This window comes from Physcomitrium patens, chromosome 4, assembly GCF_059467195.1.
Source record: "Physcomitrium patens ecotype Gransden chromosome 4, ASM5946719v1, whole genome shotgun sequence".
Classification (NCBI taxonomy): Eukaryota; Viridiplantae; Streptophyta; class Bryopsida; order Funariales; family Funariaceae; genus Physcomitrium; species Physcomitrium patens.
In genome coordinates this window covers 17,243,924-17,314,059 of record NC_143413.1, presented here as the reverse complement: position 1 = coordinate 17,314,059, position 70,136 = coordinate 17,243,924, and the positions used below count along the sequence as shown (strand labels likewise).

At 38.5% G+C, this 70,136-nt stretch overlaps 5 protein-coding genes and 3 long non-coding RNA genes across 25 annotated transcripts in view; 6 read left to right on the top strand and 2 right to left on the bottom strand.

Moving 5' to 3' along the window:
• Positions 1-1,362, top strand: part of LOC112281507 (putative E3 ubiquitin-protein ligase XBOS34) — a 3,826-nt gene extending 2,464 nt beyond the window's left edge. For all 3 annotated transcript variants that reach the window (XM_024518108.3, XM_024518109.3, XM_090250026.1), the window contains exons 8-9: positions 41-143; positions 341-1,362. In XM_024518108.3, coding sequence (XP_024373876.1) covers positions 41-143; positions 341-1,101 — 864 coding nt within the window. In that variant the 3' untranslated portion in view covers positions 1,102-1,362. The remainder of the gene's footprint in view (positions 1-40; positions 144-340) is intronic.
• Positions 1,363-11,900: 10,538 nt separating this feature from the next.
• Positions 11,901-17,046, top strand: LOC112281218 (uncharacterized). Of its 4 annotated transcripts, XM_090250023.1 has the most exons (3): positions 11,901-12,758; positions 13,840-14,038; positions 14,271-17,046. In XM_090250023.1, the coding sequence occupies exon 3, from the start codon at positions 14,425-14,427 to the stop codon at positions 16,009-16,011; it is 1,587 nt and encodes a 528-aa protein (XP_090106149.1). In that variant the 5' UTR covers positions 11,901-12,758; positions 13,840-14,038; positions 14,271-14,424; the 3' UTR covers positions 16,012-17,046. The 4 variants fall into 4 exon arrangements, with proteins under 4 accessions (XP_090106149.1, XP_090106150.1, XP_073389540.1 ...); XM_090250024.1 differs by lacking the exon at positions 13,840-14,038 and having other exon boundaries at positions 11,901-12,644; XM_073533439.2 differs by lacking the exon at positions 13,840-14,038.
• A 1,022-nt stretch (positions 17,047-18,068) lies between these two features.
• Positions 18,069-24,209, top strand: LOC149989428 (uncharacterized). Of its 3 annotated transcripts, none has more exons than XR_016502702.1 (3): positions 18,069-21,604; positions 21,844-22,150; positions 22,952-24,209. It is a non-coding gene; the product is annotated as an uncharacterized LOC149989428 (long non-coding RNA). The 3 variants fall into 3 exon arrangements; XR_016502700.1 differs by having other exon boundaries at positions 21,844-22,717; XR_016502701.1 differs by having other exon boundaries at positions 21,849-24,209.
• Positions 24,210-26,900: 2,691 nt separating this feature from the next.
• On the top strand, positions 26,901-31,671 carry LOC112281767 (uncharacterized). Of its 7 annotated transcripts, none has more exons than XM_073533723.2 (7): positions 26,901-27,383; positions 27,906-28,381; positions 28,779-28,843; positions 29,248-29,357; positions 29,649-30,399; positions 30,676-30,871; positions 31,257-31,671. In XM_073533723.2, exons 2-7 carry the CDS (start codon positions 28,028-28,030, stop codon positions 31,296-31,298), a joined length of 1,518 nt encoding a protein of 505 aa, XP_073389824.1. In that variant the 5' UTR covers positions 26,901-27,383; positions 27,906-28,027; the 3' UTR covers positions 31,299-31,671. The 7 variants fall into 7 exon arrangements, with proteins under 7 accessions (XP_073389824.1, XP_090106155.1, XP_090106157.1 ...); XM_090250029.1 differs by having other exon boundaries at positions 27,806-28,381; XM_090250031.1 differs by having other exon boundaries at positions 27,806-28,381; positions 31,155-31,671.
• Positions 31,672-33,577: 1,906 nt separating this feature from the next.
• On the bottom strand, positions 33,578-35,638 carry LOC112281504 (NPL4-like protein A). 3 transcript variants are annotated; one of them, XM_073533650.2, is made up of 3 exons: positions 35,521-35,638; positions 34,438-35,334; positions 33,578-33,943 (listed from the first exon to the last, which is right to left on the bottom strand). In XM_073533650.2, the coding sequence occupies exons 2-3, from the start codon at positions 35,224-35,226 to the stop codon at positions 33,689-33,691; spliced, it is 1,044 nt and encodes a 347-aa protein (XP_073389751.1). In that variant the 5' UTR covers positions 35,227-35,334; positions 35,521-35,638; the 3' UTR covers positions 33,578-33,688. The 3 variants fall into 3 exon arrangements, with proteins under 3 accessions (XP_073389751.1, XP_090106158.1, XP_024373871.1); XM_090250032.1 differs by having other exon boundaries at positions 35,557-35,638; XM_024518103.3 differs by having other exon boundaries at positions 34,438-35,638.
• A 495-nt stretch (positions 35,639-36,133) lies between these two features.
• On the top strand, positions 36,134-37,384 carry LOC112281505 (uncharacterized). Its single transcript, XR_002969619.3, has 2 exons — positions 36,134-36,526; positions 36,750-37,384. It is a non-coding gene; the product is annotated as an uncharacterized LOC112281505 (long non-coding RNA).
• Positions 37,385-37,454: 70 nt separating this feature from the next.
• Positions 37,455-38,758, bottom strand: LOC149989427 (uncharacterized). The gene is made up of 3 exons (XR_016502704.1): positions 38,352-38,758; positions 37,946-38,171; positions 37,455-37,705 (listed from the first exon to the last, which is right to left on the bottom strand). It is a non-coding gene; the product is annotated as an uncharacterized LOC149989427 (long non-coding RNA).
• A 5,818-nt stretch (positions 38,759-44,576) lies between these two features.
• LOC112281128 (guanine nucleotide exchange factor SPIKE 1) lies at positions 44,577-60,543 on the top strand. 3 transcript variants are annotated; one of them, XM_024517331.3, is made up of 33 exons: positions 44,577-44,869; positions 46,079-46,622; positions 46,764-46,853; positions 47,089-47,251; positions 47,473-47,636; positions 48,017-48,129; positions 48,336-48,394; positions 48,516-48,613; positions 48,744-48,881; positions 49,313-49,627; positions 49,842-50,129; positions 50,390-50,557; positions 50,683-50,874; positions 51,112-51,155; positions 51,492-51,564; positions 51,703-51,861; positions 52,143-52,250; positions 52,558-52,595; positions 52,699-52,843; positions 52,991-53,117; positions 53,316-53,509; positions 53,883-54,013; positions 54,237-54,312; positions 54,553-54,663; positions 54,949-55,131; positions 55,452-55,589; positions 55,863-56,078; positions 56,215-56,562; positions 56,924-57,256; positions 57,499-57,687; positions 58,186-58,402; positions 58,582-59,342; positions 59,565-60,543. In XM_024517331.3, exons 3-33 carry the CDS (start codon positions 46,770-46,772, stop codon positions 59,817-59,819), a joined length of 5,628 nt encoding a protein of 1,875 aa, XP_024373099.1. In that variant the 5' UTR covers positions 44,577-44,869; positions 46,079-46,622; positions 46,764-46,769; the 3' UTR covers positions 59,820-60,543. The 3 variants fall into 3 exon arrangements, with proteins under 3 accessions (XP_024373099.1, XP_024373097.1, XP_024373098.1); XM_024517329.3 differs by having other exon boundaries at positions 44,578-44,869; positions 53,883-54,040; XM_024517330.3 differs by having other exon boundaries at positions 44,582-44,869; positions 46,767-46,853; positions 53,883-54,040.
• The last annotated feature ends 9,593 nt before the right edge of the window (positions 60,544-70,136 follow it).

The following is a 70,136-nucleotide window of genomic DNA, read 5'->3' as shown; positions in this document are numbered from 1 at the left end:
GAATTTGAGGGTGACTAATTGCTAATTTTCTGTTTCCTAGGATCCTTTACCACGTACTCTTATTCCACTCGTTAGGGCTGAGGTGGAGGAACCCAAGTTCAGCTTACCTGACCCAGTTCTAATATTAACAGACAAGGGCACAAGTAAGTTCTTTAAAGCTTTCATTCTGTTGATTTGGAACAATCTTGTGTTTTCTTTATTTTCTTTTCTGTTTATGCCGTGACCAGAAAAGTGATGGAGTGAATCTGTTGAGGAATTGTTTTTACTAGAGCTGGGTAAGGGGCTCCTAGTTCTGCATTGCTGCATTCTGAAGGTTCTGTTAAACTTGGGGATGGTATAGGAACGAAGTATAAGTTCATGGCTGAGGTTCCAGGTGATAAGGCAAACTTGGAACGTTTTTATAAGGCTTGTATAGGACCGGCTCTGCCACACCAGTTACCACTTGCCAACAATCAACAAACTTCAACACCAAGTTTTCTTAAGCAACCTTCAGAGAGTGACATAGCTCTGCAGATGGCTATGGATGCATCTTTGCGCACGGCTGCTGATGAAGGAGTTATTCTGGGTGGTTGGAGGGACAATGACAAAGAATTGGGTTCAGGCTTCAATGGGTGGGACGTTGCCTCTGAAGCCGGACCTAGCAGTAGCGTGCCACTTGCAGAAGAAGTTGCTGAGCCCGAACATGAGAAAGCACTCATTCCAGCATCCAAACCCATTGAAACGCACAACACTACGTCAATCCCTTCGACTCCGACATCATCAACACCATCAGCTCCACCATCAGCCCCGCCTCTACCCCCAGTACTTCTAAGCGAAGATGGTGATCCAATTCACTACCCATCGGTTGATACATCACCAGTTGAGACTGATTACGCAGCTGACGCACAGCCTGTACAATCTTCAGCTCCCGCATCCACGGTGACTGGAGAGAAAAGTGGTCAGTGTGTTGTTTGTTGGGATGCTCCAGCTCAGGTTGTGTGCATCCCCTGCGGTCATTTGGCGGGTTGCATGGATTGCCTGTCTGAGATCAAAGAGAAAGGTTGGGGTTGTCCCGTGTGCCGGACTGCTATTCAGCAGCTTATCAAGGTGTACGCTGTATAAAATTAGCTCTTTCTTAAGTCTGTAGATAGATGCAATATTTGCGCACAATTCCTGCATTGCTATTCAACTTTGCAGTGCAGGTTGGGTAGCATAGGCTATTTTGTATAGTAGTTTTTTTCTTTTTCTTTTTTTGACACGACTGGGATACACTAGTTGCAAAAATCGAGAGTGTAAACAAAACAAGATAGTCTTGGCTCTAATATCTTTGTTTTTTTAGGCAATGCTACGAGTGTAATCCAAATCTTACTTGCTTAATTCTTATTTGTGGTGTGTGTAATAAGTGTAATAAGAGAAATTTTGGTCTTCTAATAGTTTTGCATTTCCTTACTTTTTTTTGCTAATCAATTCATATTTTATCTTTTTTTAATAGAGGTTATGTTTGAATAGGTAGCTTAAGAATGCTTTGGTATGTAATTTTGCACATCATATTTTCATATTTTTGAGATTGAACCAAATAATGTATTTTATTTTGTAATTACACCATATCTTGTTCTTAAAAGTTAAGATATTTCTTTGGGTTTAAATAATATGTATGCAAATTCTTCAAAGGAGTTTCCAAATAATTTGAAAATTTTAGGTTTAGAAAGATATCTAAAAGTTGAGATTGCTTGTTTCTAAATAGATGACTCCAAAGGTCTATTTGCATAGGTAGGAGGATATTTTATGTAAAAGAAATTTTGCCCAATTTTATATCTCGTGTACTTGGCACCAATCCAAAAATTTGTGAAGAATTATCTTGTTTGTTTTAGGAATGCTAATTATGCAATAGCCAAGTATTCATGTCCTTGATTAAATTCTTTATGCATTGATTGTCACTCTTTTATGCCATTTAAACCATATTGACATAGCTCTTTTTTTGGTTCTAAGTATGAACTATCTTTTAAACAAATTAAATTAGTAAAAACTAAAGATGAATCTTAATGTACAAGTTAACACTTGTTCATAAGACTATTTGTATTTTTGAGGTTGTGAATGGAATTTGATAAAGAATAGAATGTATTTTTTATTTATTTCTATTATACATTTTTTAAAATTATCATATTAAATAATATTAAAATAAACTCCTCATAATTTTCCTAATATAACAACATGAACAAGGTCCTTTGGTATATATCAAATGCAGTCTATTGAATATTAATTTTTACTACTTCTATTCTAAAGACAATGAAAATAATACAAGTAATTGTCAAATTTATTATATATTGGAGTATTGATGGAAATAAAATAAATTTTTATAATTAAATTTGGATAAAGTTTCATAAATTATAATGGATCAAACAAGTAACTATCAATTAAAGACTTGTAATTGATTGAACAATGACATATTTGATTTAATAATTTGTAAGCTAATTTGTTAATAACTAATACTATCTACTATAAAAGCATAGTTTATTTTATTCATAAATATATATATATATATATATATATATATATATATATTAAAAATGCAGTATTATAATTGATAAAAAAAACATTCAAGTATCTCTAAACCAAAATAAATTGAGTTGGTTACCTTATTTTTAAAATATTAGAACCAGCTAGTTGTTAAAATCAGTAAAGTAATCATGAATATATTGAAATACAATTGGAACATATTTCTTAGTAAGCATAATTATCTAAATTGACATTGTTACTTTAATTTGACCAAGAATTTATGTAACAGGTAATGAGGTCTAATATAATAACTGCTCTTAAGTGAACTCATTATTTCCTCTCAATTACCAAAATACATTCTTTTTTAAAAAAAAAAATAGAAAATATGAAATTTTTAGTAAATTATCAAAAAACAATTATAAAAAAAAATTAGAAGTACAAGGCTACAACAACATAAATCATTGAATGTGAAATTAAAAAATAGAAGATTGCATTAAACCTAATAATACACAAAATTAATAAATTACAATAAAATAATTTTCTATTTTTAATTCTTGATTATTTATAGAAATTAATTTAAAAATAAAATTTTAAAATAGTAAAAATAAATAAATAAAGTATAATTTTAAAAATTATGTATAACTACAAAAAAAATGCAGAGTATTTGTGTCATAAACAAGATTGTCAAAAAATATTTTTTATTTATTTAGAAAAATAATATTAATAATAATAAAATATATTAGAATATGTTGATATATCTTTTAATATTGTCTATGGTTTTAAGTGATCATTTTTTAAATAAGACAAAGATTATGAAAATTCTCCATAACTGAAATTTAAATAGTTATGATGTTTTTACTAAGGTGTTCGTTCAAAAAATATCAAATGTATTAAAATAAATAATGAAGCAATGACTATTATCTATCTATTTACTTGAATAGATTAAAATAAATATTTTAAGTATATATATATATATATATATACAAGAAATATTTGATTTGAAATGCTAACTAGATAAGTATATGGTATTTCTAGATTATTATTAAATAGTTAAAACACATGGTTAATAATAATTGCATTATATATATAATCTAAATTTAAAATATGAATTATTTTATTTTATTTTTTTCTTATTTTATGTAAATAAAAATCATCTCAAAAATCAATTAAAAGTGTACTTTGCATACTCCACACTAGTGTTAAGACCTTAATAATTTAAACAAGGAGTATAGATTAACCATTACTTCTTGTAGCAAATGAAGTTGTTATAATATATCAATTAATGCACAAGTCTTGTCTTTTTTAAAAAACATGAAATCTCAAAGCTTATAATAAAATTAATAAGTCACCTAACTGTGTTTTTTTGGTAATATCAAGAATTTTTAGATTATTTGTGGCAGTGACAAAAATAAATGTTTGCATCCTGAGTACAAATTGCTTTATATTAAGTGGTTTTGCCATGGATGTTCAAATGATACATGTATTTTAGTTGCAATAAATTTAAAAACATTATCATATATATTCAATCAAAAAATAAAGATAAAAATTCAGCAACTAAAATGAATTTTTTAGATATAATTTTATCTTAGATTTGAGCCAGTTTGGCATTTATTTTATCTTATTCAACAATTATTTTGGCAACTAGGTCATTTGTTGATGTATAGATACACTTTGTGCATATATTGTATGATTTTTTTGTTTGCATCAATTACAATGCTTCATATTTATTTATATACTTCAACTACCAGCATTTGAAATGCATATAATAAAATTTGTTTGTTTGTTTGTTTGTTTTTATTTTATTTTTTTTTTCTTCTTCTTAAGAATAAAAATTGACTAATTCAAATATAAGCAATTCCACTATTTAATTGAAAAAATGATTAAATATTCATCTATTACAAAAAATAGTCTTTGGATAAATTATCCACCTTATTTTGGAAAAATCAATAATAATTATAGAAAAATGTTAAATAGACCTAGATTTTTACTAGACAATCCATCTGTCTAATCCATCATTGCACTTTCCCATCCTACATCTTCATTCCTTTCATTTTCACACACTTGTTAGGGTTAATATTCATCTATTACAAAAAATAATACTTCAAAACAAACTAGTTTTCACACACTTATTAGGATTAATTAGAATAGAGAGAATTGGTTTTGTTTTTTTTACTACATATCAATTCTTTAACAAAAAAGTTAACTATGTTCCATTGCCACAAAACTCCTTGTAATTTTAAAACTAACCTTCAATCACATAACATGTACATCTGAACAATCATAGTAAAAACTATAACTTACTCAACATTACAAAATTATTTTGAAAATTAATAAGCAAATAGCTAGCAAGAGAAGCACATGGCATTGCCATGTACAATCCAATTTTAATAAACCGTGAAAAGATGATAAAAAAACCAAAAATCTGAAGAAAAAATACATATATATATATATATATATACATACACACACACACACAAGTATGTTACAATCAACTGCTTTTTAGTTTTTAAAAACCTTAACCTCTTCGCAATTGCTATGCAAAAATAGGTAATAAGACAAAAAAGAACATGCTCCAACATGTGATTAATTAGCTCAACTCTCGAGACTTTACTAATGACTTCACACAACACCAAAAACTAAAAACACTACAACCAAAAACCTAGGCAATATAAAAAAATAAAGAGAACTTCTATGAATTCAATTTATCCTTTGGTGATTGATTATTTCACTTGGAACATTGCCAATCATGCCAACCATGATGTGGATATCACCTTCAACAAGAAAGAATGTGGGGGCCATTTCCAAAGCTTAAATTTGTATCTCTCATGGAAATTCAACTCTCGTATCAAGTGCATGGAGGAGGATACTAGTGGCCTACTTACAAGCTTTTACATCTCCTCGGAAAAAAGCATGATCACACAAGACAAGATAGACTTTGAATTTATGTGAAACAACAAGCACATTGTGTAGATAAATTTCTTGTGAATGGGACAAGTAACAATAGGAGATGGGAGAGTCAGGATGAGGCATGGGCACTAAAAATAGAGACTGGGAGTGAAGGGAACATGGACATGGAGGTGCACAAATGATCTAGATAGATAGTCTGATTTAGTAAAAACTTGGGTCTATTTAATATTCCCCTAATTAAATCATTGAAACTTTGAAATTACAACATAAATCATAACCATTGAGCATTGTATAATTTTGGGAGAAAAAAGTAAAAGTAAAAGGTCACAATATGTTTGAGATGAAATGGTTTTACATTTACTTTTTGATTTTTTTATTTTTTTTTGTAATACTCTGTCGAAGACACACAACTACATTTTAACCCATGGTCACAAAGACTCCAGTCGACTGCGACGAAGTGGTGCTGGTGAAGGATCACAATACCCAAGTCATTTCCATTTCTTCCGTTCACAGATATTTTAAAATAGGGTGGGTGAAGGGGTGAAGGGGGTGGGGATTTGATTGATTGAGATTCTTCTTTTGGTCAACCAACGGTGTATCTGCTGTTGCATCTGGACACTACTATTCAGGGGAAGCCCGATTCAGGGAATTGCCCCTCACTCCCCTGCTGCGTGTGCAAAACGACAACAGGGGAAGAAGAATGATGAAGCTGACCTAATTCGGCGCTTGGGAAGAAGAAGACGAAGAAGAAGCTCAGATTCCCGTCGGAGGATGGAGAAGAGTGAGCCCAGCACCCACCACCACCAGGGCATAGTGCAGCAACAGGCAGCATAGGCAGAGAATAGAATAGAATAGAAGGTGGGGGACTTGTAAGCAAGCAAGCAAGCACGGCGGACTGACTGGCTGGGTGGATGCTGTGGATTCATTTCCCTCTCTCCCTCGCACTCTCGCATGGGATTCCTCTGTTGTCTGGGCGATGAGAATTGGGCTCTGCGTCCTTTGCCATACTTCGCCTGCCACCTCCCCCAGAGCTAGCCAGCCCAGTCCCGGCCCACCCACCGGGCCAGATGGGGAATTTTCTAAATCCCTCTCCCCGTCAAGACGCTTTTTGGGTGCGCATGAACGGGCTCATAACTCCCCTCGTCCCCCTATTTCTAGGGTGTCAACAAATAGCTGCCCCCCCGCCGCGATGTCCTCGGTGCGATCCCATTGCATAATCATCCACCCCCAACTGGGTGGGATCTTCTTCTGCTGCTGCTTCTTCACTCCTCCGTCCTCTTCTTCTGTCACACGGTTGTCTCTGGCTTTTTAGCCCCCCTTTTTTGTTATTTTAGAGTGAGAGATGGATGAGCGTGCAAGTGGGCAACCAGTCCAGTGCAGCCCAAAATCTCAAGGAATGGTAATCCTAGTCTTTACCAGCTCAGACATCCTGCTCCCCACCCCCTTTCTTTCTATATTCTCCCTTAGGAAGCTTAGTTCCAACTGTGCGATCCTTCTCACGGAATATACTCTATCTATGCAGTACCCAGTGTTGAACCGGCGCTCAAAAGCTTCTTGTCGCTGTGGACTTCATTGCTGACAAAATACCATTGGCAATTTTCATCCACTTGGGGCAGGAAGGATGCTACAGCCTAAAGTCTACAATAGTGACTTTCTTCACTCCTTGTCAAATTAAGAAAATCACCAACACACAGTTTTTAGAGCTTTCCACTGGGCCACAAAAGTTGTCTTTGAATGATGATTTCATAGTAGGTTTGCAGTGAGAAACTTGAAGTTGGATTTACTAGTTTTTTTTGCTACAGTCACAACTATTTATGGGGGAAATGATCAACTAAGTATTTGATCCATGTATACACAAGTATGTATTCATATATATATATATATATATATACACACACACACACACCAGGCATGGATCCATCACTTTAATGTCAGGTCCTTGGGTCTCACCTTCTGGCTAGGCCATGTGGGTGACAATCTCCTTCCCTTCACTCTCCTTCATTCCTCTGCCATCTTTGCCAATTCAGCACACAAGAGACAATGGTTGTTGTGGAGGTCATAGCCCATGGGCCAGTTCAGTACTGTACCACCACTCTCTGCTTTTTCTATCTATGATTCTCTTTCATATTTCCATACCCAAACCCACTGCCCCTGTCACTCACACATCTCAAGGTAAAAATGGACACTGATTTTGCAAGTTTTGATAATAAAAACCCATCCAAAACACAGAGTATTATAGCTTATTGGATTGAATTTGGCTTCATTCTAATAATACTTGTGGTAGTGTAAGAAAATGAATGAAAAGTAGAATGAGGTCTGCATCATTATAGGCACATCCTCCAAGACATAGAACTCAACCTCTTTTTTAGGTCTGAGTTGGCCATCACTTTTGAAGGATGGAGGAGGCCAAAGGGTCCAAAACACATATAAAAAGGGAAGAGGAACTGCTAGTGAAGGAGTCATTGATGAAACTATTTTTACTTTTTTCCCGTAGATGAATAAACATACTGTGACACTGCAGTCATTAACTGTAAATAGACTTCCATGGAAGAAAGGAGCATTGTGTCATATAAAATGCTTAGAAAAGGAGATGTTGTATTCTCTGACTCTAGATTGGGAGTTGAGAATATGCAACATTCATGTGTACCATTGATTATGTTACATTCTCCCCTATACACTCAATCAATTCCTCTTTTTGGTGGGCCTTTCTTGCCTGAAGATTTGACTTTCCAATACTGGGTTTGTTCAGCAAAGGATTATTTGATTAATAGCAGGGGGAACATGGTGTGCAATGAGCTTAGAATTGGCCCCAACTCTGCTGCACTCATATTCTCCAAAATGTCATTCCAATGTCAAAATGGGTTTTAGGATTTGTTACAGAGGACAAACTGTATGTGTGTGTATGGGTGTATGTATGTGTGTCTGTGTGGGTGTGTGTGGGTGTATGTGTGTGTATGCACATGCGTATGTATGTGTGTGTGTGTGTGTAGGTGTATGTATGTATGTGTGTGTAGGTGCCATTTGTCATTGGTGTTTTCACACAGTCAACCCTCACAAACTGTGCTAATTGCAGACAGAGCAGTAACTGAATGAGGGTGAGAAACAAAACAAAACGGCTTCTTCCTCTTACCCCACATCCCCCTTCCTCTGAACCTCATTCTCATGCAACATTTCATTCCTCCTTTCTACACCCCACTCACTCACTCAAGGAGATTGTTTGATAAGTAGAAAGACTCAGAGAGACTCTTTTTTTGTGTGGAGAAAAGCATGGCATTGCAAGCACTTGTGGCAATTAAGGGATCCTTAGTACCTGCACAATTCAGAGTTGGGTGGAAGAATGCAAGTATGAGGCTAAGTTGAGATCAACTCTTGTGTAGGTGGAACATTGCACTTCATCTAAAACTGACTGCTCTGGCAAAGACTTAGATAGAAGATTGATTCTGACCTTGGAAACCAAGATCTTTCAACTTCTGCAGAGTGGAACTGGGGCCGACTATTATTGTTTTTTGAACATTTCAAGGGTTTTCTATGCTGTATTCAATATATACAATGTCATCATTTCTTTTGTATTCTTGTTGTTTTTAAACATGTATGGCATTTTTTGCTTTGCAACAATAGTAAATACACCATTGTTATATTCAAAAAATGTTTTACCTATTTTGGTTACCATGCCAAATGGTGCCCACAACACCTACACATTTTAGTTTTTCTCTCAAAACTTTATTATTCGCCAATCCCATTAAATAATTCATTCTCTGGTTAATTTGAAATTATTCATTATTATTATTCCCTTACTATTTTTTACATTTAAATTTTATATTGTCTACCTCATTTTAAGAACTTAAAGTGTTTTTTGGCATCCCAGGGTACAAAATATTATAAACTTTGACTATGCCATCCACAAAAGTGGTTCATTAGTTACCTTTTCTATTTTTTTTATATTACACAGGCTTGATGTCAGTTAGAAAGTATTTATTATAGCAACAACTAATATTCTTGGATTTGATGTGCCAATTAGTGTTTAATAAAAAAACATCTTTATTAAATAAATATTTTAAAAATTATAATGTGTTATTAAAAAATAGATATTTAGTATTTTTGGATGTCAACAAAATTGATTGTTCTTATGTTGTCAACGACCTTAATATATTGCATAGTATTTTCATAAAAATAAATAAATAAATAAACAAACATTTTTTTCACAATTGCAATAAAGACCTTGTAATTAGATTCATTTGTAACATTACACAATAAAGATTTTATGAACCATTTGAAAAGTTTATATATTTTTATGTTCAATTTTTTATAAAACCTACAAACTGTACTATTTTATTGTCTATCTTATGAGATTTGAGAGTCTTTGCTTGATTTATTTGTAACTGTTTTTCTAAATACTATAAAATGTTTTTAGAGCAACTCAAATTAGTTTGTATACAAGTGAAAAAAATTCTTAAGCATTGATTTTTAAAGATTGACTTATTGTTTTAATTAAATTCTTTCTAGAAAATCTATTAGATAAAATCTTTTATTTATCACAACCTTCACAGATTCCAAATCAACTTGAAAGAGTTCTCAAAAATATTTTAATTGTAAATTAAAAAAAAATCAAGATCCAACAAATTTCATACCACAAATTTGAAAGAGACTTCTAAACCATCTTAGTTGTCCTTGTATATTCAAAGTCATCACACAATTGTTGGTGTCAAATCATACATTTAAACAACTGACATGAGTCTTACAATCAAAACAACAACAACAAAACAAAAACGTAAAGAGGGAAGGGTCAATTTTCCCAACTAACTACTCAGCAATGTCACACCATGTCTTACAGTTCTATTGCCAAATTGCTAAGTTATGACTGCTCTAGCAGAGTCATCTGCCAACATCCTGTCTTTTGTTGTTGAATGTAAGGTCCTCTAAAACATTATCTATTATCTTGCACTCTGCAAATGTAATCTCTGCAGAAATCTTCACTTTGCAACTCTGTTGACCTCAAATCAATTAACCATTTTCAGTTGAAATTTTCCCATTTCTATCTTCATGTGTTGTCTGATAGATAGCTTTCTTGCAAGTTTGGCTACCTCAGTTCACCCCACTTCATAAAATACTTGTGTCAAAGCACATGTTTTTCATAGCCATAGTATTGTGCCATGTGAATTCACCAATCACAAATCCAGTGATTTATTCTCAAGTTTTGACCCTAATTGATGAGCTAAAAACATGACACAGGTCTTGCAATTTTGGACATATGTATTTCATGCACATGTGCACACACACACACACACACACGTTTGGTATATATACATACTTAACTCAATCACCTGCAATGCTATTAACTGTAAAAGAATAGTAATACAAATAATAAATCTTGGTTTTGGTTTTTGTATATTATTACAATATTGAGTACTATTCCCACAAAGCATCATTTAGTATATTTGTTACTCTAATTTCAATACTGTTATGAAAGGCGTGATATGCACTGATATATGATATGAAAACTGTGATTCACAATGGTGCTAAAGGATTTACAGCACAGCTATCTATGGAGCATGATATATTCCAATTCAGTTCCAACAAATTCAGTAACTTGTGTAAGAATATGTTCTAAACTTGTGACATGGCCCTTTCTAATCTTGTGATGAGTATTGCTAGTCTAGTGACATATGTATACTATCCTTTTCTTGTATCTTCCTGAAGGTTCAAACAAGGCGATAAATGATTACCCAATATATATATATAAAAAAAAAACAACAAGGAGATGTATATCATGTTGATAAGAGGAGAATGGATGTGAAATGAGCTAAAGATCACATTATTATGGTTCTGATTAGCAAAAACATTTATAATTAGAGTGGAACATGAGGAGTGGAGGGAATGAAATATTGGAGCTCTGCCAGCACTGCACCACCTACTTTGCTTATGTTGGGGTAGGGACCCACTTCAGCATTAGGTGGATACAAAATACACATTGCACACAATTATCTGCAAGTCACACTATTGCTTACTAAATACTATGAACAGATGAAGAATACAAAGATGTAATCACAATGATTTTATACACATCCATTGTAGTTCTGCAAGGTGGGGAGAAAAAGAAAAAAAGAAAAAAAAAAAGAAAAGAAGAAGAAGCAAAAATCGTCCTGTTGTGTGAGCTGATGAGGCATGGGCACAAGGTCCAATGATGAAAGGCGGAATTCATCACCTTGGGACGGAGTTAGGCATGGATCCCAAGAACACAAAGCAAGCAGATCATTAAATATATTAAAATTCCATATTTTATATATTAATAGTCTGGTTCGTGAATGACGACATCCCCATTCTCGCATCCATGTCTTCCCAACTCCACGATAAGTTTGTCGTTCACTTGGCATCAAAAGCAGGTTCCATTTTTCCATGCCGAGCAGACTCCATCCATTCACAAGTCTAGTTCACCAGGCAGAGTAATAAAGGACAGATAGATAGAAAGATAGAAAGAAAGACCATATGTTGTGATAAAACAGATAGCTTCAGCAGGAACGGGAGAAAGCTATTTTCGGGAAATTGGTGTGACTCCACAACGTGAGACTATAATTGCAGAATTTCGTGTTGTAGATTCGACATCGTAGTTCGTATAATACTTCGGCCGAATGAAATGGGTGCCGGTGCGGGATCCAGCAGGTAGGTGGTGAGGCGGGTTACCTGGAGGGTGCTTATCGGGGATAGGATGAGGTGGGTTTGCGAGGAGGTCATGAAGAGAAAGTTGGCGTAGGGTCAGCACAGCACCCAGACGGATCCTAGACTGGTGGCGGCATCATCACCCTGTTGTAAGGGAGCGAGCGTCAGCACCCGTGCACACAGCCCAGGCAAGGTGCATCCATCATCTATCCACTTTGGGTACATGTAACATTACTAGTGAGCGTAGAGGAGGAGGGTCGGATGCTCGTGGATGCTTACAGAGCACCGTGGACTGGCAGATGCATGGGCACAGCAGAAGCAAGGAGTGGCATCTATCTGAGCAGATCATCGCCCTGTCTGCAGTAGTGGTAGTAGTAAGATAATTTAGAAGACCACACAGGGTGGCCTCATCCCTTCTGGTTCAATCACAGTTGTGATAAAGAAAAAAGAAACTGCAGAAGAAGCGAGGGATCTGGCTATGCTGCAGAAGCAGCAGCAGAGCTCCACAGCAGTAAGGAAGTACGGGAGAGTGGAGTGGAGAGGAGCGGAGAGGAGGAGGCAGTGGGAGTCTTAATTGCCACTCACCTTCCGCTCTACCTGCCGTTGAGGTCGTCCATCACACCCCCACCACATCTCTCATAGCTTTCCTACTTTCTCTGTTCATGGAGCTGTTGCAGGAGCGCCTCTGCCACCACCATCTCTGAACCTGAGTCAGTTGCCAGGCATGCTCTCTACGTCCATACTGCCTCCCTCCACCCCTCCCTCTACCCTAGATCTCTGAGCATTGTCACGTTTGTGGATTGCTACGGTAGAGTTGTATGAAAATGATGTTAGAATGTACAAATGATGGTAGAATATATGGGATACGTCTGGAGCGGGGTTTTGATGAGGCGGAGTTCGGGCTCTGTTGGGAGCAATCACTGCTGTCGCCGTGGCTCTGACACTCGCGCATGGGGTTTGCTTGCTCTCTCCTCCGAGCTCAGTTGCAGCCTGCAAGGCAATCTTTGTTCCTGCTGCCCCTCTCAGCTTCAACGTCACTTACTCGCCCACTGCTCATTTATCCACCGGCTGCGCGTGATATTGTGCTCCCGTCGATACAGCTTGGGCTCTTTTGTAGCCACCCACTGCTTCATGCGGCAGATAGTGTGCTAGTTCTCAAGTTGTGTAGTGGAGGTCTGTCTGGGTGTTAGTTGAGGCTCCCCACGCGCATTTGTCGACCATTGCTGATACTTTTCGCCGCAGATGCTCTACTCTTCCCTTCGACCAGTATTTGAGGACTGGTTAAGACCAGTGAGGCTTCGTATTTGGTTAGTTGTGCGTTGAGTCTAAAGCCCCTGCAGAGGAGAGTGTGGGTGGGTTCCTGACTCTCCTCCGGAAAAAGTATAACATTGATCAATTCTCCAGTGGCGTTGGTCTTTCCTGTACATGCGCGTTATTGCACCCACCTGGGAGTTTGGGATCTCCTTGATTCTAAGGCCTGGCCGAGGTTTTGTACTTGCCTGGTTGCTGTTTGGAGGACCACAGTACCTCGGCTTGACCTGGTGCACGTTTCCTCTTGCTATTGCTTCTGCTCAATTTCATTGAGCTTTCACGAAACAAAGAGAAGGGCCTAGATCTGTTAGGGCCATCGGCAGGAAGTGTATAAGTTGGAGTTTTGGCGGTTATGTTTCCTCCGTATCTGTAGCAGGCATTGATTGGCATGTGCGATAGCCTTGTCTGGGTCTGTGAAAATATGTTTGAGATTTCTCGTGATGTAGCTCGGTTAAGACGTTCCGCTCTACTACTTATACTTGATTTCTGTAGTCTGCCGCCGTTGGCCATATCAGAGTTTTGGTGAGCTGCGCCACATTGTCTGTGTTGTCGGTGCAAGACACTGGACGAAGTTGCTGTTCCTGCATGCAATTGCTCCTCCCCCTCCTCTTTCATCACGTCAGCAGAGCTATATCTCTTGTGCTGCCTCGCGGAACTCGCTCTGTCAAATTGTTTGACCTGCAACTTCAAGGTGAAGCCAATTTCTTCCGTTCAGCAGAGTGGGGGTTCGAAAATGCGGACTTAAGGGTGTTTCCCGAAACACGGTTTTATGTTTTTATCTGCTGAATCTTTTGTTTAGAACATGTTGGCGCGGTGCAAGCGACATGAAAAAAATAGAATGTAAAATGCTTAAACTCCTTCGGTGTCGTCGTGATGTAGTTCATCGCGAGTAATTGACATTTCAAATGTGTGGCCGAATGCAGGTCTGAAAATGAAAATGCTGCCTTCAATATGACGGTACATCGGACTGCTTTGCAATTGCACGTGTTGCAATATCAACAGGCTTGGTGAACGGTCTTGGACGTTAATTCATTGCTCAGAGTATCTTAGTCGTCTGTCCTTAGAGTTCGAGTAACAATGACCATGCTCGGTTGTAAATGGCATCCAAGCCAGGACAATGTTGGAGTATGTGCTCACTGTCTGCGTGAGTCTCTGAGTAGACTCGCAGTTTACCAGGATGAGGAGGACGACTCCGTTGACCTGGAAGTCTTCCCTCCCAGCAAACCTTCAGCAATGCCGGCAGGTAGCCGGAGAGCTCAGTTCATACTAGTGCAGTATGATGAAGACGGTAACCCTCGCGGGTGCTTGGGGGCAGACAATTCAGATCTGTTTTATCCTGGCGTCAACAGAAATGCAATGGGGGCTTTGGTTGGGAGTCATCAACATGCGCAGCATGTGCAAGCGTATGTACCCGATGATAACGAAGCGGCAAATTTCAATCTGGACAGTGCTGGACCTGTCGACATGCAGATGGAAGTGGGCACATCCGAGGATAGTGGTTCCGGAGTTCAAGATGAAGCTACTCCACCTAATATGTTGGTCACAGTGAATGCTGGGGAATCTGGCCGTCAAAAGAGGAAATTACATTCCTCAAGTGGGAGGCGTAAATCGAAGTCCTGGGGGGCGGCGATGCTGAAAGTGGTAGGTTTTCGCACTCTTAGTGTGCTGTGGAGATCAGAGAAGAAGAGCGAAGCTGTTAATTCCAAGAACAAGCCGAACGAGCAGGGGTATGACGGCAGTGTTGAATCTGGAGCCCCTGCACATGATCAGCAGTTCACTCCTACTCGATTTTCCGTTTCATCAAATTTGGAGCAGACCACCCCTGCAAGATACTCTGTGTCGTCGCAATGGGAGCAGACGACTCCCGCAAGGTACTCGGTTGCGTCAGTCAATGAGCAGATCACGCCTGCCAGATATTCAGGGGCGTCCTTGTTCGATATCGAATCCATGGATTCTCGGAGATTTTCCACTAGTAGCCGAGGAAGCCCCTTCATGCAGAAACCCGTCATCAATGGTGAGAATTTCAATGCCGCGTGGAAAGCCAGTAAGTCCTCTGTCAACGGGCGCAAGACAGGGCCCTTCGAGGGTTTGGGCAGGGATGAGTACTCGGGTAAAGTTGCAGGGCGTAGCTATGGAGACGAGATTGCAGGGCAGGGGAGGAAGTCTCCTTGGAAGTGGTTTTCTTCCTTCAAAGGCTCCTCCTCGAAGGAGGATAAGTCGCTGAGCCAGCAGAAACCCACTCCGGAACCTCCATCTGATCCGGTACCTTACCAGGAACGAAGAAAATCTACTTCTTCCCTCTATGCGACCAAGTCTAGAGATCGTAATCAGATCCAACCATTGACTCCGGTGTTGAGTTCGAAGAAAAGCCCATGGTGGAGGGCATCTCCGTATATGAAAGCTCAATCTAAGAGTCCTATTAATGCTGCAGCTAAAGCGGGGACCAGGGACCCCGAGACTGCCACTGATTCGGACTTAATGGATGATACTCCTCACAGGCTCTCTTCGGCCAGTCCCATGGTGGGCTACTCCCGCTCTAGCAGTAATGGCAGCTCGTGCTTTACCACTCCCAGGTGGAACACAAGGCATCGGCAGCAGCATGGTGGACATCGGGGCATAGCTGCGCACGAGAGAGAGCATGAAATCACACATCTGGCAATTTAGGAGCGAAAGGAGAAATTTACTTATCTTCCATAAGAATCCAAATTCTATTGTGCTCTCTTTCTAGTCGGATGGATGCTAGTTCATATTAACCCATTTTGGTTTGTCTTCCGCATCGCCGTGTTTGGACTTTCAAGTAGTTGTAGGGCAATAAATCATATGAGATGGTACTCACAAGTGACATGGGATTCAGACAGGGAATTGAAAGAGTGACTACATTAAGTCCGGTATCCATGTCCTTCAAGTGTAAAAAAAAAACTTTAGAGTTTTGTTCACCTTCATACTTCATGACGCAAGCTCCGTAAGCCAGAGCGCGGTGTGGGAATGGAAATGGTAACAATCAAGTCAGGTTGGCCGCGAGTTAGAGGGAGGGAAAATGGACCACCGTTGTGTACAAACTGGTTCGCGGAGCTTTTCACGCAGGACACACCATGGTTGGATCTTCATGTGAATTACGGAGTATTTGGAGCCAATTATCGCGGAGGGTACTGAACCATGGAACTGTGGATCTTCCAAGTGGAGGATGAAGTTGCTACTCTGAACGAGCTAGTTGCATTTTTTCTTTTCTCCTTTACGTGCTCTTGGAGCTCTTCTGCATTCGCAGGAAGGAAAGAGGTGCGCTCTGATTTGTCCAAAGATGGGACAATGGAAGAATTAGCGTGGAGCACACGATCAGAGTGAAGATTTCAACCGAGTTCTGACATTTCTCTGGAGATCGCTAGAGTCAATTAGTCTGTTCTCAGGGTATCAGAGCTTTTTCAGTAAGTGAGTCTACGCTGGAGATAGTCACCATATGGTGGGCGTCACTCGCACGGAAACAGTGATTCGAAAGGCATCCCACTACTGAAAAGGAAAAGACCCGGCTCTAGTCTGTTGGTAATTGGGCTTTTTGCAGTCGCAGGGGAGTGTAGTGCAATTGTGAGAACTGCTCGTAACGTGGCAGAACATCTTGGCAGGTGCATTTGTAGGAATGATAAAGTAATGTATATTTCTCTTCTGTAGAAATTTATCGTCAGCTGGCCTACCATATTGCCATCATTTGGAGTGTTTTAAGACTTCCCATCTGCTCTCTCTCTGTCCTCCTGGCTCTCCACTCGTTTCTGATGGGACCCTGTGGGACGACATGGATGCTTGCTCAAGTGGGACAATTTTTTGTTGCGATTCTGCTTTACTTTTTATTCAATGCGTGGCTGTATTTGGAATCCGCTGGGATGTGCCACGTCTCTGTCTGCCAAGTACTGCAGAGATGGAATTGCCGAAATGCCCACATCTCCAACCAGAGGGAATTTGCTGTATGAGGAAACCTGTTGATGAGGTGGGTACTCTGGTGAACGCCGGCATCTGTTTTGCAGTGATGATGGTGGTTGAATGACATGCCGTTGCGATGGAAAAAGTAAAGCAAAGCAGACATGCAGAAACAGAAACAGAATAAAGGAAGGAATGAAGGAAGGAAGGAGAGGCTCTGGGATCAGGAGGATCCCACGTCAACTCATCTTAACTGGGGATGAGTTGCAGAGAAATTTAAGACATAAAAGTAGGGGATTGAGTTTCCATTGACAGTGGAGACAGTCAGACAGACCATGGGAAACAGATGATTCCATCGCCGCCTCCCTTCCTGCACAATTTACTTGTCTGCTTAACTCCAGATATGCCACTTGTACCCATGCGTTTCTCTAACTTGTTTGTTTTTCAAAATCTTCATTTTGCATTACTTGTTTGTTCTTGTGAGCTTGAATTACAACATGTTTTAGTAATGATTTTTAAATACGTTTTTAATCATTGTAAGGTTCATAACGAATTCTTCGACAAGTAAACGACACTTAGCACTATTTAAATGTGTGTGGTGGTAATTATGGAAGTTTACTTAATTTAGGTAATGGAAAGATCACACGTGGATTTCAAGAGTTTATTATGTGATTTATAATGAGAGTGAGTATTAGGTGAAACCGTTGTGGTTTCAATTTTCGGTTGATGGAATTTGAAATCACAAAATCGAAACTGGTTGTCATTATTGCAACCCACTTCTGTTAAGCTTGTTGATTATTGAAATGAATGTGCTGATTATATTGCAAATATTTTTTGTCTCAGATTCAACTTAACAGCATGCACAATTTGTGAATATTTGTACATTCATTTTAATGGATTGTATAATTATAATGATTATAATTATCATTTTAAGTATACAATCCATTATAACTATTAATGAAAACACATAGACTATTTAATTTGAGAAAAAGAATAGTCTTCAAATTGATTAATCCAACAAATCATTTTTGAAGCCAAGTTCCTAACCATTATTTTTAAAAGTGATACATTGCAAGTCACACATGTACATTGAATTTATAAAACTATAGGTTGGGAATATGCATTATTTCCAAATGCTTTAAATTGATTTTATTTTTAGAATGTATTTAAAAATTAAGTTTATGAACAAGAGACGATATAAAAAAACATCATCAACTGTCTAAAAATTTATAAGTATGTAATTCTAAAAATAAATAAATAAATAATAAAATTGAATTCATAATATAAACTTAATGAATAAATTGCATCATACAATCAATATTACACAGTAGCAAAAACATTCAGAAGAATAGTTAATCAATAAGTACATTCTTTACATAAAATGTTGACAATTAATTGGACTTTCATTTATTTGCTCTTTAGTATATTGGACTTTTCACAATCATCCAATTATTTAAGCACTTTTAAATTAAATCTTACACAATATTTGCAAATTTCATATGTATTGTTTTGAATTTCATGTAATGATTTGGTGAAATGCTTAATTAAAAATAAAACCACCAATGTTTTTAACTATACATCTACCTACACATAGACAACTTCATAATAAAAATATTTTTCAATTTCAGAATATAATGTTATTTTTTTGTAAAAATTAAATAGATATTTGATTAATAATACGTTGAAATTGTGTTCAAGGTGCATAAATTTAATAATCCAAGTATAACTTGACCTGTTTACACAAACAGTTTTAAAAAATATGAGAAAAATACAATCAGTATTTCTGCATATCTACAAATTGAAGATCGATAAAAATCAAGTATATAATTCTACAAGTCTAGCACGGTTAATGTATTTTAGACTTTGATGATTCTCTATTCCTTCCAAACACTGTTACACTCATGGTGCTCCTAAAAATGAGTTCTTAGGAGGAGACTTTTTGCCATTCAATCACAATCAGCAACTATTTCATGAAAATGGTCGCATGAATCCAAGGAATTGACTGCTTTGCCTACAATCCTTGCTTTGTCTACTTGAGAAATCCACAATAAAGCAACTTCCCCACAAAATGTTTTTGCAATTGCCTTGCATCCTTCAATCCTAGATTTTGCAAGTCAATTTGGGGTCTTTAAAAAAAGAATCCAGAATGGTGGTAGCAGTTCCATGACATAACAAGTTCAAACAACCACAATGCAAAGAGGAAAATATATATCTATATATATATATATATATATATATGTTAATGCAATCTACATGACTTATTTCAAGCAATCATATCTTTCCACTCAAAGACGGGCCTACAATTTTCATGGAAGAGATGTAGATTTGCAGTCACTAACTTTCACATGTACAGAGTGAAAGCGATGGACGGAGATACATTACATGTGAAACAGCGAGAGAGAGCGAGAGAGAGCGAGAGAGAGAGAGCGAGAGTGATATGGGGAGTGCAACAAATCATGAAGCAAACAAACAATTGTTGCAGATTCTGAAAAATTCATGAAATGAATGTCGATGTGAAGGGAAGGCCCAGGTTTGGGATGAGAAGAATGTGGAGATGTGTGTGTGTGGCTGTTGCATCGAATTCCGTCCCCCACATACAATCATCCACGCCCATCGTGTCTCCAACGTGGACCCACAATTTCTTTTCACTTCAGGCTTTGCGTTCCAGGCCACATCTGAGCCGTCGGCTTTGTGTCCACCCAGTGCGGCGAATTCGATGCTTCTCCTGCTGTCTTCCCCTGAATTCTGAACGATCGAACAAGGCCGAAAGGAACAACGGATGAGTGTACATCGATGTGAACAGAGCTGAAGCCATTTTTCCCGAACTTGGCTCATATCACAGACTGCTTCAGCATTGGAGGATTGTATTGAGTGGAGGAGCACTTTGAGCTTTTCGAATTTGCATTAACAGCATTGGCCTATTCAAAATCTAAATTTTGTCGTAAAGAGAATTAACAGGCAATTCATTGAATTGTAGATTGCAAGCGGCAACTTTCATGGTTTTGGTGCGATGTGCCTCTGCCCGAAAACATTCGAACAGAGTTTCCTGTTCAGCAGTTCTATCGGCCACTTGACTTTGAACCCTAATTGTTGGGTAACTGCAGCAGGAGAGTGTTGGAAAGGTGTATGTGTCGAATAGAGGACTTCAACACGTTGGTTGCGAGGGAGCAACGCCGTGGAGAGTATAACGCAGAATGTCACCGAGGTCGAAACAGTGTCGCGAGGCAGACGAAGATGGAGGCAGGGGGGAGGGCGACATATATCAGAGCTCCATCGAGATGGATGGCAACTCCTTTCACCCTTTGCACCATCTTTTTTGACGTGGTTTGGAATTTCTGACCTAACCGACACTGGACTAGAACACAAGTGCAAGGCGCTAAACACACACACTCACTTACTCGAGCGTATTAGCTAAGGCAGTTCTTTCCTCCTCCTCTTCTACTTTTATTTTTTTATTATTTTTTGGGTTTTTCCACTTCTAATTAATTTTTCGAACTTCGACGAATTTCTCTTTATTGACAACTGTTCCGTATGCTAGCATATCTCTATCATGCCAAATGCATCTTCGTGTATCCTCTCTTGCCACCCCAATGAATACACGGCATACACATGAGGGATTCTTTTTGCCGTCCTGAAGCATCATGGAAACCCAATGGAAATTATGGAAATTGTGTTTGAGATTGGCCCCTGTGGCTGAGAACCAGCGAGTCATGCCATTCAAGTGTGTGAAAAATCACAGTTTGATTTGTTGAGGTCACCATGGATTTCCTCGCAAATTCTGCAGGAGTTCTGTTGGTAGTTCTGCCCTGGTCCAGTCATGCTAAAATGAATTCCTACACTTCGCCAATGATACGTTTCTGAAGAAATTACAATAGAAACCAGGACAGGTTCTTGGTGATTTGGCACAGTGAATGCCATTTGTGGTGGACACTGATAGTGCAAAATTCTCAAAGGCGACATCAGTACAGAACCAAGATGCAAAGCATGGCCTCTGAGATAGATAGCTGATTTCGAAGACAAAATTTCACAAAGAGTAGTGGCACCACTTCGAATTATTTTTGATCAGACAAAATTTGAGTCTGCTGCAGCACATTTAGATGAAATCATCATTTATTTTGCATGCAAGCAGTACAGTCATAGACAGAGTGGGCCATTTTCAAGCTGCCAATCTTTGTTTTTATGTTATCATCCCGCAGCCGCCTTCCTCCCAGCCGACCTTCTTCGTGTCTTTCTCCGTAGACAGTCTCTCTCCCCCCCCCCCCCCCCTGCCTTTCTTATATATTATCTTTCACACACAATTCGTTTGTGCTCTCTGCGTCTCGGCCTTCAAGAGCTTGCCAAGAATCGTCCGGTGTGTTTGTATATGTGTTTGTTTGTTTTTTTATGCCTCGTTTTATTTAATTAGTTGGTTGCTGTAGTGCCTGGATTTTGCCTGATTTGACTTGTGGAGGGTTGGAGTAGCTGTCATTGTTTAGATCAATATGTTGCATCGGCTGAAGGTTGCGCGGTGTGCAGTGGAAATGACGATCGAAGTACGCGTCGCTTGTTGTGATTGCTAAGTTTATTTTTTTCGGTTGCTTTTTGTTTTAGTGCAGTTGAAAGGCTTCTGGCGAAGCTACAGGAGGTTCATGCACCCTCTTGCGTCCAAACAGCCTCTTACAATTGCTCTAATTTCTGGTGAAAAACTGTCGGGAGAATTTTCGTTACTCAATTCAGTCTTTTCGGGACCAAAATGCTTGGTTTTAGTGGGGACCAGCTCTTGGGATAGAACGTCCGTCATGGGCAATGTTCACGCATTAGCAACAAAAAGCTGCGAGAAAGATTACGTCGATGCTATGGTTCAGAACCCATGTCGGCGACTGTGAGAAACTCATTTGCATCCATGCTAGCCTTGAAGGTATGCTACACGAACTTTTTTATCGAACACATGGTCTCTCGGAGATGACGAACATAGTCCATTACAGTCCTGGAAATATATGCGAGGTACTTTAGTTTGCTAGAAGAGCCATCGGTCTTGGAGAGCCTCTGTAACTGTGATCGCTGATTTCATCATTGGTTTAATTTGAGCCTCAACTCAATGGCCGAAGCCAACAGTGGAGCAGCTGTTCCTGCTGCTGTTCTCTTTTGGCTCATTTTGTAACATGGCATCCTGAAGAATTCATGCAAGGAGTTCGATCAGGCAAACTTTATCGCAGCTGTTTCTAAACGGGTTGTGTAGCTGTAACGAGGGCACAACAGTTCAGAGGAAATTAATTCGAACAGGGCAGGTGGGTTAGATTAATGGTTAATTTCACGTTGCTGTCAGTGGTGTTGCTACTGAGCCTGACCTTCATGCTACTAGTGCTTCCGGTCGTCCTGCCGCCCTTGCCTCCGCCGCCCCCGTTCTTGATGCTTACACCTGTGGCCATCATTTTGCTGGTGCTCATCGCTTTTGTACCTCTCGGGTTCAATGCGACTCGGGAAGGTATCGTAACTCTTGAATTGGTTTCTCAGATTTTGTATTGCCGAAATTTTGTGGTCATACTAAATGGGAAATATCGTGTTCCGGATCTTTTAGAGATCTCATTGCCAATGAGATTTCACGTCATACGTCTCACTTTTACTCCTTAGTTGATGAAGAAGAAATCCTCAACAATACAAACAACTTTCAGCTCAGTTTTTGTCCTACTAATCACGACAGTCATCTTGTTTGCCGCAGTGTGGACTTGATGTGGGCTTCAAGCTCATCAACGTAAACAACTGACCTCTTACTACCTACTCCAAAAACTCTCGCCAGTGTAGACCGTAGCAGTTTAAAAACTTTATTCATTCAGCCACTTAATCTTGCATCTAAGACGCAGCAGGAAACCAGTTTTCATATCTGGCTTTTAAGACTCGACAATGTCCAATTCAATTCAAACTTTCCTGCATTATATGGTACATAGAAGTGCCCTGTATCAATCGTCTGGGAGTTGAGGCATCAAGGAGGCCAGCACTAATCGTCGGAGCGGTGGTGAAGGTCTCTAACAAAGCTTCAAGAGTAGAAACTGAACAGTCGAATTTAGGAAGGCTCGTTGGATTCTATGCACCCTCAGAAACTGATGTCGGCGTTGATTGCCGCCTCTCTGGCAACAAACACCTCCTAGAGGGACTTCGTCAAAGTTCTCAGGCACCGATTCTGGAGGCAGCATGCTCATGCATAAACACTGTTCAGCAGTGTCCATTCTTGTGATGGTCCTGACTGATCAACGATTAATTTTATCAGGTCTAGATGTGGTTGTGCAAGTGGAGAAGTTGCTGGAGGATCAGGTTGAGAGAAACACTCCAATTGAAAAGGAAGCCCAGGACAACTTCCACCATCTCGGACCTGCCCCATCGCAACTACAATGCGTAATTTTCATAATTGGATTGATTGTGTTCACATTTATGTTAGAGTTGAGCCTTGTGTTTGTATGTGTTGGGTAGTTATTTAGTGGAAGTTGTGGTTGCCCAGAGGGCAGATGTCTCCCATCATCCTTTGTATTATTGTCTCCTGCATCAAGGCTCTAAGCTTCTAATGAAGAAGCTTGAAAGCCGATGGTAACTTTACGAGAAAAGTTGTTGCTGGTGACATGCCTGGAAGGTTGGATAAAATTCAGTCTTGTAGAAGCCGTAGTACAAGAATTATTTGTAGAAAATTCATTGGATGATTTAGTTATGATTTTTGAACATATATATATATATATATATATATTTGATTATAGTAACAACGATGTCATAAGTAAGTTAGAAGTAAATTAGGAGTAATTTAATTTCATAAGTGTTACAATTTCTTATGGACCAAGATATGTTAATAGTCAATCTTAATTAGAGAATATGTTTTAAATATTAATGTGTAGTTAATCTGGTAAAATAAAAATATTTATATAGTTCATTTGATGGTCATCAGCCTTAATTTATGACTTTGATGATTAATCAATTAAAGTCATGGATCTTAGTTTGGACTCCTTGGAATATGAGGGTGGGGATGTGGCAAATACCTATAGGTCTTAGGTCAATACCATAAGAAATTTCATGAGTTCTTATGAGTAAGACCTCTTCTCTTGTGCTTAAAGCAAGTCATGCCAAATTCTCTTTAGGCTTTTGTAAATGGCCTTGGTCTTTGTCAATTTTCTCTCTTAGATTTTAGAATTAGGTCTTATAACATATATAAAGACAAGAATTGTTTTTGCAATTTTGTACACTTAAAAATATTAATATTTAAAGTTTGGATAAGGAAAAAACATCCAATTTAGTAAAAAGTTCTAAAATATCTTCATAGTTTGGTAGCTCTATTTTAAAGAGGTATTCTTTATTTTCCACAAGTTAGATAGCAATAAGATTATTTTTCTAAAAAGTTGATGAAGTCTAATTTCTAGAATCCTATGAATTAATAAATTTGAAGCCAATATATAGAAAAAGTGATGGTTTTTGTGGCAAAAGATCTCTTATCTTTAAATTCAAACTACTCATTGGAGATATAATTTTGGAGAGTGAGATTAAAAAGATTGAGGCAATCTAAAGACTTGCTTTTAGAAAGAAGATGTTATTTAAAGTAAAGATTTTAATAACTCAAGTTTAATAAAAGGCAATCAAAGATAATGCATTAGTACTTAGTTTTATAGAAGAAGGTTTGTTACCTCGACAAATCAAAGCATCAACTTTGAGGAACAACTTTAGATGCATTCAAAAAATCCTAAAGATAAATTTCTAAATAGTGGATGTACTTTCAAGTCTTCTTTCTAATAAGATTAATTAGACTCAAGTTTGCTTGTTAGCAAATGTACAACACTATTTTGTAAAAGAGGGTGCAACAATAGGTTTAGAAGTACCAAAATCCCTTGGTTCTTTGGTTGGATGGTTTTGTAAGTTCATTAATTAATTGCTATGGATGACTCCTAGATGGAAGGTTAAAATGGGTGTAGAGGTTATATTTAGATAAATAATTAAGTAAAAAAAATCAAAGTTTTGGATAAATATAATAATTAGATGAAGTCATTAATTTGATGTAATATATTCTATGGATGGAAAAAATTTGGAATGACATCTATTGTAGAGATCATGATAAATGTGGATTGTATGGATATATGGAACTTAAATAACCAACAGAATAATAACTTAGATTGGACTATAACTACATATTAATCAATTCAAGATTATTAATTACTATAAATTCATGAGCACAATTTTTAGACATATAATTCATGAGCATTTAATTCCTCTTACAATAAGCAAGAAAAGAAAAAAGAAATTGGTATTGAAAAAATCCATTTAGTTAATTTATAACCTTATAATACTTTAATGCTTTTAAAAAATAAGGTGTTTGTTTTTTTAAGAAAGATCACAATAAATACCATAATTTTGTATTTTTAAGTACATTATGCAATTCTTATTAAGTAATGAATTAAAAAATAAATAGCATATGTCCAATCAACTAAAATATATAATAAAATAATTTAATCTTTTGGCATATTTTTATTTTAATTTAAATTTAGCTATTATATATATATATATATATATATAAAACTAGAATTGAAATAAAATATTAATCTTTAGCCAAAAAAAATTACATTATGCTTATCAAACATTAAAATAATATATGATTTATTTTACAAGGATCATTGGTATTTCAAAGGATTAAAATTATAACTTAGATTAAAGTATATATTTTATTATTTAGATATTATATTTATTATTATATTACAATTTTAAAACTTGTCTTAACCAATTTATATTTCTATATGCATATGTATGTATATACATATATATATGTTGACATATATATATATATATATATATATATATGCATTTAGAATGTACATATACATTGTGCGTGTGTGTGAATATATATATATATATATATATATATAATTAGAAAAATTATAAAGAATGCACATTGATTTGTAAATAATATAAATATTTAATATATTAAACTTTGATTTTGATTTTTGATTTCATCAACACAAAAGTGCCATTTATGTCAGGACGAACAAAAATAAATTCTTAGAATATCTCCAAAGTACTAGGATCAGTTTTGGCATATTATTATTTGCCATAAAGATCCAAGACAACCCTAAAGACATAACACAAATATTCACAATTTGAAAGTAAAAAAAGTTCAAAATTCATGTATGAAAACTACAATTGAAAATGCACCAATATCTTCTTGCTTCTTACTTTTAATTAAATAATATTATAAAAATAAATAAATAAGTAGTTAGAGACCCAACACGGAATAAGTCTTCAATAAGAAGAACATATTTATTTCGCACTCACATCCCTCACCATTCGCGATTCTCACTCCCCCGGAACATCCTCCGTGGCACTTCCTTACAGGCCGAACCCACTCTCAATCCCGCAGGTAGAATGGCCCCCATGCCCGGAAGGGCCCGGGCAGAGCGAGGTGGTCTACCTCTGCCTTGGGCAGGACTGTTAGGGCAGGGGCAGGGGCACGGGCAGCATGAAGCGGAACTCATCCTACGGGGGGGAGCTTTCGAGAGTCTGTGTCGGTGGCAATTCACCCTCACGTGCAAAGGCGATCGACGTTCGTTCGCGGTCCAGCGATCGGGCGGTGGAAGGAAAGGCACAACTTCATTAGGTCTTTAGTGAATCGGATTTCCTTCTTCGTCTTCTTCTTTTCACATTTTTTTTTTCTTTTTTTTTTACTCCTTTTGTTCTGTTTGTTCGTTTTTTTTTGGGTTTCCGGCTGCGGGTCCGGGTAATTTTGGTTTTGACGATGTCGCGAGAGTCGAGTGTCGGTTGTCGATGTCAGAGTCTGACCGGTGCCTGTTTGCTTCAGCTACTATGTCACTTGAGCGCGTCGCAGAATTGGGGTTTAAGGAGGTTGGGATTTTCCTCGTCGTGGTTTTAGTTTAGGTCTAGAGGGTGATGAGGGGTGATGTTTGGTGGCGTTGAGTGATTGTTTGTTGCGGTTGTTTGGATTTACGCTCTTTGTTGTTTCTATTTTTGTGTGAGTGGTGTGAGAGAAGAGTTTATGTGGAGGTTTTATGTTGGGGTTCGTCTAGGAATGAAGATGGGAGTGATAGTTTGCGAGAGGGTAGGAGAAAGGTTTTTTGTGAGCAACGGAGACTTCGCTGCCTGCCAAGTGGTCTGCACCTTATTTCCTTTCTATTGTAAGGAACTATCCTGGTGGACTTGCCGTCAGTTGTATAGAACGTGTTGATATCGTTCGCTGTTTTTTCTCTTTTTTGAATTCTGATCGGATTATCCGAGAATTGGTGGTATTCGTACTTCACAACTTGGCTAATCCCCTTCAGCAGCAGAAATTGCTGCCACGTAGGAGCCACAAATTTGAGTTTAGGACGTGGCTTTAAAAAAATTTCTTGCCCCCTAAATTTTATTGGTCTGATACACTGTGAAGACTGTATCTGAACATGGAATGTAGGTCCTCCTTGCATCAGACCGCAATTCCAATTTTTGCTCAGTCTGTGTTGGCCTCGCTGCCTTTGTTACAGAATCAATTTTTTTGTTATGTTAAAAATACTGGTGCTGTACATTGAATTGACCATTATGCATTGCGTCTTGGGTTGCGTAGAAATTTTTGTGGGAATCTTAAGGCTTCTACAGCACCAATGATTGGCGGTGATTGATGTGGATAATGGTTCTGAAGGAATTGAGTCAAATTTTGTGCACAGCCAGGAGTGTAATCCTACTTCGTTTGAAGTAAACGTTGGCTTAGTACGTGACCGAAGGCATAATTAAGGTGCGGATAGGATAGTCACGCAACACCGTGGTAACCGAGGAACAAAGGGTGTCAATGTTTCGTCAATTGGCCATTAGGCCCTGCAGAAAGAGTTCTTCATTATCAGCTGGGAAGAGCTCTTCCATACGCTTGCATGGCGGCGAATGTACTACTGGGAATCAATCATCTTCACTGCATGCAGTTACTGGCCAAACGGATATTCGATCGACGATGGACATGAAGAAAGGGGTGAGGATTAGGTTATGTTTTGGCGATCCAGACATTCTTACTCCACAGCAAGTCGATCAAGGACTGTCCAAATGTTGGATCCTTGTACACAATTATATACTTACCATTGGCCAACTTGCTGCTCATATCGCTGCCAAATTCGATCTTCAGCATTCTTGCCGTGAAGGACTTTCCCTTGAGGTATAAAGTCCAAGATACAACTTTCGCTGTACTCCAGGTCTTAGATACTAGTTAGTGTATTGCTGTCGATGAGATTCTTTTCTGTCCCAGTTTAGCGGATGATTTTTGTACACTTTGAAAGACTGTCATGGCAGGTGAATCTGTATGTCTAAGTCCAAATGTCAATCCAGCTTGGTTTACACCATAATCTTTATACTGGGACATAAGTATAAGCTTGGCTTGATTTCCGGTGCTATGCCCTGGCATAATCGTTTGAAGCGGAATGTGTTGAATATTGTAATCACCGTCTCGGCCAAAAGTGTGAGTTTTCATGCCCATGAATAGCTTTCTGCAGCACGGTAATGTTTAGAAATCTTGCGTACATATAAGAGATTTTTGTTATTATGTGGAATTCCAGATGGATGGTTTTGCTCTGCCTCCAACAGAGTTAGCAAGCCTTCTCCTGAATTCGGATATTGTCAGGTTTGTTCGATACCTTTTCATTTATTTATCGATGTGAATGTCTCCTGCACGTGCCGTTACGCACTCGGCACCATTACGTCTTTTGTTCAACTTGGAGAGTGACCATTTATTTAGATAATCATGCGAACAACCCGTCCCTGGCATTGCTACTATTGATTGTGTGGGGAGTTCGTCGTTCCTATTAGAATGTTAAACACTCTGTGGTCTGATGCTTTATAAATGCGTGATAATGTCAAGAATGGACTAATTTATGCCTGTTTAGAGTTTTTCCGTGTAGACGTATGGAGTTAAGGTTGTTTGGTACCGTGAACAGACAATTGGTAGAGGTCCTCGATATTGTTTGCACTTATTGCCCTCCTTTTGGATAGATTGCACAAACTTATTATGTTGGTTTGTTAATGCAGTGTGAAGAAGCAAAAGAAGGTTGACTCTTTGACACCAGCGCCATCAACTGCATTGCATTCAAGAGAGGCCCTCCCAGAGAACCTGAAAGCAATCACAAAAGAGTCAAAAGGTAATTTTTATTTATTTATTTATTTTTATTTTTATCAACTCTCAAGATGTATCTGTGTTATGTGTCGAGGACGTTACTATGGATTCGCAATCATGACCCTATAACCTTTGCTTCTTTAGTTTTATATTATTTATTTCTTTGTTTATTTCTTGTGTTTTTCTTGGTACATGTTCTAAGTGGTATCTTCTAGCATTCAGACCATCGGCTTACACTAAGGTAGATTGTTAACTTTACTTTTGTATATTAGTTTTAATCTATAGCATGCTGATCACCCTCTGAATTTGCTCTTAGGGCCTTTTGCCACCGTACATACTTCGTCATCAACCTCTCAAATGTTGCAGTATGCGCAGCCTCTTCCAGCTCCGCAACCCCCACAAGCACCTTGTCCTCCTACGCCTACTCAAACTGGTGGTATGGAGGCGGCCGGTCCAGAAAATGGGGTGCAAGTACCGCACAGTGAAGAAGAGAAGGAAGATGCAAGCGATACATCCATGATGACAGTTCCTGGAGTCCTTGACGTTAGTGGAAGTGATCGTGAAGTCCTTGCAGAGGATGGTATTGCTGAGAAGAGCATTGTCTCTGGAAAAGAGGATACGGAGGAGAAGAATAATGTACTTCATACTGACGAGCCCGGTGCCGAGAAATTGCAAAACATAGTCACCAGGAATCCCTTGCCAGACAAAAGAAAGTTCACAACTATCTTCGAGCCTGGCGTTCAGCAATACAAGCGTACAAGAATAATTGGTCCTCATGCTATGAAAAGTGTCGCAGCTTTAAGAGCTGCGTTGATTGGAACAGCACGGCCTAAGTCGCCTTTGAAGTACAGATTACAATCTGAAGCAAAAGAAAGAAGTGAGAAAAACTACCCTGAAATGTGGGCAAGGAAAGCTTTTGATGCATGGAGGAGTGCAAACGGTCACAGTACAGACCTTTCAATTGAGGATTTGTCTGAACTATGTGATGTAAGGCCGCTAGTTGATATGCTATGCGAGTTTATGTCCCAACTCACAAAACAGAATGGGCAGTCGTATCCACCAGCCAGGTTGTACATCAACCCATCCTGTTAATCTTTGCTTAGCTCTTGGTTGTGCCTTGGTATTGAAAGGTGTAGTTAGTTAGTTTTTTTTTTAGATCAACATTTAGTTGAAATTTTCATCAAAGGTTACCGTTGATTTCCTCTACAAGTGCTGAGTTGGGTTGAGCTTGAGATTGGATCTCTTAAGTCATCTCTACCACTGGATGTAATCATAGCACGGAACTTTTGGGTTGCAGGCTTTTTCATCATTAACTAATGCATGTGAATGGCTCTTATTTGCAGTATCCAAGCAATGTTGCGAGCCATAGGACGTATCATCAGAGCCCGCGAATTGCAAAGAACGGCTGAGACTGGAATCGCCAAAGTTCCGTTCAGCATTTACCGTGATCCTCGGTTTCTTAGAGTGAAGCTGGCAGTTGAGGAAGCCGTAGCTAAGTCTGCAGCAATAGAGTCAGCAAAAGAAGTTATGACGCTGGAGGTACACCCACCTATGAATGAAATTGGCATGTTAAGTCAATGCAAGTTCTCCAATACACACCCAGAGGGATGCAATAGGCGGTTCGTCTACTTCTGTTTGCGTGACTTCTGTGTTAAAGGGCGAAGCGAACTTCGAGAATTATCTGACGTTGATTTTGAACTATTCACTGACGAACATGGGGAGTGCCTAAGGTCAGAATGTGGAACCTTAATATACTTTGAAATTATATTACCTTGGCGATACGATTTTGACTGATCCAAGAATGGTTTACTCTTGATGGCAGTGCTTGTGCTAATGGTGAATCACGGAAGCCTGTGAAAGCCAGTCATATTATCCCATGGAAGAGGAGAGATTTAATCTGTTGCCTTAAATTCTGAACATATAGGTATACGCGAGGCATGGGAGCGAACTTGAAGCTCAATATTGACAACCAGCCACGTCATTCCATTAGGTGCTACATCACTGATGTTTTAGAGACATACCACGTTTTAATGGCACATCGACCAATTTGGCTGGGCTCTGAGCCGGCACCTCATCCCTTATTCCTCAAGAGCCTCCCCAAGTGGAGCGATCAAGTTGTCTGGTATGCAAAAGTGCCTGTTGGTAAAAATAAGTTTAGCATGTGGAATCAGGATATTATTGCTTCCTTGGGTGGGCTTCCAGGCAGAGCTGTTTCAAAGTTTGACTGTTCAAATTTTGATTACATGGTTGAAGCCACGAGGGTGGAGAATTCGTAAAATAACTTCCTGTGTAAAACATTTGCGACTACGAAATCACGTTTTCAGCTTCTTTTCTTTTTCCTTTTCTTTGTTTTTTTTGTTTTCCTGGTTTTTTGTTTTTTTGTTTTTTTTTGTTTTTGTTTTCCTTCCCCTCATAATGCAGAGCTCAGCATTCATAGTAATGGCAACCTGAGGAAGAGTCAGTTTGACCTCCTCCTGTGTATAATGTCCCCCTTTAAACCAGTGTTCTCTTCTAGGGTCGCTATAGTAACAATTCTGCTCATTCTGTACAGTAGATCATGTCTATATTGTGGTCCTGTACCATAATGTCCTTGATACAAGCCAGTAGTACATGTTATTTCAGTTGCCATCTTTCTCGTCAGATTTCTTCTATTTTAAACATTTTCTCATGATTGGGTGCCACTGCGACCGATTTCAGTTCAGCCATGTAATTTTTCTTGTAATTATTTTTTACTTGTATTTATTAGTTGTTTGAACTGCAGACTTGTCTTAGGCTCTGAAAGGAATTTAAAAAGCTAATTTATTAAGACACTTGAATAAAATTATAACATTATTTTTATTAGTTAAAAATATCCAAATAATGATTAGATTAAACTCTAAAAAACAAATGAATGTAAGAATAATCTAAACACAGCCTACTGTTTTTTGAAGTTGAAGTAGTTTTACAATTAGAACATTTAGAAAATATGATATTTTTACCAAAAGTCATTTGGAAAGTAATATTCAATACATTCATATCATGTATCAAAATTTCCACAATTTTTTATTGAAAAAAATACTAACATACGATTAAAATCCTAACATTGTAATTTAATAATATAAAAAGTAAAATGGGCACAAATTATATTTAGCTACAGCAGTGTATTTCAATTTCAAAAATGAATATTATTGATTTTTTTATAAACCTGAAGTTGAAATTAATTCTAAGACTTCAACATTTAGTTTTGAAAAAATAAAATTATATGATAAGACAAGAGTGTTATAAAAATGTGATATTTCAAAGTCCTTGATATTTTATAAAGATCTTAAAAGATTGAGAGTGGATATTTTTAATTTACTTCTAGACACGACTATCTCCATTTTATTTTTTGTGTATTGTTAATATATATCTATATATATATATATATCTACACACACATTTATCTATCTATAGAGTTTATTTTCCAAACAAATGAGTTCTGTCATAGTGAATACAAAATTTCAAAAACATTCTATGATATTGTAAACAAATAAGTGATACAATACATGTCATTATACCAAATCATGTATGTATAATCACCGTTAGTATTGGATCTTAACACAGAATTAGTTTCAAAGCAGAGTGTCATATGCCAAGAATGAATACGGCCCAAATTCTATTACTAATCTTGAAGCAAATACTGTGTTTAAATGTTTCAACCACTTTGAAGGTTATCATCCATCAATACCCATCGTTTAAAAAGTGCTTTCAAAATATACATATTTTATACTGAAACAAAGCACTTGTATGGTTACCCATTTATTCATATGAAAAACGGTGCCAAATAATTCCTGCTCAAGCAAATCGAGAAAAGCTCCTAAGTGTTACATGTTGCATTGGGGATTCTTGTGAGAAAGAAGCATAAAAGAAAGTGGGTCCTCACAAATGCTGTGAAGAATCACTAAGATAACTAATCCAGATTTACAACCGATTAAATGCAGATTAGGCAAGAATTAAAATTAAGGAATCTGCCAATCTACAACGGAAAATATAGAGGTTGCTGGGTTCTTCCGCCTGTGAAGTGTGATTGGAGTAGACACAGCCTGAATTGTTCCGATATCTGACTGTAATGATCTTGCAAAACTGATGACTTTATATACCTACAACACACAGAACCTTACAAGGTGATTTCAAAACAACGATAACAGCCTCCTTTAAGGAAATCTAGAAGCAGAAATATGGCTTCATCGAAGACATACACATTCAAGTGAAAAGGGTACAAGAATATGGTTACAAATTGTTCGACCAATTTCACCTCCCGAATTCGAGAATATACAGAAATTTTACCAGAAAATAAACCTGCTCAGATTACTTTCTTTTATCTTCTTGTAAGGATGCCTAAAAACTACTCGCCATGGACTCGATAATGAGTTGGTACCCTTCTGGTACAGGGCCTTCTGTACGAATAGCCTCCGTCAGCTGTGGAACATCTGTGTTGATGTCAAGGAAGTTCGACAACAACAGAAGAAGATGAAAGTCAGCGATCCGCTTCACATAGGGCTTATTCCTGTGACGCTCCAAATGAGTCTTCAAAGCCTGAAGGGTAGCGAGAGGTGCTCTATTCTCAATGGGGAATGTTGTTGTCATCGGGCCCTGCAAATAGAAAACGTAATCAATATTGATATCATATCCTCTGCAATTCACTTGTAACACCAGTAAACGTATGAACTAAAGTAGCCACTCAAACCAAGTGCTATGCTGTTTTCAATTGAACATGATGACTGAACAGCTCCCGAAAAGCATAGAAGATACCCAACGAATGAAAGGACAGGAAAATTAAGACAAACCTTAAATCAGACATGTAACATAAAACAAAAGTTCAATCCTAACAAAACAGAAAGTCAATATCAAGGACCGGGTCCATCAAGTGATTCGAATCTATGAATGTGGCTGCAAACTATACCAAAAACCGGAGGATAAACCATGAAATTACTATATTCATTGTAACAAACAAATTCTACACAGATGAAGCGTGTGCATAGATAACAGTGTGGGAATTCCAACAACAAATACAGCACATGGAGAATATTTTTCCAAGACAACGTGGAACGGGTCCAGAAGAAGGGTGAGGAACTTAAAACACATACCTCATGATCAAGAATCTTCACAGGAACTAAGAAAAAGTCGTTGTCAACATCGAAAGTGTCTTTCTGAAGGACTATAACTTCTTTCTTCATTCTCGTTAACTTCGGGTCCAGATCTGGCACATTCTCCTCAAACAAACCGTCCTTGAATAGCTTCACGCACTGATCACTTAATTGAAATGCCTCAAAATGAACATCTGCACCACCATCTTCGTTGACTTCAAGCTTCACTATTGCTGTGGCCCATTGCTCAAAGTCCGACTCGGCATGAAATTCAGCTGTCTGCCGTATTTCTGCGTTTGATAATGTGTACCCCCCCTGATTCTGGGTTATTGTCTGCGTGAAAATGAACCCTACTTTCCGTAACCCTAATCCTGCAGCGATCACGTCAGCTCGTTTCTCCTCATCCATATCTCTCATAAGGAGCAAGCCTTCCTCAGACCCTTGCTGTGGTGGCTCATAAATAACGTCTACCTTAATCTCGCCTGCCTCATTTACAGAACCATACATGATCCCCCCTCTCTTAATTGAAAACGCGAGGCTCTCATGCACATACAGCTGAAACGCATTCGCAGCTTCCCGATCGAACGACAACGCACTGCAGTGCGACTTCTCCTGCCTTTCTATCCGAATCTGCCGGGCAATCAAATCCTCCACGGTCATCTTCCTCCCAAACGCCCCAAACGGCGTCACTTGAGGTCCCTTCACCACTCTATTCCCACTGTAAAACAAGTACAACAAACTCCCATGCGCAATTCCCAACGACGACAACGTCGCTCCCGAGTCCTGCATGTCCGCAAACTCCTTCCCATTCACGGGATCCTTGCTCAGCAACAGAGCCTGGTTCCTTGACAGCAGCTGGCTGCTCACGGGCACATTCAGATTCTCCGCTATCGCCGCCTGTAGATCCCCCACCGTCGCGTTGTTCGCTAACGTTACCCGCTCCAACCCATCCCGACTCCTCAATCTGATCAACATCGCTACTCTCTCGATTCTTCTCCTTCCTCTCCTTCGCAATATCCAAGCTCAACAATCAATTACTCGCTACCTCACAAAAAACACCTAATATCCACCTCACGGACTCACCAGAATTGCTGAAAACAAAGCTTGGGTAGAGAAAACCTCTCCACCACGGCGCGAGCTGACGACGATCCGAGAACACGATCAAAGCTTAACTCGCACAAAGTTAAGCAATGGCGAGGCCCTGCACACAATAGTGGCCTATTGAAATCCAAAGCCGGTCTCCTAAGAACCATCTGGAAGCCTAGCCCTAAAAAGTACTTCCACCACCTTAAAGGCTTGCTTTTCTACACAGAGTCCCTCCCTTGTGGGGTTGCAACGCGTGTCTTGACACCTGGACCTGGACACTAAAGCTCCCCCCCGACTACTGAACCCCAAGCCCGCGCTCTCGTACCTTTTACTTTTCAACGTACCACCGCGTAGTAACTGATAATGTCACCAGTAATGATAATTGGTTAGTTATATTAGTTACTAGGTGGAATTATAATTGAAGAATCCGAGGGTGCTTCAAGTTCCATGTCACAAAAAATAGCATCTAAACCAAATCAGGCAGTGCTGCTTGGAGCATGATGTGCCAGGTTAGCACTGCCAGCTCAGATCCAAAGGGGACGGTGACCCACTCGTCACCTTTCAGCCCCTGCGCTTCATCACCGAGTGTTTTTGCAGCCTGCATTTTCCTCTTGACATGGTTGTTGTGAATCTTTGCTTTCAACAGCTTCGCATCCTCCACTTACACTTTCATTCTCTCCTTCAGGTTGTGCAGAAAAAATAAACAATTGAAAATGACACCGAATGACGTTGTTTTTATATATTTACATATTTTTTTGTTTTGTATTATTAGGCTGTGCTTGCATTGTTTTTCTCCTTTTGTTTTCTGTTGGAGTCGAGGATACCTTGGCCTTGCGGTGACTTACGAATGGCTTTGCCTTGTGCTGCTGGATGTGCCTCATATTGCTGTTTCTGACGCTTTGAGCCGTATCCGTTTCGCCATCTCCAGTTCAGACCGCACCTCGAAAAACTTGTCATGCAAGCTGATGGTTTGCTCACTTGACTCACATTGTGTGAGAATTAGGTACGAGGCTATCTGACAGCACGCGTGGCTCGTCTGTGAGAGGAATGTTTCAGGTTTCTGTGCCGTTTAGAATCATAGATTATTGCGCTATATCTAGGTGTGTGCCGTAACAAAATTGAGAATCGGATGCGTTGCTTTTACTGGTGAGATTTTTCAGGTTTTTGGTTGAGTGGAAAAGCGTGGAAAACTTAGTTACTCTATCTGTTGTATGTTGTCACCAAAGGCGTGGAGTTGCTCCCCCACTTGCTCTGTATCTTTACGCCACTTCAGATGATCCGTGCGGGAGCTATCTTCTATCTTCGACATGTGCTCCTTGATCTTTTCTACACGTATGAGAGTATCTCTTCATACGTCTTAAGACCTCTCCGAAGACCTTGTCCATCACATTGAGCCACAGACCGATGATTTAAGGAACAATCGGCGCCTTGATATGAATCTGTACAGCACTAAGGCCTTTTCAAGTTTTCAGTTGAGGATGAAACAAACTAACTGCAAAATCAAACTATCTGCAGCTGGCTCAACTGAAGCACCTTTGGAGGAGAGAAACACTATATTTGCCTGGTGCATTGTGGAGCACGGGCTGACCTTTTTGAATCCTTTTCATGTGAGAGTTTGTTTTTCTGTTATTTAGTAGAACAGGTCGTTATTCGGAGGTCACAGATAGATTGCCAAGCAGGGTTTCACTAGTTCGAGTAGTGCATCTTTCTCGAGGGAAGTCTTGAAAGACCCGTTGCAATTTTAGCTCTACTCTGAAATTTTGTAGGTCAGCAGTCCACCTGTTTGTGGCGAATCTCGTGCAGCTAATCTGCTCCAAACCAAACAATATCATTTGGGAGTACAGTCGGGGGTCATTCAACGTCAATTGAACACTCACGGCTTCCTACAATGACTCCATCTTGTATCGTCACTTTCACAAATAGCATTCATATTCTTCATTAGAAGAAACTCCAATTCATTCATGATTTGCATGAAGCAATACAGGCGACAGCCTTGATGCTACATCTGTTCCTGCAGGACCATTCCATAAACCTCACAAAAAAAAAACAGACGTTGCATTCTGAGGGACTTACCTCGTCATGGACCTGGACACCAACTTTGTTGAAGGCTAGTTATCTCGTAGTCTAATCACTAGCTACCCAGTAGGCTTCCTAAACATTCTTGCCCTCTCCGATCCATTGCCTGCAACTCAGAAAAAATGAAGTTACAAGTTCTTAGCGTGAAAATTAAGGGTTCAAAAACCATATACCTCCGGGTAATGACGCAGGGGAAGTGCAATATCATGGAATGACACGCCATGCTAATGTAAGATATTACAGGCACCACAATTTGAAATGAACGTGACTGGCTCAGGCAAGCGCAATCACATTTCCAAACATGTATGACGGCATACATACTCAATTGCAGATCGAATGAGCTTACTTCCAAATCCGGCAATGGCGATGTGTCTACCGGCATCGCCTACATACCGAAAGACGATTGTCTCAGCGATGGCATCATCTCCAAGCCCGCAAAGTTTCTAGAGGCGAGAGTCGTCCCAATCGCCTCACGCTTAACACTTGTTCCAATGCTTGTTCCAACTATTACAGCCGAACAGCATACGGTACGAGCTGCCATATCGAGTGCTTGAAACGATAACTCTTTAATTCTATCAGCAGGAAAAAGCGAGAGGAATTCAAAAGTCGCTGGGCCGGCTCAAATTCAATGCTCTATTGACTGAACTTTGAATTCAAGGCAAGTCTGACTGATTCGTCACTGATCATTCATCCTCTTCCTTTCTTACAATACCACTTGCTCTATGGTTGCCGAATTTAGTCACTTAGCTCACCGAGTTTTCACTTCCCCGAGGGAAGCCTGCTGAGGAGGATGATGAGGGAGTTCCATGACGCGCGAGGAGCGGGACACAGCGGACACAGCGGAGTGCTAGTGACAACGAAGGAGTTGTCCAAAAAGTATTATTGGCCGAATCTCAAAGGAGATGTGGAGAAGTATGTGTCCACATGCGCCAAGTGCCAAACGAACAAGGCAAACACTCAAAGGACGATGGGCTTGCTAAGTCCTTTACCTATACCGAAAGCACCTTACGGGTGTCTTTCAATGGATTTCATGACTTCTTTGCCAGTGGTGCAGGGATATGACGTCATCTTCGTGGTTGTCGATAGGTTTAGCAAGCAAGCTAGATTCATCCCGACGAAATGGGGTGATGGCGCCGAAGCAACGGCGCGGCTCTTCTATGAACATTGGATATGCAAAATGGGCTATCCAGAAGACATAGTGAGTGATAGGGGTGCACAGTTCCTGACTGCCTTTTGGCAGCACCTGATGAGCAAGTCGGGAACCAAACTCATTCTAACAACCACGTTTCATCCGCAAGGAGATGGTCAAACCGAGCGCGTGAACGCTACTCTCAACATGTACTTGAGAAATTACATAGCGGCGGATCACGATGATTGGGTGAATGTGTTACCACAAGCGGAGTTCTGCTACAACACCACCCACTCAACAAGCATCGGCATGAGTCCGTTTAAAGTAGCTCACGGGTTTGATGCATTAAAACCAACTGACCTAGTGCTAGCCAAGAAGGAGGAGGATTCCCCGTCCACCTTCTTTTCTGAGGAAGTGGCCAAGTGGGTCTCCGAGCGAGAACACATTCAAAAGAAAGCAACTTACTTTCTGGAGCGCGCTCAGAAGAAATACAAACTTGCGGCGGATAAACACCGGCGCGAGGTTGTGCACAAAGTAGGAGACATGGTGTGGTTAAACACCACGAACTTGCCAATCCTCAATTCCTTGTCACATAAATGGGTATAGAAGTGGGCAGGACCTTACAAGGTGATGAAGGTTATACATAAGGATGTATACCTGATTGATATCCCAAAGAAAGGCAGGTTCCATCCCGTATTCCACTTGTCCGGGTTGAAGAAATTCTCCAAGGACAAGGACAACCTCCACCCCGAACAAGTATTGAGGCCAGAGCCATCATACGGAATTTGGGACAAGAAGTTGGGGCAAGTCAATGGAATTGTAGGGAAGAAAAAACGGGAATAGGGCCTGGTGTATCAATGCACCTTTGAGGGGTTTCCGGTTACGGAATACCAGTGGGTATTTGCCAGCTATCTGAAACATGTGAAGGCACTCATTAACGCCTATGAGGCAAGAGTGAGTGACGCAGACAAAGGAAAATGGAGCATTAAACGAAAACCTCTGAGACGATGAGGACATCGCGCCTCCAAAGTGGGGGAGAATGCGTGGCCCACAAGCACAACGAGTATGAACAGAGAGGCTAGCAATGCGAAACCAATATCCCAGTTGGAGATGAGGTCAGTTGAAGATCGAAGTTAGTGGAAGTAATCGAAAGGAGGAGCGCCACTAAGTCAGCTCTCGAAGTAAAGTAAGAGAGCTCGCTCGGGACGGGGGCGAGACTGTTAATCCGGCCTTATTAGGATTAGCTTGTGATGAGTGAAAACTCTGCGCAAAGTAGCTACTCGCGTCCGAAAGAAACACAAGGATCAAGGCAGGGCGAGTCTTGATGCGGACCTGACAGTCGGCAACCGCTCATTGCACACCCAGTTGGATCGGGGCTTTGGAAGGGAAACCAAACTAACGGAGGTAGAAAGAAGAGCTGGGAGAAGTGACAAGAAAGAATTCTCCCACGTTAGCACAGAAGTGTGCGTACGCTAAGAGAGGTGTGGCGACTTCTCGACAAAAAGGAGTCCAATGGGAAGGACTATAAACAAGTTACCTAGCACACTGGTGTTAATGCGGACATTAACGTTCAAAGTAGGGGAGAATGTCACCTCCCTAAAGGTTGTGGCTAGGAGGCGACTCACAAAAAGGGGTCACCATAGGGTGGTGATTGTGAGTAAGGCCTAAGAAGTAAGGACAAGTCCTCCGAGTGACCCACAGGGCACTTGGAGATGATGACTTGGGAGGGAGATCGCGCGAGCATGAAGGCTCGCGAGGACTCCCTTGGCCCCACCGCGTCGCAGGGCGTCGGGGGGCAGCTGGGTTGGCTTCCAGTGTGCCATGGGGGTGTTAGCCAGGGCGCGGGGCGCCCTGGAAAGGACTAACACTGGGAGGGAGACGACAGTCTCCCCTCTCACCAAGAAGTGACCTTGGTCCCGGGTGCCGGTGAGAGACTCCCCGGTACAGGGGACCAAGAGGCCACGTCAAGTGAAGGATCATCTGACTCAACTACTATGCGGAAGGTAAGTAGGAAGCTGCTAATCCGGGAGGGGTGGTTGGGTGCAGGTGACGAAAATACCCAAGGCTTCGGGGAAGTTTTGGAGTATTACATTGGTATCAGAGCTAAGTGAAAACTTCCTTCGGGGAAGTTTTCAATGTGATATTCTTGATGCAATGCTGTCTGTTTTGATACAACTTCCGATTGCTTCTCTATAAAGACCTAACAACTTCCTGACATTCTGAACAGTAAGCTACATGATAGCACCTCATATGATATATAGCGTAGTCAATGAGCTTAAATGGCACTGCGCTGCCCTCCTTGAATCGCAGGTCCGAAAGCTTGACTAAGCAACAGAAGATTTAATACATCTCCTGTAGTCACCAGACGCAAGATCGTTGACACTATCGAAGAGGTACCTAGAACCAAATGGCTGGAACCAACCCACACAAAGTATTACAGCAAGTCTGCAATAAATTCATGTAGAGAGCGGAAGAGAGAGAGAGAGAGAGAGAGAGGCCACTGGAGGGACACAAGTCACTGCGACACTTCGTCAAGTCAGTGCTCTCGTGCCTTCCCATTCGATTCCAGGACATCAACAGGGGCAACAGATTGTCCCCAACTTGCACTGCGTCTTGCGGAAAGAGTACTGGAGACCTGAATTTTGAAGACTAATCTATTCATAGAGAATATCACCACATCGCTGCGAAGCCAGTATCTCCGCTAGTGCAATGGGGGAAAAGTTCGGTACCCACTATTTGATGTCAACTCAAAGTGTTCCTGCTTTCCAGGATCTGAATTACATCTAAGTGTGATTTTTCTGGGGAGCGTCATTTTGGAGGATCGGGGTCAGGCGCGTTGGACCCGTCTGCTGAGTCGGCGGATGATAGATATCGGATCTTTTATGAACGGCAAGAGTCGAAGATTTCTTCCTTCCTCCGACACTGGCGGGGGTTTGCAGTGTGCATAGCTGTTGTGTATCCTCAGTGGTTGTGGCTGAGGAGCAAGCTTCTGGTGCATGCAGTGTTGGTACAGAACCTAGTTTTTGAGGGAATTGCTTTCTTGCGAGATGTAGCGTTACTGGGAAAGTATGGCGTCAAAGTTTGAGACTGTGATGTGGTGTTGTGTGTGGGAATTTAGGAGGTCAATCTCGTAGACAAAAAGGTAGAAAGCGAGCTCATTTTGCTGATCTCGTAGCCGGAACCAAGTCGGTGATGGTTAGCGAATCCGCTGTAATTTTGAATTTCTACACAGGCACTATGACCTTTGGTGCACGAGTTCCTGATTTATTTATCTGTTGCAACTGCCAAAGAAAAAAAAAGTGAAATTGTTCTTTCCAATTGGAGAATTCCTACTTGTGTAGAAGTAGGACTTGCTGCAGTTACTGTAAAGCGGTTGAAATCAGCCTTGGCGTTGCTCCCTGCTACCCACGTAACACAGTGAAACCGTTGCGCAGAAACGTTCCATTTAATACGCTTGTGTAGGAATATCAGAGCTTGCATGAGCTCGATAGCTAAATTCTTAGCATTGATATTTCAGGCTTGGCGAATCATCGTGAAAATTGTGTTGAGCAGGGTTTATTAGAACTGGTGGGCTACATATTTAATTGCTCATTTTGATGTTAACTGAACCCGATCGCACGTAAGAAATATGATTACGAAGGATTCCAACTAATCCATTTATGAAACTTCTACAATATGCTCTTGAATTGTGTAACCACTTTGTTGTTTCTGTGACTACAGGTTCACGTTCTGTGGCTGCTCGGCCTACAATGCTGTAGATGACAAGATTACATTCTTCCACCAGACTTGGCCATCTTGGCCCTTCGTTGTCGGCCATTTCGGTCACTCTAACAGATTCTAATCTTTAAGTCTCAAAAGGAGCTGTCTTTCTTCCTCCCTTCACATTGAAGCATACTGAATGTTAGCAACATTCTGATAATGCAGTGTGACTGCCACTAGAACCTGATGTTCCACGAACTTTGCTCCTTCTGCAGCAATGCAATTTGGACAGCAAGGAAATACTCCCTAGGCAGCTGATACCACTACGAAAATATGGAACTATCAAGGCTAGTTCACTTGCTCAAACCTGCGTTTCTAGAGTTTTTCAAAACTAGAGTGACTGTGGTAACGGCTTCCGCTCATCTGTGTCTACCAATTGAGAAGGAAGGTGAGAAGCAACGGGACCATGCTGGAGAAAGAAATCAGTCTGTAGTGGCGGTTACACTCGATACCACACAAGCGTTACTCATTCCCATTACAAGTTCTTGCTTAATGCTCATCATGTTCTATCTCTTTCCTCGGTGTCCATGATCATCACTGAGATCGTCGCCGAGCATCTGGACTTGCATTAAAAGCTTCTTTTCCCCCGACCCCTATGATTAGTTCTGGGGTGCGTCCGTTGGAGTGTTTGATGGCCAGTTTCTTATGATCGATCTTGGTGATACGGTAAATTCTTACTTTCACGTTGCTCTTGTTCTCAGAGAATTGATTTAGTTGCTTACAGGAACACAATCTTATTGACCTTACCAGTTTCACGTGCATGAGGCGCTTTGCCACTATCTGAATCCCAAGGCTATTTGCCCGAGCTCGAACATCAGATGAATGACAGTGAGACAAGGTTATGTCGGTAGAGATTGAACATTATTATTTGTTTCCATTGATGGTGAAGTTGGGGCATGTGGTTGCAGGCCAGTCCAGGGATTCTTTTGTCCCTGGTGATCTGCTTTGATCATCGGAAGGTAATGGGACATGACAATGAGGGCACGTTTTCTAGAAGAAACAAGTACATTCAATTTGTGGGTTTTGGCTATGCCATTGGTACGATTGCAGCTCTAGCTGCAGGTTCGCTCTCACCCTACTCTCCTCTATCTGGTACGTTGGAACAAAATGATGAAGTGCTTCAATGCATAATCTTCAACTTTTGCATTGATCGTGCACAAATTTGCCAAGCTAATGAAATTAAATGCTCACTCTTAAAAGAAGGAGCTCCTTCTAGAACATAAACCCTAAACCCTAAAGATTGGTAATATGTAAAATAAAACTGATGAGATATGACATGATATGTAGGCTTAAAAACCTTATACCCAAAATTTCAAATATACATATATATATATATATATATATGTTCTTGAAGACACTTGTCAATTAATATTTTGAAGGGAATTCAGCATTAAAGCTGTGTGTGCAGAATCGTCATCAAAGCCAATAAAGCATGCTTGAAATATTATCAAGAGAATAATTTAAGAAATTGCTAAATAATTATATTATGGAATATACCATTCTATTACAATCCATACAAATTTCTCAACAGTCTAAAAACATCACTACTAGTGTAAAACATTATTGAAAAAGAAATTTAATCTACAAGAGAATATTTACTTTTTCTTCAAATAAATTTTGAACAATTCATTGGTGTAGAAATTTATTAACTCTGTAGACATTTCTCTCTTCTTTTCTCACTTACTTTTTATTAATACCAATATTAAATTTTAAGCTCAAAATTTAGAATTATTAATATTAATATTATTATCATCATCATCATCAAATACCAACCATAAAAAGCAATGCAATTAAGCTATCGCACAGTCAAAGAAATAATAACTGCATAGGATTTGTATTCACTAATTAAAGCACATGAAATATTGTCAAACTTAAAAACAAATAATCACGACCACGAAGTCCCGTAGGAACCGAAAATGGCGGGCACAGTAATTGCTCCGTGTGAAACGGATCATGGAAGGAAATCCAAGTCCTGAAGTGATCCACGTCAGAGAATCGAGGGGCCAGGGAGGAGGGTAGGGAAGGAGGTTCGCAGCGAGCGAGGCATGGCGACGCGGGGCGGGGGAGAGAGAGAGACGAGCTCGCTCGCTCGCACGCACCCACGCCATTGACACAGGAGAGGGAGGAGGAGATACGCTGTACCATACCAGGCAAGGAAGGACGGCTGCCTCTCCTCGCAATTTTAACTTCCCCTTCCAGCTGCCACCGATCTGCGTCGTCTTCCCGTGACGCCGCAGCATTAGCGTCGCATTGCAGTTGAGGTCGCTTCCACCAATGCTGCTGCTCCGGGTGCTGAGAAGAGAATCATTGGCGCTTCGCGAGGATGGGAATGTGGGAGAGGCTTCATTCTTGTGTGAGCGGTTTATTGAAGCGGGGAGCAAGGTGTGTGTTAGTATGGTCGTATTTTTTGGTGTGATGCATTGGAACCATGGACGGAAATGGGGAGGCTGTTTTACTTATATATATATATATATATATATATATATATATGTATGTATATTTCCCTCCCCGCCGGTGTTGAGGGGCTTGTCGGATGCGTGAAGGACTGTATGATGTTTTCGAAGGCCGTGTATTTTCATTAGATAGTTAGGGTTCCTGTTCAGTGTTGCTCGAGCCTTAGGCTTTGACTCATGTATTGCTGTTTTGGATTTTTTTTTTTTTTTTTTTTTTTTTTTTTTTTTTTTTGTTTTGTTTTGTTTTGTTTTGTTTTGTTTTGAATGAAGTGCATTAGTTTGTTGCTTTAAGGTTGAGGTCCGCCAATATTTTCGTATTGGTGATCACGAAATTGTTGTGTACGTAGGAGTGGGAGCTGCTATTGTCATCAGGGTTGTGTTTCAAGTAACCTTATACCTCACACTACTGTTTTGGACTCTCTTTGGCCTCTTTGATCTAGATACTAGGGATCGTTTTCGCTTTTTAATCACCCCGCTTGTCTTTGACTGTGCGATAGCTTAATTGCATTAGTTGCATTGATTTATTCAAAGTTTCTCTCAAAGTTATTGATAGCTCAATCTTGACGCAAATGACCTAAAGGAATCTGAAGAGAATTTGACGGAGTCTTGTCATCTGGAATTAATCCAATTCAGCCCGGCGTTTTTTTTTATTTTCTTTTTGTTCATTCCAGCGCATGTTTTCTGTTCTTTTCGAAGGTGGCGACCGGTGTCTCCTCTAACAGGCGTCACATTTCTATGGATGAGTTGAGGAAATTGTTTAAGTTGTCGAGTACTCGCGCTGTATTTTCATTCTAAGGCTTTTTGTTCCTTGACGGCACCTTCGTGCACCCTTGTCTAAGCGTATTAATTCCGAGTCAAATGCATTGCATCAGAACAGGCAAAAGGAAAAACTTACTGTAGCCCTAAGGTCTTGTGTATGTAGCAATCTTATGCGTTCTAGTCTCTGTTTCGGATTATTTGCTCATTGGAATGAAATTTCTTGATTTATTTCGGAGGAACACTAGAAGTTAATGTGTGCGAGTCATCTCAATTTTCACTACAGGTCTTATTTACCTGACTATATTACATTTTATCAAGTCTGGTTTGCTTTTAGGATCAAGAACATATTGTTGAGACAAGGGCTGCTACTTTTGTGCAGGAGGGAACTGTCGATGTGTAGTGGATATTTCTTCTTGTAGAGTGCGTGGATGGATTGCTGAAGGCAATGCTCCCAAAATGCTCATCGTATCGACAAAGGAATAGGTGAAGAAATTTCGACATGGGGACAAAACATCTTTGCCAGGGGAATATTATTTCAAACTCACTGATTCTGCTCAGTTGCTTTCTACGGTGCGATATACCAGTGATTCAGCGCACTCTAGGATTCATGCACACATCTCAGACCTTTGGCATTTGAAGGCTGAATGCGAAGAGAAGTTGGTCACTGCTGAATCAGTAGGTTATGGTTCAAAACCTATCCAGCGTAGTGGATCCGGTGATGGACTTCATCTCGTCAGCCTGGGCATCAATTTGGCGGCACACTCTCTTATGATTCCCGTCGCGGACACTTGATTGCGAGTCTCTTGAATATGACCCAGGGGCAAAGTTTGGTTATGGGGACCAAGTGGAAAGAGAGAGGACTGTGAAGGATGCGAGCTGGGTTATAAACCTGGAGCAGTTTTGAACCACGTCCGAGCAATCAAGTAGGTACCTTAGTTTACTAACGTGCATATACAAAATGTATCCTCCATTTTCAAGACTAAGATTGTGTTCAATTATTTTGTTATCAAATACTGGCAATTTTCAACATTCTGACTAACCATGACCCCATTTGGATCTGTTAGCAGGGGATGGGTGAGATTGCCCTGAATGGGCATCGGTTTAGGCGTATCCCACATCCTTACTCTTTGCAGTCAACAGACCTCGAGCTCTTGGTGAGCTTCGTGATTTGTTTCTCGACGTGCTTGTAGGTTTAATATGTCATCTATTTGTGTTGTATAGTGATCATTTGTAGGCTTCTCTGCAAGCTTGCTGTTTGACAGATATCTTGATGCCATCCCTAGTTTGAGCAGCGTCACTTCTGTCTTTTATTTGAGTACACACCCTTACAGGTTCTGACTTGTTTCCCTTCCGTCAATGCTGCTGTTTCACATCTGTCAACTCTTTCAGTCAAATGGGAATTTGGAGCCATGGCCACATTTAAAGGAGCTGCTTCTAAGCTACACTGCAGAATGGGTAAAGGATGAACTTAAGTATGGACGCTATGAAAGTGTGCCACCCCCTACGTTTGAGAACCAGATCTTTGAAGGGCCTGACACTGATGTAGAGACAGGTCAGTGTTCTATGTATTGACTATCTCATTTCTGTAGGAGCATAATATAGGGCCGTTAGGGAAGATAGCGATGCTAGATTAGAACGTCACAGGCAGGAACGCTTAATTTCAGCTTGTTTCTCATTTCACTGGATGGTTTTTTCTTTTTGGTTTTTGGGTTGCCGTAATGTACTTGATGCGCAGTTCCAATACCCTGTTTCACATATACTTTATGATTATAGAGTTACGCCTTTCAAATATAAGACTTGGAAGGCATGGGGATGCCACGAATGATGAAGATCCGACAACTTCAGGAAGGTTTTCTCAAGGATTATTTTCTGGTCGATTTTCTGGAAGGTCAACAGCAAGTGATGTTCCAGATTCAACTGTTTCTAAAGCACCGAAGGTTCTAATGGCCAAGTCATTTCCCTCTCACCCAACTTTGGAAGTATACTGATATTCGATTTTGTTTATACTAAGCATATGTGTGGTAGTAGTGGGAGTTATGAACGAAATTACAAATTCAATGCCTAATTATGGGGAACGTTGTTGTTCACTACTACAAAAAACTTATCTTCAAAAGTTTGTTTATTGTGTGCGCTACTTCTTACGGCTCTGCTTGTTGTTATTGCCAACGTTAATATATTCTTGTAAACTTTTGGTCGGAGAATTTTGGAAACTCATGAAACTGGTATGCGGTTGTGTAAGGGTGCCTAGACCTTTTGGGATGATTCAAGTATTGTTTGTCGATTTTCCTAACGCAAAAGTTTTGCGTTATGGATGCAGCACTATGGTGGAGCTCCCCTCCCTCCATATGAGCCAGTCTTCAATTGGCGTGCAACGAGGGGATCTGTATATGGTCAAAGGACACCTGAGATTCCATCAGCACTATCACCAAGGTCATCTGCGCTTATTATTGAACTTGTTTGAGCTATATATATTTTGTGACCGTGTTGCTCACAAGTCTGCAGACTTGACGCAGGGAAACCTTGTATATTCTGTGTGCTGAGTTATGTTTCTTGTCGACGTGTATCTGAATTACATGGTCTGACCCTTTACGCGCCTTAAGTTACACTACAATAACTCTGCGACTCGATGTATGCAGTGGCGGGCTGAGGATTTCTGTGAAGGTTGTGTCTCTAAATATTCAGGCTGGTCTTGTTGGTAAGATTCCATTACAAAGGCTTCGTTGCTCATCGCTCTGATTTAGTACAACATCGAATTCTATTCGGTTTTGAATTTGTGGATTTTGATTACCACAATAATCTAATGTGGCTTAATACAGAGCCGTGGTATGGTACGGTGTGTTTGTATCACCGGGAAAAGCGAGAAAAACTGTCGGAGGATTTTCACTTCCGATGTTTACCAGCAGAGTTTCAAGATGTAAGAGTGCATTATAATTTTTGTTCTTGTAGTGAGGTTGTATTGTTTATCTTTTTGAAACTTCAATGCTGTGATCATCATTTTGATACGTTCACTCAAATTGGTTGGTTTTTATATATTGTCTTTACAGGAGGCTAGTGGCTATCAACGGAAAGCTATTTTCTCGCTTGAGGCACCGTCACCAGCGATCTGCTTGTTGGTGCAGCTTGAGAAACATGTCACAGAAGAAGGAGGTGTTACTCCTTCTGTCTATACGCGTAAAGAGCCTGTGAGTTTGCTTTGTGGCGTTTGAAGTTGGTGAAAACATCGAATATTGCTTCTTCTGTTAACCGTAGTTCCTGATTCTCATAATGATGGAACTCAATTAATGAATCCTTCAGAATGACAGAGATGGTCGCTCTGGTCTGCACTATCAATTTTTCTTGTCTCCATGGTTTGAGCCTAGCTTACATATTGAACATACGAAGTTGTCTTGTGTGTTTGCGCTTCCATGTTGTACAGCGTTGTTGATAAGGACCTTTGGAATAATGTCATTAAATCGTTTGTAGTCTCTGTGCTTTTCAAAGAAAAATGATCTGCTTCAATCCGCTACCTAATAGTGCTCTTTCTTACGTGGACGTTTTAAACTTTGTTCCGAATCTAAATAGATTGAACATTGATCTTCATCAAATAAATAATAGTATGTTTTGTTGTTTGAAGGTACATTTGACTCAAAGAGAAAAGCAAAAATTGCAAGTATGGGCAAGAGTGATGCCGTTTCGCGAACCTTTCTCTTGGTCGACTATACCACTTTTTGATGCTAATATAACTGGAGGTGTGGGGGGTTTCTCGTCATCTCCAACAAGCAGTCCTCTGCCGCCGGGCATTTTGGGGTCGGCTCTTATGGAGGCATCACTTGATTCAGATGGCAAGTTGATTGCTGACTCCAAGACCGAATCTGCTAGTGTCCCAGTTCTGGTTGATGTACCAGGGCTTCATCGTGTAAAAGAGAATTATACAGAAGAGATGCTTCAGGTGGGCTTTATATTCACACTTCATCTAGCATAAGGTGGATGGAGCAGTCGTACACACATCAGTAATGTGCTTATTAAAGATCATTAGATGTAGCGTCAGTCGTGAAGCGGGGTCCCTCGTATTAATCATTGTTCAAGGTTCGTACATTCTAGTGACCCTGGGTTTTGAGGTGAATAGAAGTTTTATCGGTTTAATCAAATATTCTTTTGTTCAGGACCCTAAGCGCAAAGTACACAAGCCAATGAAGGCAACTCTACGGCTTGAGATTGAAAGGCTGTCCAATGATGATCACGAGGCGGACTGCATCTCTGAGTGTGGCAGCTTCGGTAACGGCTCCTACGATGCTGATTCCCGTTCAATAGGGGGAGCTTCATTATCAGGGCGTTCTACTCAAGGGCTAGAGTTCACGAAGGCGTTGTATAATGGACATCAGAAGGGCAGCCCTGTGCATCGTGAACTTCATTCAAGCAGTGGAAGTAGTCTTGAGTTGGGGCGGTCAGAGGTACGTTGTCGCAATATCCAGCAGTCTTCTTCATTCAAATACCCAATGTAACGTAGCATTAATGTGATTACTTTCTTAGAAGGGTACATTCCTATGAATCAATGAAGGATCTTTAGTCTTCCATCACATTCTTCTAAAAGCAGTTATTGAGGAATCTTGGAGTAAGTGTAAACAGAGGAACCATTTGGTTGGTGATCCGTGCGGCAAAGTTAGAAGGTGATGACATTTAATCATGAGTTTCCTCATTGTGGGTGTGACAGTTTCGCGCTGTTGAATTTCGACTTGGTCTGAAACCTGAGCCATTGCCTCAACTATTGCATTGTCTGTATGTTTATCCTCAATCTGTGAACCTTAATCGGAAGCGAAATCTCTTCATTCGGATAGAGCTCAGAAACGATGACAGTGATATTCGGAAGCCACCTCTCGAGGTATGGTTTCTATTAATGAAGGGAATTCGATTCCATTGTTTAAATGTGATAGCTGTTAGAGCTTCTTGATGCTTGATGTAATCTCTACCTAGATGCTTTTGACAAATTGTTTATGGTTATCACAGGCTCTGTATCCAAGGGATGCAGATAGCTCAATGCAGAAGTATGCACACTCTCAGATTGATGCCAATACTAAGAATGTGCATTTTCACGATGAATTCAAAGTCCAACTCCCTGCCAAATTGTCACGAGAACACCACCTTCTCTTCACTTTCTTCCATGTGGATCTTCAGATGAAATTGGAAGCTCCAAAGCCAGTACGATACTTTCTGCTCTTTAATCTTATCTTCGGCAATATCACCATTTTTTTGTTTTAATTTCTCGGACCAATTAAACTTAGTTATTTTGCTTTATCACCTAAATCCTCGACCTTTTGGAAGCAGATGAAGTCTTTTGTCTGGTTAATATTCCCTTCTATATATGTTATTCTCTTTCTGTAAATAGTCAATCCACTTGCAGTGATTGACCAGTACTTCAATTTGACTCTAATGCAGGTGGTTGTAGGATACGCTGTTCTTCCTCTCTTGTTCGCGGCTCAGTAAGTTTCCTTGTCTCACTTTGCAACGACAGTCAGTATGTTCTACGAGCAGAGTGCCTGAATCGTCATTCCTGACATTGTGGCACCAGTTGGCATTTTGATTATGTATACCCAGTTGTGCTTTTCACTTTACCTTTGTTAGTATGCGAGGACTCTGCACATATGTTTATCTTTGAGCTTTCATACATCTTTTCGATTAAGTCTTACATTTTAGCATGTTTTGGTTATTAGACAGTGTGTCAGTACTACTAAACATAAAATATAGTATTCAGCATATAACTGTTAATCAGTATACACGTATCTTGCTTACCTTGTTCCATGATATTGTGGCTTTAGGGTTATTCGGTTAGACGGCACTCTGCCAATCGCCAGGGAATTATATCCGAACTATTTACTAGATAATGTGAAGGTTAGTCGGGCCACGCTTTTCATAGAGTATCTTGCTCAATCTCCCAATTACATTTGCCTTGCAAATACACGAGTTTACTGCAATATCTAATCTGTTCTAGTATTGTGGCTTGACAAAAAATTTCTTTGATTGGTACAGGATAGGTTGGAATATCTTGATGATGGTAGAACAGTATTTAAACTGCGCTCTCGTCTATGCTCATCTCTTTACCCTGTAAATGAAAGGATACGGGATTTTTTTTCTGAGTATGATCGCCATGTATTGCGGACAAGTCCCTGGGGTAATGAACTGATGGAGGTATTCAACTCTCTGAAATTTATCCTTAAATGCGTCGCAACGGTCTTGACGTAGAAGCTTTTATGTCGCTCCTCTTTTCTACGTCGTGTTTTTTTCGAAATTGTCGGAACTCGAAAAAGTTTCACTAAAGGAGATGCATTGTCTATGTACCTGTGTTCGACGATTCTTAAATTTATTATTTATTTGAGATGTTCGAGATGATCCTGCCAATCACTGTTGGATTTGAGACGTTGTCGAAGTGCTTTATCATTTACTAACTTTGTCAGTAAGCACTATTGTAGGCAATCAATGCATTGAAGCATGTCGAAGCATCTGCTATGCTACAGTTTCTTCAACCGTGTCTGAATATGCTACTCCGCATGATTGGTGATGGGGGAGAAACGTTGCAGGTATTTTGTGTCTTCTAAACCTTCCTCCCAATTATCCTTATAATTTATTTATTTATTTATTCTCCTGCAGAACACCTGGAAACCTTGTAGATAATGCTTTAGCTGTGCTTGGTATGGTAGTGGTTCATCTAGCCATTTCACTTTGAGACGCATTCTAGTACATCGTATTTATTATCTGAACGCTAGCAAGGGATTTCTTATTCCAGGGTTATTTTTAGGTCCATGAATGTTCTTATATTATTTGATTAGATAATCTCTATCTTCTGTTGACAATGTTATAATTGTTACTATTCAATTTCTTGTCTAGGTTGCTGCGTTCCGATCAATGGTCTGTATAATCTCCAGGTGCGAGGTCTTCTCAACCATTAGTCCAAAGTTGTATCAATCACTGCCGCGTTTTGGTGCTCTTTTTATTACGTTGATCTCATGATTGTTACCTTATTAGCAGGGTACAAGCAGAGACATCCGATGGCGCTGAACGCAATCGTTACCTTGTTCATTATTTAGACTTTGCTTTCGATGACTTTGGTGGGCGCCATGATCCAGTGTATCCCGGTCTCTGCAGTGTTTGGCGTAGTCTTGCCCGCAGTAAGGTATGGTTTCAAACCCAATAAATGTAATTTTTTAGGATTGTTTGAGGACGTGCCCTTAGGTGGCCTTTTATTCATTTACTTATTTATTCATCTATTTATGATGATAATGACGATTATTATATTTTAAACAGTGTTAATATGGCACAGGCTAAAGGGTATAGAGTCGGACCTGTATATGACGATGTCCTCTCAATGGCTTGGTTCTTCCTGGAGTTGATCGTAAAGTCAATGGCACTTGAACAGTCTCGGTCCTACTGTGAGGCCGTTCCTCCAGGTTTATTCTCAATCATTGCCTTCTCTTTGTTTATGAGACTGGTTAATCGATTGAAATTTGAAATCAAATCATCTACTAAGTTTTCCACTTCTTTGCCTCAGAATTAAATGAACCATGCCATCAACCCTACTTTGTCTTTACCAGAGGTATCATATCTTGTATGGAGATTCTCTGAAGCATTTGTAAGATTTTGCACAGGTGAAGAGTTGCCGCCGCTGCAGCTCAATGATGAGGTTTTTAAAAGTATTGGGCAGCTTTATGATTGCTTGCTAACGGAGGTTCAGGAGCGAGGAAAGAAGGGTTTGATTCTTGCCAAGAAACTTAATAGTAGTTTGGGCTTCTTCTGCTACGATCTTCTCTCTGTAATTGAACCACGGCAAGTTTTTGATTTAGTGAGTCAATCTACCAGCAAGCTCTGTTGTTGCTTCTTTTAGAGTGGTTCAATACCTGCACATTTGGGTTTGTTGTAGTTGTTTATATGATTTTTGAGCGTGCTGAACAGCGCAACGTATAAACTTTTCCTTGCGCTAGTATTTCAGTGAGCAAGTCTATGCAGAGTATTTTAGCATGTGAAGTCTTGACAATCTCAACTAGGCACATGCTTGTTGACTAAGTATGAAGAATCTCTCTTGCGCATTTGATGATCTGATATCCGGTAAAAGTAATGATCGATTTGGTTTGCATATTTGTATGATATGCAAACCAATGCAATCATACATCACAGTACTATCACAATGATATAGTGACTTTCGATTGTATTTTTAGGTTGCGCTCTACTTCAACAAATTTTCTGGAGTTTGTCTATCAGCAATGCATGAGTACAAACTTACTTTTCTACGTATCATCTGTGACCACGACTTGTTTGTTGAAATGCCTGGTAGAGATCCGTCGGAGAGGTGTGTATGCCTCGATCTGCCTCAAATGTATGCTTCTCGACAGTGAACTTCTTTCAAGCTATAATTTTTTTGTCTTGCAATTTTTTTAATGTTTTCTATTAATACCTTGTTCTCTTGAAGTTGATTTATAGTTTGAATGCAATTATTGTATTTTTCTTTGATTTGGTTGCGTAAATAAAGGAGTTGCTTTGGTATGATTGGAACTAACATGTGGACATGGCAGGAATTACTTGGCATCGATGTTGATGCAGGAGCTATTTATCACTTTCGACCATGAAGACCCAGCCTTGAAGGCAAAGGTAAGCATTGTGGACGTTAATGGCCTACAAGAATGGGAACTACAGTCTTTAGTTTGCTTTGCTTTGCGGTGACAAAAATAACACATAACGCATGTGTGTACGACCTCTGGAAATTTTGAACATATGTTATCTTCCGTGTTGTCTATTATTGTTATCTTACATAGACGGGTTGGCAGAACTATCAGCGTGCTTGCATTGACGATATCTAATACATTGTTGTCTTTATTGCGTGCTCTCTAGGCATGTCGGATTTTTGTTCAACTCTTGTGCAAGCATGAGTATGATGCTCGGTATCAAACACTGGATGACAAATTGTATATTTCACAACGTTACTTTCCTTTGATTGGACTGGTAAGCTGAAAAGTAGTGTTATACTATCATGTAACATCATAATAATTCGATCATAATAGGTAGTAAGTTGAAGATATGTACCAATCTGCTTTACCAAAATGCATATAGTGGGTACTGGTTGGACATCTATATCAAAATCCATACCATAGCGTGATGGTATAGCAATGTGTTAGCAATAGCTTCGTGTGTTGTCAAATCCTTGGACACGCAGACAAGTTTCTGATTTTAAATGATACAGTCAATACCTGGAAGACGCTTATTCTTTGTTGAGGCTGTTCCTGACAGATTTTGGATGAGATGCCAGTATTCTATGCCTTGAGCCCGGCAGAGAAGCGTGAAGTTTTGGTGTGTGTGCTCCACATTTTGCGCTTCTTGGATGATGCTTCTCTTATGAAGGCTTGGCAACAAAATGTTGCTCGAACAAGGCTATTTTTTAAATTACTCGAAGAATGTCAGGAGCTGTTTGAGGTTAGGCTTTGACGATGTCCTCAACTGTACCTATATGCTTCAAGCACTTAAATGTATGCAGAGCTCGACATCTAAAAATTCTTAGATCATCAAAACTTTTTAATGCATTTGGGTAGTTAAAAGTGGAGTCAGGTGTCTTGCGAAATTTCCATGATAATCTGATGTTTTATCTCCTCATGTATAATCGCTCCAGTTACGCCAAATATCATGGTCAAAGAAAAGCAAGCTGATCGAAAATATAATCTTGAAGTTTGAATACTTGTATTGCTTGGATCAATTTAGTCGTGCACGCTCATTAGATTTCGGATTTACTCCTGCAGTATAAGAAAGCAGGAGCTGATGGTTTGATGGGTGCAATGCCCGCCAACGAACAAGGAGATGGGCCCCTTCAGTATTCTGAGAAGCTATCTCCTGCAATCAATCATTTTCTTGCTGAAGCTTCACGACAGGATGTCAGGGTGCGTGGATTGCCTTTGGGTGGTCTAGCCTCCGAATTTCGACATTTCCCTTTTCTGTCTTCATTTCTTCTTTTGCTTTCTCTTACCAATTCGGTCAATTCAAATTATTCATACATCTTCGAATCCATGCCATGATATGTTTTTAATTTTTAATTTTTTTTCAATTCGTTAAGTTTAGTACTTGATGATTTACGCGTATGTATTTGGGCAATTGATAATCCAGTACATCCTACGTGTACCAGTACCTCAAGTTGTTTCTTTTACGTTTTGCAGCTCACCAAGAGCTCTCCTGGTGCTCAGTGGTTAGTGCAACAAGCGAGTCCAGACAGCAGCACGTTTTGGAAGAGGGTAAGTCCGATTTCAAACAGCTCAAGCAGTCCAAGTCAGCCGCATTCATTGCGTGAAGCTTTGGCTCAAGCTCAATCAGCAGGAAGAGGGGGAGGTAGGCCTCTTAGAGAGAGCTTACATCCTATGCTGCGGCAGAAACTGGTGAGAATCGCTTTTTGTTTTGTCGTTGAGCTTCCAGCACGTGGAATTTGAAAAGATCTTGAGTTTTTCAAAGTCGAAATGGATCCTGTTATCAGAATCATCTTTAGATCCTGTTTTGATTGTATTTGTCTCTCAGGAGTTGTGGGAAGAGAATCTCAGCGCCGCAGTCATGCTGCAACTTCTCGAAATCGTTGAGAAATTTATGGCGGCAACAGCTGGCCAAGCTGTTGCTACGGATTACTCAAGACTTGACTGCATTACAAGCATCATAACTGGGTTTCTAGGGCGTAGTCAGCCCCTACCGTTTTGGAAAGCTTTCCTACCCGTGTTTAAAAATTTGTTTGCCCAACATGGGGCTATTCTGATGAGCCGTGACAACGATAGGTTTCTGAAACAAGTTGCGTTTCATTTACTACGGCTAGGGGTTTTTCGTAATGAATCTATTCGAAAACGTGCTGTTGTGGGCCTTCTAATTCTTGTGAGAGTAAGTTTTATAAGCCACTCATGTGTTTTCGTGGTATCTTTCTCCTGTACGTTTAAAAGTTTTCCAGAATGAGACATTAATTACATTCTCTTGTTATTCTCTTGTAAACTCTTAGCGGGTTCAATAGTCGTATAAGCACAGACTGTCCTTATGATGCAATTTGCAATCGATCTGACCGTTGACGTTTGTGAATCGCCTGTCAGTATATGAGTGGTGGTTGGTGGCATGAGATGTCTTATTTAACTATGTGTATAGTTAAGGTGGTCTTTATTATTATGTAAAATCTCAGTTCAGTTGTGGAGTGTAAATATAACGAATTATTTTTACTCTGTTAATTTGAAAAACTTTCTACTTTCTACAGACAGCTTTCCAATATTTCAAAGGGCTCTCTCGTCTGCGTGTGTTGCTCACAATCACGCTGTCCGAGCTTATGTCGGATGTTCAAGTGACACAACATCGAATGGATGGATCTTTAGAAGAAAGTGGTGAGTCCCAACGCCTTCGTAGATCGCTGCGGCAAATCGCTCAGGAGAACATTAATGCAGATCTTCTTCGTGAATGTGGACTTCCTGAAGATACACTATCAATAATGCCAGAGGGAGAGTTTGAGCAAAGTTGGAGCTGGACAGGAGTTGCCGAGCTCTCTAGCACTTTGCTTAAAGCTGTTGAGGCTGCTGTTGGACATGCTCTTCTGGTACTTGGCCTTTCTATTCAGTGAAGTTGACAATTGTTTTAATGGTGTCCCATCAATCATTTAATTATTTATCACAATATTTGGTTATGTGGTTGAGCCTGACGTAGAAGTTAAGCAGCAGTTGTTAAAGTCCTGAACTTCTTTGCGCTTTGTTTTCATACCACAATGTCTTCCATGTTTTGTGTTGCCCTAAAGGTCATAAGATTTCGGACTTCTCACTGTTCTGTCCTGGCTTACTGCAGGGCCCAGAAGTCATGACCACTGACAAATATGCCACTGCTGAGGCATACTATGGTCTGGCTAGGGCATACTCCAACGTTCCTGATCTACACATTATGTGGCTTCTCTATCTATGTGAAGTTCATCAAGGCAACCAGTCTTATGCAGAAGCAGCCCAGTGTGCAGTTGCTGTTGCTGGTGTCATTATGCAGGTACTCGGACTAATGAGTTTTCTGGTCCTTTGTTTTTGTTTTATTCTGATTTTTCACTTCAATGTTTTTGGCTGTTTCAATTGAGAAAATGTGAATAATGTTCAGGTCGATGCGGTCTTGAATAGTGGTAATGATCATATATCTGTCCTGTGATGTTTGTCCTCTCCTTTGAACGAAAAAATGATTCCTCCTGTGCCAAATGCAAAGAGTGCAAGTCTGGCAGTGTCTTCCTCGTGTGACTCAAACATTGATAGCTGGAGTTTTTCTAATCACGTCTTAAGATTGTATATTTTAAAGGTTCTGTAGGACGGTTTGTGAACTACATAACCGATTCATCGTCTCTACGAATAGGATCCCGTCTAATTTTTTATTTTGTATTTATTTATTTGTTTTAGGTTGGGCGACTTATCTTTGTAGAAGGTGCATGTTTCAGTGTACTTATCTGAAGTTGCGTTGATATTCAGATGGTAATCTTAGTGCTTGCACTTTCATATGCAGGCTATTGTGGGTAAAGGAGATCACATGTGGGGCAAGGAACATGTCGAAGCATTGCGAAAAATCTGCCCAATGCTTACCGGTGCTAGCTTTGGAGAAGCTGCTAGTGCAGAGATAGAGGGCTATGGGTCATCTAAGCTTACTGTGGAGTCAGCCGTAAAGTATCTTCAGCTTGCAAATAAACTTTTTGTTCAGGGAGAGCTTTTTCATTTTTGTGCTGGTAAGACATGTACTTTTCGATGTTGGACGCCGAGCTCCTTTGTTTCAAACTAATTATCCTGCTCTTGTTTTCTTTCCTTTTTCTTTCAAACTTTTAAAAGAATTAATGTTAAAATTTAATCTGCTTCCAACACCTACTGATTCCTTGTGCTCGACTGAAATAATTTAATTCTTCTTCAGGTATTTTGGAGCTTATCATTCCTGTTCATAAAGCAAGGCGTGCATACGGACAACTCTCGAAGTGCCATACTTCTCTGACCAGCATTTACGAAGCCATAGTAGAGCAAGAATCTAGTCCGATCCCCTTTACGGATGCAACTTACTATCGTGTGGGTTTCTACGGAAAAAGTTTTGGCAGCCTGAACTGCAAGGAATATGTTTACAGGGAGGCAAGGGATGTGCGATTGGGGGATATTATGAGAAGCTTGGGAAATATTTATGAGCCAAGAGTGATTGATGGAAAACAGTCCTTGCATATTATTCCTGACTCTCGGCAAGTGAAGGTTAATGATCTTCAACCGGAGATCTGCTACCTGCAAATCACATCTGTTGAGCCTGTTACTGAGGATGAGGACCTGGAATGTAGACGAGAGAGACAGTCCTGCAGATCTGCGGCAACGGTGAGTGCTCGGGTGTACAACCGTTTTCTGTTTGATACCCCTTTCACGAAGAATGGCAGGTCGCAAGGAGGTCTAGAGGACCAATGGAAAAGACGTACAGTTCTTTGGACAGAAGGTCCTTTCCCAGCTCTTGTGAACCGTTTAACAGTTGTGAAGTCAGAGTCTCGAGAATTTTCGCCAATTGAGAATGCGATAGGCATGATTGAGACCCGTACAGCTGCCTTAGCAGGGGAGCTAGATGACCACCGTTTGAATGAAGGTGACCATCTCCCTAGGTTGCAAAGTCTGCAACGGATACTGCAAGGAAGTGTCGCAGTGCAGGTGAATCTTGGGAGTGCTCAGCCCTTAACAATAATTGCATGCTTTATATTGTGTATCAGTTAGTGTAGGTCATTGTACTTTCTTTATTTCCCCTACTGCAATCTCATTTTGAGTTCTGAATGTGAGTGAATTCTTAAAAGATTCTACATATTTCCTCCAAAAACATTTACCATCGAGAGGTGTTATATTATCGCGATTGACAGTCCTGATGTCTTCTTACAGGTGAACAGTGGAGTGCTTGGAGTTTGTGCTGCTTTCTTATCTGGGGAGCCTGCAACAAGACTCAAGCCACAGGAACTTCAGCAGCTCATAGCAGCACTTCTGGAGTTCATGGCCGTGTGCAAGAAAGCTATACGGGTGCATGCAAGACTTATTGGGGAGGAGGATCAAGAATTTCATTCGCAGCTTGTGATTGGGTTCCAATCTCTCACTGCCGAGCTCTCACGCTTCATTCCTTCCATCCCGTCAGATTTGTGACCACCAAAACTGTAATAGGATGTGTCCATTAAGAAGAAAACTATGATGTCACTTGGATCAGTTGCTATCCAAGGGTTGTGACAAGGTAGGTAATTTAAATACTTGGTGATCCCGGTTCATCAGGTTGCTTGAGAAGGTGAGATAATCACTGCAGTATTTCATGCTGCAGATCGTCTGAACGTGATTACATTCTGAAGAATTAGTGGACATGCCTGCAGCTAATTTTTAACTGTCTCCATGACATGGTTGGAGAGGACCAAGCAGGGTTTAAAACTATCCTGCCTATGATGAATCCCTGCCTTGACGAGCTTCTTGCCACACATGTATAATTGGTCGTTGATGGAACGGCTAAGGTTCCTACCGTGGCTTAATGTACAACCACCTTCGATTTTGCGCTTTTCTGGCCCCAACCTGTGGATTGAACTTGCACCAATCTTTGCCTGCAAGCCAGCAACCTCCAGGGTTGCATAGTTTCCTTCGTGGGTAGTGGTTACAGAATTTGGTTCACAACTTTGGGACTTAATATAGAGGTAGTATTTGGCCTTTTTTCCGAGTTTAGCTAGGCCTTGATAGCTTATGGCAGGTGGCGGGCAGTGTAGAATCTGCCATTTGCAGATGCTGTCTTGAGTATGCTGCCGAAGTGGGTCCAGGGGACCCTTGGATGTAAGTGTCATATGTACAATTGCAAATCCTATTATAATCAGAAACACAACGGTAATCTTTACATGTTATTTGCATATGATACTGAAAAAGTAGCAATGAGGGCAGTGACGATGACATACTTGTTTCAATTTGAGTAGAGCATCAAGAGTAAAATTGTCGATCAACAATTGGGCCCTGTGTTGTGGATCGGAAATTGAAGAAAAGGGAACAGTATTGAATGAAGTCCGCACGTTACATGTATACAGTTATGGGCATTGCTAATATCAATATCACCACAGTTTTTGCTACTACTAATGTAACTTGCTTCCAATTCAACATGTTTATTTATTTTTATTTATTTTTATTTATTTTTATTTTTTTAATTCGAATAATTTCTTAGTTGGATAGTACTTACATTGTGTAATTTAGTTATAATTTTTGTGATTGAAATTTAAAATATGTATATATATATATTGAATTGTAGTGAGTAGCAAAAATTGTGGTGGCATTAGCAATATCCTATATTTATACATACATATTGTAGAATGATTCATCATTACATAATCAAAACTTGAAGTATGTTGATTTTTGTTATTAAAAATAAAAAATCAACAATTTTTTTTAAAATAGTAAGTAGATTCAATGATAGATAATAAATTTAGATGATACTAAATTAAAATTTAGCTAAATCAACAATTGGTAGTTGATGTAAATATTAAAAAATAATTATCATTGTAATTGGTTTAATTTATTTTATATCTTTGTTGTTATTATTATAAATATTTATAGATATTTAATATTTTATATTAAATAAAATATTATCTACATATATATATATATCAAATAGTTATTTGGAATTGAAGTATTTAAAGTATGAGTGACAAAATAATATTAGATGGAAGTCAATGCAAAGCTATCAATTATATAAGGTACATGGAAAGTAAAGGTCATACTTTTTGGAGTTATGGTTTTGTGAAATGATACAATTGATGCCATGTTTGGGAGTTTTAGGTTCTATGTGTGCAAGGGACTTTGTAATGATTACATTTGGTGTATAAAAATGGCATTTAAGTAATAGATGGTGCATAAAATTAAGTTTTTTTTATATAACAATAAAAAAATTAAAAATAAAATAAAAATTCTTTTATGGTAGGATTTTTTAGCATGCTTAAATGAATACTTACGGTATGTGATTGCATGTGCACATATGAGAGAGCATTGAAGATCTTTAAAAAGAAGATTCTAGATTGGTTGGATTTTTTTTTTAACAAATTTGAGAGAAGTTTGCATAATGATAATGACCCTTGAGTCACATAAACAATCATATTGTTCTTATTCATCTAAGCAAACCATCAATGAAAATAGTTTTTCTTGTATTCTTGAAGTTATATTGTTTCTTTTAAATGAAAATAGATTTATACTTATTAAAATTTAATAGGAGGATTGTATAGGAAATATTTAAGTTTCTAAATAAAATATAGTGATTGTTAACTTATCATGAAAATCTCTCTTTAAAACAATTATATTTTTTATTACGTTTATTTAAACAAATATTAGTACAAACTATTGTACGAAGTAACTTTGACAAAGATTGTTTTTACATTAAAAAAAACTTGCTCAAAATTTTGCAAAATATATTGGTATAATCTCCATACATGACTTTTTAAGTATTTATATATTTTTGCTTTAGGGTTCTAACTTTGACCTAAAGCATTTTAGGATTTAGATGCATCAAATAGAATAAGAATATTAAAAATCTCACACTAGATCACATTAAAAAATATCTTAATAAATTCCTAAAAATTGCATTGTAGGTGATAACTTACTTAGAGAGTTTTTAAAAATAAGTGAAAAATAAAATAAGACATGAATAAACCACATGTTTGTAAATTTCTATTACATAGCAAAAGCTAAGAATTGGAAGTATTAGCTACTAATGTATTTATTAAAACATTAAGTATAAAAAGAATAACAATAATAATAAATATATATACAATGAAATCACTCTATTTGGTGTTGTATTGCTTATCTACTAAGTAGAAAGTAAATAAAATAGAAATGCAATATATAATGGTTGAAAGTAGTGATAGAAAAGATTAGCTAGAAAAAAATACATGATACTAAACTATTAACAAAGAAAAACGAAGGCAATTGAATGTGGCCTCTTGTAATATAGACTTAAAAATACCACAATAACATTTGACAATATTAAGTAAGCCAAACTTGTAAGTGTTACTAATTTCTATTATGATGCTTTAGAATTAATTGTAGATGAGAAAAAAACCTTCATTTTATCAAGAAAAATTACAAACAAAGACAAGAATCTTTGTTGGAATTACATGACTACTTTGCATTTAGTTCACAATTACATAGTAAGATAAGCAATACTTGAGTAATTGCCTTCTACATTCTTAGGGAATTTAGTTGTTGTTTGTATATATTTCATCCACTTCGAGAAATTGAGCCAAAATATAGATGATAAGGTTTATATAGCAGAGGTTTATTTAATTGATTTGAAAGGCATTTCCTCTCTTAAGAAACATACCAAGTATAAGACTATCCGATTCTTTGACTTAATAAATAATGATTAATATTCAGATATTTTTAAAGATATAAAAATATAAGTAGGTATTGAAAGGTTGATTATAAAAAATTATGTACTAAATTTTTCAAAAAACTTAATTATTTTAAATACTATTGTTATAATGTGTTTTTTTATTAATTAAAAAAAACTATATCATATATTATAGAATTAAGAGGTTTTATATTAATTAAAAAAACTAAATCATATAGCTATATCCATAATAATAGATGTAGGTATAATATTATATTTTTTAAAAGTATAAATTTAAAAACAAATAAATAATTAATTTTAAAAAATAAAAATAAAATAAAAATAGTTGATAAATTTTATATATTAGAGTAGTTTTATGATATGTTCTAAATCCAAATAGAATTAGAGTACATAAAATATGAGAATTTTTAATGCAACTTTCTCAATTGATATAGTTGTATTCCATGTGACCTCCTCATAGATAACTAACTAATAATATGGCTCTTTCTTTTATTCATTATTTTCTTTCTTCACTTTAAAAAATGATGGTGGTTGAGCAAGAGTGACAATGAATATTTTATGAAAATATAAGTTACAAGCTCTATATATATATATATATATATATATATATGTATATATATATTTAATTTTTTAATTTTTTAGCTATCAAAAATCCAAAAATCTTGTTTTATATTTTTTTATTATTTTTATTTTTTAAATCAATATTGGAATTAAATATTAGACTATAAAGGACAAAAACACACTTTTTAGTCAATTTCACTTGTGTAGAGGTCATGTGGGGTGTAGCAATATCAACTAGAGATGTAGCATAAAAATTATTCTCTAAAAAATATTGCATTAATAAAAATAATAGTCTAAAAGTGTAAATAGAGTAGAGGCAGATTTTTTCTACATATTTTGAAAAGAGATTGGAAATAACTACATAATATTTATATAATAAATTAATTAAAAATAATTATTATTTTAAAATATAATCAATAAACATATAATACTTTTATAAAAAAGTCACAAAAAAACATGACATCCTATCACCATACTAAAGTTATTTTGCAAAAAAATTGTAAAAAATAAAATTTACAATTAAAGGTTCTATAAGTAAAATAAAATAATAATATAATAAAAAAAATTCTTTAGTAATAATAACCTAAAAATAATTAACCAATATTAAAAAAATTCGATTTTTATAACATATCAATATTAACAATAGATTTAGTTGATATTTTAAATTTTTTTTAAGACTTTTGTTTTATCTTTGGCATAGAAATTAATTAGTTTTAATAAACATCTTATTGATGATATATATACTTTTAAATACTAAATAAACTAATTAATTTGAATAATTTTAGATATTAAATAATTAGATTAGTAAATTATAAGATTTAGAGTTACAATAACTAAACCAAATATAGCTATAAAATAGAAGCTAGTTTTAAATAGAACTTTAACCACAACTATAAATGAAGACTTGACTTAAATTTTTTAAATAAAATTGAAAAATCTTTGAAGACCAATTTGAATTGGTTGAACCACTTTGGTTTAAACTAAGTCAAAGTAAATTAGTTAAAGAAATTTGACTCATTTAATAAATCAATTAAAATTAATTTAAGATTCTTTTAAAATATAAAATATGCTTACAAAAATGTGATTTATGATTCTTGATTCTTAAACAATATCCTTGTATATAAAATATGTGCACACACCATTATAGAATGTGTACACACCATTGCAAATTTACAATTCTCTCTTGCTGTAGACTTATGTTGTAGAATATAATTTTTTTGTCAATGCTATTATGTGGTGCATGTGGAAGAATCATCCATGTTAGATTGCAAACTTGAGCAACTTGAAGAAGAGCAAAGAATTGAGGGCTATATGAGGGCTATAATCTACCTCTCTTATTTCCATACAATAAATAATAAATCCAAAATAATTCTAGATAGCAAAGAAGAAACCAACAATTCTAGACAATGAACCATTCAAAAACTTTAAATCCAACTAAGGAGCATTTCAAGTTGCCCACTTTTGAATAGAAAATGGATATTAATTTATACAACTTTTGCTATTATTTTGAAGATAATAAGTTTTTTAGATTATTTTTTCATATATAAGTCTAGGATTTTTAGTATGTATTTCCATGCATTCTTTATTCTTTCTATCTAATTAAAAACCCTAATTATTCTTGCTCATCTAGGAGAAATACCAATAGTTTATACCAGAAGTACTTTAATTGAGTACGGATATTATTTTTAGAAGCACTTAAGGTTTCGCATCCTGAATGTTTGCGGCGACTTCAACTTCTAAATCAGCTATAATCTGGATATGAATCTGAATTGTATACGACGTCAGATTAGACTTTGAAATTAGGCATGAGAAAATTAACTCAAGACAGCAGCTGTAGAAACAATTAGATTAGCTACAATTCCTTATGTAAGTCACAGCAAACCTAGTTTCAAATGTCCACTTGGTGTGCAATTAGAACCCTCAGATGTTGCAACCAGTGCTTTCAAATCCCCTTTACTATTTGTTTTAAAACCACCCAACTAGCTTATTGTCTCAAAGATATTTTCTAAAAAAAAATCTATCTTGTTTTTCACACCAATGCCGTTTGTATTGGCAAGGTTCGACCAGACGATCCAAAGTGGTACCACTTCTGACTCAACGTCTTTCTTCTTCAAGTTCAGTGCTGAATGTTTTTTTTTTCACTTCAATGTCATTGCTTACATTCTCTTCTTCATTTGAAGATGAGCCCACAGGAATCAAAGAACTCATCCTGAAGTCAAACTCAAAACCTTGCACGAAGTTGGCCACTGCACTCTTTTCCATGAATTGTTTTTTGCTGCATTGTCACATGATTGAACAACCGCTTCTTCTGTAGTTTTCGTATCCAGCTACAATCGCTCACCCTCCAGTGGACAAATCACAGTGAACTTTTATGAACAAATACTTGGGTTTTTTTGTGTTGATAGCGATCACTGAATTTTTCTCAACATGATTTGTTGCGAATCAGAGTCGAGGCTCAGGGGCGTTCCCAAGATAAACTTGAGATCACATATCTGGATGAGGAATTGCGGTAAGAACAAGAACAAAACTTTCATGGAAAAAACTATACATATGTATATATATATATATATATATATGTCGTCGAATGTTGTTGAAAAATCCATCAACTTTGCAACAAATTTGGAACTTGAGTACTCCTCTGTATACTCTTTGCTCAACCTTCGCAGCCTCGCATTTGTGAAGTTTTATGCCGTCCTTTCTGGTTTCTGAGATTATGTATTGATTGTTTAATTATGTCCTGACCATCAGCTCTTCTTTCTTGGTATACATAGTATGTTTGAAATTTGGAACTTGAATACTTATGGATTATTTTGTTGTAAAAAGAAAAACAAGAATTTGACTTGGAAACTTTGAAATACTTCTAATTTTTGTATTTATCTTTTTAACTATTATGTTGACCTATGTTTAATGTCTTCCACAAATCAAACAATGCTCCAACATTATATTTTTGGTTTCATTAGTTCAAAATTTAAATATAATATAACAAGATTTTTTACACTTAATGAAAAGTCCTATATAGATGCAAAGTTAATTAATTCAATTGTTCAAAAAATTTAATTGATAAGTCCATTGGTATGTTTTAAGATTTGTTAAAAAAAAAAAAATTACTAAGTTTGTAAAAGCTTTGAGAGATAATTTTAACAAGCCTTAAGATTAAAAATAAGATGCTAGAATTGGATTGTGAAATATGTTGGAATAGTACATGGACAATAATTTCATGTACTTTTATTATCCAAAAGCCATTAGAAAGATAATGTAGTTAAAGTGACATTGCCATGAAGACTTTGTTGTTTTTACTTTTGCTCTTAATAATGAACTATATTGTGAAACATTATTAGAAAAGTAATTTTAAATTTAAGATAATTGCAACTTCTTGTTGTTATTCAAAGACTTCACAATATTAATATCTACCTTAATATGTTTTACATCCAATGTGGTAGTTTTATTTTTTTATCTCATTACTATATATGTTAACAAAAATGAAATAAAATAAAACAAAAAATGATTGCAAATGGTATCTCTTAGTGAATACACAATGAGATTTGCAACAATTAATTAATTTAAATTGGTTGAGTAAATCAAAGTTATTTATTACTATAAAGTCTTTGTGTTAAGCCATTCTTGCAAAAAATTGGTATCAAATCAAACACTGTTATAGTTTTCATTTCAATTGAATTTAGTAAGGTACATGAAAATACTTATTAAACCAACTAAGTATTTTTTTTAAACTTTTTCTCATATTGTAAATCACCAAGAAGAATAAGGAATTTTTTTCTAGTGCTTTTTTGATGATATTTTGTCTTCAAATAACAATCAATATAGTATTGATATATTTGATGACCTTTTTTTTGAGATGATAGATCAAAAGTTGCAACATGCACTAATAAAACTACAAGAAAGTAGTTGTGATATTTATATTTGATTCAAGAAAAACATAACAATATATTTAAAGATCCAATTCATGCCTTGTTATTTTTTACATATCACCACCAATAATAATAGTACTAAAACCACTTTATAATATATCTTGCAAAGAGACTACTAATAATATAGTCTTTGTTGTTGTTATTGTTTGATTTCTATCCAACTCATATTCCATCTATAAAGCAATTTTTTGTACTAAAATAGTATTATTCCAAAATTATCAAAAGTCAATATCTTAGTAATTAATCTAAACTATAGTTTATAAAATTAATTCTTTAGAATTAACAATAATAATGTAATATTTTATTTTTATTTTTAATTTATTTTTTATAATAAGAAGAATATTATATCTTATTCTTTTCTAATATTATTTTAAATTACTCAATTATTTTTATCAACTTTTATTTTTTACAATTTAGAAGTGTAATATAGTATAAATAAGACTTCTACCAAAAATAATTTTAAAACTTTACAATCACAAGTTACATGTGCCATTTCAAATAGTCTTTTAATGATTTTTAAGAAAATGGTAAATTTTCTAAGTAATTAAAATAAATACAAGACTACCATGTGTTGCCAAAATCCTTGATATCATAGCTAGACTAGTTTATTGATCATAACTAGTTTAGTTTATTAGGCAAGGCTTGCATAGTTTCTATTATGAATCACCATGGATTTAGACATATTATACAAAACATTAACAGTTACACCATGGCTTCTTATTTTCAATTAGCATAATGCAATCTCAATCTCTTTCCACTTTTCCACCTTTTTCATTTATTTAAACACGAATTACGAATTATTAATTTCGACAAGAATTAAGTAATAAATTCGGATGAAATGGAAGATGGACACATAGAAGAAATAGACACATCCATTTCTTCTATGTGCCTATACATAAGTAAATAAATAAATCTTACGTATTTATTAAAGTAGTGGTGATCTACCAATTAGCGGTCGATTAGCTCCGGAGAGCTGATGGCAATGACATCAATCCTCCGGGATGGCGAAGGTTCTGATTTCAATTCGAGTCTCTTAGGAGATAGTTCCTGCAGGTGAAGTATTTATTAATTGTGGTAGTGTGCGAAGATGGAGAGCTGCACAACAAAGACTTTTAAGAAGAGGGGATGCAATTAATGGGTGGAGTGAGACCCCCGTCGACATCGACATCGACATCCTGCTGAGTGTTGTCGTGAGGATGCTACGAAAGAGATTCCAATGAATTGGAATGCGGCATCATGGACGACGCTGAGATGTACCGCAAGACTAGACACTTTGAGATAACCTGCATCATCCCGCAGCATGTCGGGGAATTGCAGTGGAGTAGACTTGGAATTCTTTTCCAGAATTCTAGTCACATGTAGCTGCTTCAAATTTTTAGATGACTGGGTCCGTCTTCCTGTGCAGTGCCGACGTCAAGCTCAGGCAACCCGTCGGTGTCAATCCCATCAAATAGTGATATGCCTGTAGAAGTCACTGACTAGAACAGAACTTTGCAATGGTGACTATCATAGAGCAGAGTGTAATGCATCTGGCTCAAGCCTTCACCCACAATCAAAAGAGCTTCTCTGAAGTTTTTGGACTTAGATCCTTGAGCTTAGGAAGCCAATGAGGCTTTCATGTGCTGGCCTCGTTTGGTTGAGTTCTTCCTTTTCTCCCTTTTTTTTTTTTTTTTTTTTTTTTTTTCCCTTTCCTTTTCCTTTTTGCTTTGTTTTATGTTTTCACTTGGTTCTCCTGTTTGCAGTGTGCTTGCAAATATAAGAGCTGTTGAGCAGTTAGAATAAGCCCTGGAGTGATTGATCGAGTGATGTAGGAGAACTTCCCTGCGAGCTTCTGGAGATAGAGTTACTTTAAGTGTCGATTCCCGAACTGTGTTGGCTCTGATTGGTGTGCTAGAGAGGGTTGCTTTGATGAAACAGCCAGAGGTCATGGCTAAGGTGTTGCCATGAAAACCTGCGCATCTATTCCGAACATCTGACATTGTCGTGCCCTACGAGTACGAATGGAGCTGCGAGATCAGCGACCCGACAAACTAAAATTGTGATTGCTCATTAACACCTTTTTCTGCGACCGCCTGGACTAAAGATTTGAAATGGCTGACAGCTTCCTACGCTCAACAATTGCAGCAGGCAAGGGGTTGTTGGTCGTGCTCTGGATGACGAGGAGTGGGGAGGACGAGGTCATACTTGTGTGCAATCCGGTAACGAAATCGTCTGAGGACCTTCCCCTGCCCTTCACCATTTCCAGTGGAGAATACCTCAACCCCGCCACAGCGTTGGTTGTAGGCGGCGACATGCTGAGCTACAAGCTATTTGTAATTCAGGAGTGCAGCATTAACTCAGCAAGAAAACTCTCCTTCGTCTATAACACCATAGCGAGAAAATGGCACCCGTTATACCAGGTTCCATGCTTGGGGTGGACACCATCTTGTGTAAAATTCTCTGCAACATGGCAGAAGATGCTGGCCAGGCACCTGAACCGGAGTATTCAATTTACTCATACGATACAAAATGCGACCGATGGAATGACATGGAGCTGTATGGAAATGCCTTCATTCCCCAACAAATGACCTATTTGGGCGAATCGTTCTTCATCGTTATAACAGCGAGGTAATT

Coding starts and splice junctions, on each gene's coding strand:
- LOC112281504 (XM_024518103.3), bottom strand. CDS start 35,412: ATGTTGATCAGATTGAGGAGTCGGGATGGGTTGGAGCGGGTAACGTTA. Junction 33,944..34,437: donor TGAAGATTCTTGATCATGAG/GTATGTGTTTTA, acceptor TTCTATTTGCAG/GGCCCGATGACAACAACATT.
- LOC112281128 (XM_024517329.3), top strand. CDS start 46,770: ATGGGTGAGATTGCCCTGAATGGGCATCGGTTTAGGCGTATCCCACAT. Junction 48,614..48,743: donor TACCAGCAGAGTTTCAAGAT/GTAAGAGTGCAT, acceptor TTGTCTTTACAG/GAGGCTAGTGGCTATCAACG. Junction 55,590..55,862: donor CTTCACGACAGGATGTCAGG/GTGCGTGGATTG, acceptor TACGTTTTGCAG/CTCACCAAGAGCTCTCCTGG.
- LOC112281767 (XM_024518640.3), top strand. CDS start 28,028: ATGTTTCGTCAATTGGCCATTAGGCCCTGCAGAAAGAGTTCTTCATTA. Junction 29,358..29,648: donor AATCACAAAAGAGTCAAAAG/GTAATTTTTATT, acceptor ATTTGCTCTTAG/GGCCTTTTGCCACCGTACAT. Junction 30,400..30,675: donor CAGTCGTATCCACCAGCCAG/GTTGTACATCAA, acceptor TCTTATTTGCAG/TATCCAAGCAATGTTGCGAG.
- LOC112281218 (XM_090250024.1), top strand. CDS start 14,425: ATGACCATGCTCGGTTGTAAATGGCATCCAAGCCAGGACAATGTTGGA.